The sequence below is a fragment of the Pagrus pagrus genome, assembly GCF_965226575.1.
Source record: "Pagrus pagrus genome assembly, chromosome: 13".
NCBI classification, from domain to species: domain Eukaryota; kingdom Metazoa; phylum Chordata; class Actinopteri; order Spariformes; family Sparidae; genus Pagrus; species Pagrus pagrus.
The window spans coordinates 328034-388981 of NC_140197.1; the positions used below are offsets into that span (position 1 = coordinate 328034).

The 60948-nt window shown below is 42.4% G+C and overlaps 1 protein-coding gene across 2 annotated transcripts; it reads right to left on the minus strand.

Moving 5' to 3' along the window:
- Positions 1-37295: 37295 nt before the first annotated feature.
- On the minus strand, positions 37296-60328 carry LOC311267973 (B-cadherin-like). Of its 2 annotated transcripts, XM_084371247.1 has the most exons (19): positions 60143-60328; positions 59438-59552; positions 58208-58296; positions 57537-57752; positions 56646-56783; positions 53268-53423; positions 51356-51500; positions 50443-50615; positions 49454-49582; positions 48994-49179; positions 48096-48340; positions 46781-46923; positions 46541-46632; positions 46294-46426; positions 45356-45571; positions 44510-44640; positions 37842-37985; positions 37532-37629; positions 37296-37441 (listed from the first exon to the last, which is right to left on the minus strand). In XM_084371247.1, exons 1-19 carry the CDS (start codon positions 60191-60193, stop codon positions 37393-37395), a joined length of 2649 nt encoding a protein of 882 aa, XP_084227373.1. In that variant the 5' UTR covers positions 60194-60328; the 3' UTR covers positions 37296-37392. The 2 variants fall into 2 exon arrangements, with proteins under 2 accessions (XP_084227373.1, XP_084227374.1); XM_084371248.1 differs by having other exon boundaries at positions 37296-37629.
- Positions 60329-60948: the final 620 nt, after the last annotated feature.

Here is a 60948-nt window from a genome sequence, read left to right on the forward strand (position 1 = left end):
GAGGTGACAAGTAAGATGCGTCACACAAGGGAACAATTTCAAAATAAAACAGGAAACTGAACAGACACCACTGAACCATGACAGAACCTCAAGGGACAGATTCCAGATGTCCCTAAACAAACACAAAAAAAGAGAGTCCAAAAGAAGCCGGGAGGGTGGAGGGGGGTCCGGAGGAGGGCCAAAGTCAGGTTGGGGGGAGACCAGGAGGTCAGGGTAAGGGGCAGTGGCCGATCAGGAGGCCTGCGGCGAAGGCAGAAACCTTCTGGAGGCCGGCGGCGATGGCAAAAGCCCTCAGGGGGCTGTAGGTGAAGGCTGGAACCTTCTGGAGGCCATCGGCGAAGGCGAAGGCTGGAACCTTCTGGAGGCCATCGGCGAAGGCGAAGGCTGGAACCCTTGGGAGGCCGTCAGCGACGGCGAAGGCTGGAACCCTCCGGAGGCAGTCGGCGACGGCGAAGGCTGGAACCCTGTGGAGGCCATCGGCAACGGCGAAGGCGAAGGCTGGAACCCTCTGGAGGCCGTCGGCGACAGCGAAGGCGTGGACTGGAACCCACCAGAAGCCGGCGATGAGGGCTGGAACCCTCTGGAAGGCATGGGCTGGGACCCACCGGAGGCTGGCAGCGAAAGCATGGGCTGGAGCCCACTGGAGACCGGCGATGAGGGCTGGAACCCTCTGGAAAGCATGGGCTGGGACCCACTGAAAGCCAGCGGCGAAGGCTGAGACCCTCTGGAGGCCATCGGCGATGGCGAAGGCTGGAACCCTCTGGAGGCCGTCGGCGATGCCTAAGGCGAAGGCTGGAGCCCTCTGGAGGCCGTCGGCGACGGCGAAGGCGAAGGCTGGAACCCTCAGGAGGCCGTCGGCGACGGCGAAGGCAGTGACCCTCTGGAAACCGGCGGCGGAGATGAAGGCTGTGACCCTCTGGAAGCCGAACCGCCGTCCGGGAAACACTCCTGGATGTCGGCCGGACCACCGACGGAGGATCACTGGCTGCTGCCGGCCTGGGAGCTGATGGAGGATCACAGGCTGCTGTCGGCCTGGGAGGCGACGGAGGAGCAGGAGTCGGAGTGTTCCGTTGAAAGGACTACAAAAATGGCCGAACCGGAAATGGGGAACTCACGTTCGTTTGACTACAAAAATGGGCGAAAGGTGACTTGGAGAAGTCGCGTGTGGATACGAATTAAAAAAGGACAAAAGGTTTTGCTGAATCATATGTCTAGAATTCCAAAAATGGTGGACGTGAATACGTCACCAAAGCTAGTCAAATGAACGAACGCGCGAGATTTGAACAACGGCAATGGTTACACCACCGTTGGCCTCGTGTGCACTTTGATTGCACACGAGATGAATTTGTAGGGAAAGTGACCTACTGTTCCACAAAAGGTGGACGTGCTACCACGAGGCGTCCGTCTCTGAAATCGTAAAAGGGAGATATCACGAGACTAGGGTTGTCAAAAGTATCGAAATTCAAAAAAGTATCGATACTAAAATGTTGTATCCGGATACGATACTCATTTTCAAAAGTATCGATACCGGCCCCCCCCCGCCCCCCGACGCCGAGCCGCCGACGCTGCGTCCTTCTCCCTCTCTGCCTTCACACTAGAGCATGACATTTTTCGGGAATTCCCGCGGGTCACGTGATTCCCGTGGGATTCCCGCGGGATGGGAGTCAAAGTTTTATTAATCCCGTGATTGGGACGGGATGGGAATAAAAATCAACGGGAGCGGGCAGGAGCGGGAACGCCATTAATAGATGATGATTTTCAGCCGTGTTAAACAACCAAAAGGACAGACACGTCCATTTTTGTAGTCATCTTTTAGTGAGCCCAAACTATTTTGACTTGCGTTAGCAAGTCAAAAGAACTACACATCCAACAGTGCTTTGACTTCCGGCCGGGCCGCCCACTACCGGAAGTTAAATTCGCGGGACTCGGGGGCGGGAGACACACAACAACGACAATGGAGGGAGGTAGAAGAAGCGATGAAGCCGGGAAGCGAGAGCTGCAAAACAAAGTCCGACAAAATGATCCGTCGGTGAGACTAATTGCACTTATTGGAAAGTCGCAAATATTGAATAGTTTCATGCGAGTTCAATGTGATGGTGCCAACACCGTCTATGCTGCTTGTAAATCCTGCGCAGTACTGGTGAAATACTTATGTGAGTCGGGGACGAGTGGTCTCAAGAGACACGCATGTCAAGTAGTAAAGCCCACTGAGAACCAGGCAAAAATGACTTCATTTGTTAAACGTAAATTGCCTGTCGGTGTCAAGACCCGTATCACAAACAAAATTGCGCGGATGTGCAGTCAAGACTTGAGACCTTTTGCCACAGTAGAGGGACAAGGATTTATGACTGTTGCTCAGGAGCTGCTGGATATTGGATCCAAATATGGAGGCACGATTCTGGCAGAGGACTTACTACCGTCCGCTCGCACCGTCTCTCGGCACGTGGAAGAGGAGTACGAGAAATTAAAGGCACTCGTTGTGGAAGAGCTCAAACAGGTACGTTATGTTGCACAATTTTGTAATGTAAATATGCACGTTGCTCTCATGTAGTATGAATAAACATATAGTTAATCTTTAATCTATATTCTATAGGCCTACTATATATTACTAATACCATCTTATTTATTTTAAGTTGCTTTATCTGAACTTGGTCATCTGTTTTTAAATGAGGTATTTTTGGGGTCTCATAATTAATGTAGCCTACTTAATTCATTTAGTGCAGAGACCATGCCATAACCACCGACCTGTGGACAGAAGAGAAGACCAACACACACTACATCACCATTACAGTCCATTACATACACAATTGGGAGATTGTGAACAGGATCCTGGCCACAAGGGAGATGGTGGGGGTAAAATCTGGGGACCACATCAGGACAACTGTGGAAGAAATCCTTCAGGTATCTCTCTCATCTTGGTATTATCCCGTGTTCATGTATGTGTTAAGCAAAGCATACTGTATGTGTAACACTGTATGTATTGTCCTAATTGCTATTTATTTTTTATTAAGTGAAATTAGTGCTCTGACTTAAAGTGAGATTAAATTACTGTTAATCATTATGATGTTTTAATATTATCTTTATGTCTGGGCTACTATTTGCTAAGCCTTTGTGTTTGTCTGCCCCCCACCCCCCCTCCCCTACCTCTTTTCTTTGACCTAACATAGGAATTTGGTATTCGGAGCATGAACAATGTATTTGTCACGGACAATGGCTCAAATGTAGTGGCAGCATTCAAAGATTACGTCCGACTGTCCTGTGCCGGCCATAACTTAAACTTGGTCCTCAAATATGTATTTGACCACTTGGAAGAGGACAACCCAACGCACAGCCGAGTCATCAAGCTGTTAAAGGACTGCAAGACCCTTGTGTCACACTTTAAAAAAGCAGGGTAAGATAAGATGACACAACATCCTGTCATGTCTGGCCTGCTTCTTATGGCTGTTTAAAATAAATTTAAAGTATAAGTGAAATCACCAATAAAAAAATGAGCCGCTGCAATTTACAGCTTAATTTCTTGTGCACTGTCTCTTTTTAATGTATTTCAGATTACAAAAGGAGCTGGACCACACACTGAAGCAAGCAGTAGAGACAAGGTGGAATTCCAGACTTCTAATGCTTCAATCTATAAACAATGCTCTGAAGTCTGGTAAGCTACACAAGATCCTTCTTCACCGAAGAGAGCTCCGCTTCCTCAACAACATAGATTCTGAACTTCTGGAGGACCTCATTCTACTCCTGAATCCTTTTGATGAGGCTACCAGGCACCTCTCCACAGACAAGACACCTACCCTTCACCTCGTCCTTCCATCCAAGGCAACCCTCCTGAGGGGGCTGTTGATCCAGGATGAGGACAGTGCAATTGTAAAAGAGGTAATATATAAATTTGTGCAGTGCTGATTTTTACTGTAGTTGGAGGTCATTCAAGTAGCAGGTATTAACAGGAGCTTGGTCCCATCCAATAACAGGGCTTAACCCATTATAACCAGGATAGCATCTTAAAAATCATAATAAACCACACGATACCTGTCTTCCTGAGAATGTCTATGCCCTGCAATAATGATGTTGCATATATCATTATGACACCATTGCATTTATCATTATGTGATTTCAATTCACTCCCCCCCCCCCCTAGCTGAAAGGAAAGTTAGCCCAGGCAGTGGAGCTGAAATTCAAAATCCACCTGTATCATAAGGTAGCCACAGCTCTCTCTCCTTGCCTGAGGAGTTTTCTGAGGAAAACTCTCAACCCTCAGGAGTATGAGGAGGTAATCAGCACCCTGGCAGCACTCATGACGACAGGGCCAGAAGAGAGAGTCAGAGTCCGTGAGGAGGAGGAAGAGGGTGAATAGCACTAGCACCAGCAAAGCAGCACTCACTGAACATTCTTAACAGTATTACAAAATGTTTTTCTTTCACTCTCTCTCTCACACACTCACACATGGCATTGTTCTATAACAATCTGTCTTTTTTCCTTCAGGTACACCACCAGAGGCAGGACCAACAGGGTCCACAGAGGTTCACATTCACAACTTCTTTGCAAGTTGTGTTGAAGAGGAGAGGGAGGACAGTGGTGGTGAAGAAGAGATGGCATCGAGCAGACAGTTGGTGCTACAGTACATGCTACAGAACAATCCTAAGATGACCCGCAGTCAGTCTCTACTCAGTGTCTGGCAGGAGATGTCAGGTGGGCTAGTGCCAGTTGCCAAGAAGCTGCTGACAATCCCAGCAACTAGTACTCCCTCCGAACGTTCTTTCAGTGTTGCTGGGAGACTGATTGAAGAGAGGCGTACCTCCCTTGATCCAGACAATGTGAATGCACTTTTGTTCCTACATAGCAACATTTAATAAGTTTATGCCTCCTTTTGAGGAGTTATCCCAGTTAGCCCTAAGTTTCATTGTTTTCTTGCAAATGGGCAAATATTCACACATGCTGAAGAGGGTTGTGTTTTTGTTTATTTGTAAATCTTAAATAGGTTGAAAATCTGCCAGTTCTGCTGTTGTCATCCTATATTCCCTCAACAAGAAAGATTACTTTAAACCTATATGCACTTTTTATTTGTTTACACCAAATCGTAAGGTATTGTGAGTGTGTGTGTGTGAAATTTGAAATTTAAAGGTAATGCCTTTTTATATGCACTAAGCCTAAGTTTCTGGAGAGACTGATATGTCAGTAATTTTTTTATTTATTATTTGTATAATCTTAAGAACTTTGAAGTAAAGGGTAAACATACTGTACTGAAATGTTGCTTTAAAGAAAACCAAATAAAAATGCAAAATGTTTGCAACATGTTTGGGTTCATCATTCAACTAAGATGGACATAAATGGACAAAAACATTACTCTAACAAAAACACAAAATCCATTGACTTTCCTAATGACTAACTTATTAATTCTAAAAAAAACGGAGTGGGATGGGAGTGGGATGGGAGCGGGAGTAATTTTGAGTGGGAGCGGGATGGGAGCGGGAGTCATTCTACAGGAGTGGGACGGGATGGGATTTTTTTTTTTACTCCGGCCCGGGATTGGGATGGGATGGGATTTTTTCTCTGGGAGTGGGATGGGATGGGAGTGAAAATCCACTCCCGTGTCATGCTCTACTTCACACACAGCAGCAGGCACCCTCCCCCTCACCGTGACGTGCATAATAACAACAGAGCATGGCCAGTGCTGCTGCAGGAGGGCCAAATCAACCAGTTTTGGTTGAAAATGAAAGAGGTAAAAGTGTTTGGAGGTATTTTGCCTTCGAGTCTAACGAGCACGGAAAGCCGAAGGACGTAGATAAGCCTGTGTGCAAACACTGCTACAAGGCGGTGGCGACCAAGTCAAGTAATACTTCCAACTTCGCGAAACATCTTAAGGACCGACACCCTGGCCTTTACAGTGAATTTCGACAAGTTAGTGTCTTTCGTTTAAAACTTATTACCGATGTTATCGTGGCCGGTGGCCCGCATTAATGTTGGCCGTGTTATTATTAGCCATTAGCCGCAGCTAGCGATCAAAGGCTGACGTCACGTTAATGATTATAAACAACGTAAAAAAATAAAAATGAATCGGGCATGCCCATATTACGTTAATAGACACGTATACTACGTTTACATAGATGTTGGTGACTGAAAAGTGTTATTTTCTCTGTTAAAGTCCCAGAATGAAGCAGAGAAAAGTCGACCTGCAACCAAACAGCAACACACACAGTCGACTCTACCATCTGTTTGACCAACAACGAAAATATGATGCCAAGTCCCCAGAATATTTAACGTGTGGTTCTGTTAATTGTTACATGTTGTAACAGAGGTTATTTTTGGCATTTTTCTCGTTAATAAAAGTATTTCTTTTACATTTTGGGGTCTTTTTTTTATCCTTGTGGTATCGAAAATGGTATCGAGTATCGAATATTTTCCTGAGTATCGGTATCGAGTTGAAAATTTTAGTATCGTGACAACCCTACACGAGACACACATATCTTATGTTATGTTATGTTATAGCGAGGTCATCAACCATAAGTCTCCAACAGGTCGCCCATAAGATTACGTGTGTGCATGCGTAACCCCTAATGTGTGTGTACATGTGGGTTAGTTAAAGAGAAAGAGAGAAAGGGCAAGACAAAGACAAAGGGCTAATACCCTTAGCGGCGGCTAAGCTAACACTCCACGGTGTGGAGGGTTCAAATCAGCTCGTAATGAGCGAAAACGGAAAGCAAACAACATGTTTTACCACGTAAAATGAACAGCAATAAAAAGAGGGACACGGCGGTCCACAAACTCACAAAGAACAATGTAGCTCACAAGCATACAATACACTAGGGTGACCATATTTTGATTACCAAAAACCAGGACACTCGGCCCAGCAACGAGATATGATACTCAAAATCCACTCAAAGATGCCTTAAAATGAACATACTGTACATTTAGTATGCCTCCTCTGTATGGATAGAAAATGTGTATATTACAAACAAAATACTATCTATAACCAAAGACACACATTCAGACATGCTTCTCAGAGGTTACTTAACATGTTTTATTATATTATTTATTATTTATATTTATTGTTTCAAAAACAACAAATGAAATGATGATAGAAATAATGTCTCTTCTGTATTAGAAAAATAAATAATAATAAATAACTGAAAAATACCTCTGCATCAATCCAACTACTACACTCACCTCTCACACTTTTTTTTTATGTTTTTCGTTGTCCATGTGGGCTTTGAGGTCCCTGGCACCCCCATTGGACACCGAAACATATGTACCGGGTTTGCACACGGTGCACGAAGCCTCACACTTGCCCCGACCGGGACGGTTAGTGGGGAATTTCTTTTGTAGCTCATCGTTAAATGTGCATTTACACTTCGGCATGATGATGCAGGCAGGAGTGCTATGGCTGTCTGCTCGCTCGTTGTGAGCGTCAATTTAATGGCCCAATGAAAAACAGGACATTTCACCACTTTATAAAACACTCCCGGGACGGCCAGGACAGGACGTGAAAACAGGACATGTCATGGGAAAACAGGACGTTTGGTCACCCTACAATACACGCTAACTTCTAGTATCTGCCAAGACACTAAATAAGCCTCACTTGTAGTCATGTCTTCCTTAATCCAGCTTGTTTCCTCGGCGTGGATTAAAGGCGGTTGCAGCATCCTGCGTTGGCTGTTAAGACAGCGTGGTCGACATGGGCAATAAGAAAACGGGCAAAAGCGGGCGTTTTCTGAGGAAAAATAAAAATATCCTCCTTCTGCAGGCAGGTAAAGAGAGGCTGGTTGCCCAGCATCTTTTCTGGATCCGGAGCGTGGTTGGTGAACACAGCGCAGTTTTGGCTCGTCCAGCGAGATGAAATACTGCGGCCTAGGCGGGAAATATCCAGACATCTGTATGCTCCATTAGAGTAATAGTTGCATAGGTGAAAGCTGATGCTTCCAGCAACACGTAACTCTGGGACTGCGTTGAAACTGATGCGTTCAGGTGCGCTCGCAGACAATGGGAGATGGCAGTTTCAAACCTGGGGGGGCTGTGACAAGCAGGCGCCAACTACTGGACATAAGGGTCGGTGCACTTTCCTTTGTTTATAAGGCTTTCCAGTATAGCACTACTTGAACATAATTTTTTCCTCTCGGTTTCTCTTTGACTTTCTAATTAAAGTCAGTCCCAAAATTGGGTCATTCCTTCAAAGGGTGCTTTCCGAGACTGCATTGGGCTCATGCATCTAAATTGCACCTTCCCAAAATAGGCCCCAAAAAGCGGGCCTAAGCGGTTTCAGATTACCTTTGAGGCCCCCTTTTCCCTATTTTGTGTTGGGACCGTCCACATGGTTCTGACGTCGGATCGGCCCGTGTGCAGCTCAATACTTAAATGCGGCTTCCTTGAACTGGCCAAAGGTTAGACAGCTTTGTAATGCTGTGTTGTTTTTAGATGTGTTTTTTTCTGCTGAACTCTGTTCCATTTATTGTTTGAATCTTTAAAAACATCCAAATCCCAGTTAAACGTTGGTGGACTATCTTTTATAATCATAATTAACGTAAATACAGACATGATGATACATGGACATGTGAAACATTCTCAGTTCGGAATAAAACAGGGTATGAACCCTGATGAAAATCTACAGGCTATATTTTCCTTCTTAATAACTCTGTGGCTGTAGACATGAAAGCAGCTGTCAGGTGTGCTGTAACAAGGTGAAATGCACCTCACTTTTTTTGGACCGACTGGTGTGAGACTAGATTGTTACTGCTCTGTATTCATACAGTCAATATTACAGTCGAACTTGCAAAACAACACGACAGCATTGTCATCAGCATTATCTTGTATGCTGTGGCATGTTCAGGCGGTGGCTTGTGGTTGGACAGGCTTGTAAGGAGAGCTGGCTCTGTGGTTGGCACAGACCTGATCAAACTGTAGACAGATTGCTGGTGAATGGTTTGAGAATTTTAGTGCTCTCTTACCTTTGACACATCTATCACACATTGCAGGGAAAAAACACACAACACAAGTAAGCAGCTGCAGTTCTGTGGGGCAGAAGCAGAATGGAATGGAATGGCCAGGCAGGTTGAAGCTGACAACTCAGCTTCAACACACCACAATGGTGTGTGGATGATTGTCTACAACAGCATATCCTTATGCCACTGGATAGCCTATAGATTTTCACAGTAATAATTGTATTTCCTTACACTGAAAAAAGTCAAGGTCAAGGTCACGTTTATTTATAGAGCACCTTATAACAACCTAGGTTGACCAAGGTGCTTTACATAAAATAGATAACAATAAAATACAATAGTACATATAAAAAAAAAACACTTTCGGCAATGACACATGTATTCAGCAAACCAAACAATTTATCTCACGCAGGTCCAAAAGCCTGGGAGAAAAAATGGGTTTTTAGAGAGGACTTAAAAATCTCCAAAGTCTCTGACGACCGGATATGCCGTGGTAAACTGTTCCACAGCTTAGGGGCAACCACGGCGAATGCACGATCGCCTCTAGTTTTTAGCCTGCTTTTAGGCACATCCAGATTTATGTCATTTGCAGACCTCAGAGCTCTGATTGGTCTGTGAACATGTATGAGTTCCGCTAAATACACAGGGGCCATACCATTCAAAATTTTAAAAACAAAAATCAGGATCTTAAAATCAATTCTGAACTGGACCGGAAGCCAGTGCAGAGAGGACATAAGGGTGAGTGAAACTACTGTGTCATTCCTTTAAAGTGTATTTTTAAATTTGTGAAGAACAGTAAATTGTTTTAGGCTGTCACCTCAGCCTCTCTGTGTTATGTTTGTGGAGCCGGTAAATGACTGTGGACTGCCATCTAGTGGCCAGTCTTGGTGAGGGTAGCAAGGTATAAAAGGGAGGAGACTATGAGCCCTGTAAGCTCACCTGTGCATATCCTCACCTGTGCGCATCCTCACCTGTGCGCATCTCCATCACCTTTCTCCTTTGTCTCTGCTGGGTTGGCGCGGCGTCTGTGCTGCTGAGTCTCTCTTTGTTTGGATTATGCGTGGTTTTCCGAGTAAGTTTGCTTTTAACCACGCAATATTATCATGTACCATCTTTATGTTGATTAGGTGCTGCGGTCTGTTTTAAGTTTGTTTATTGTTATTAGGAGGATGGTTCTCCAGACGGCACCTTCAACACAACAAACAAATAGCTCCCTTGGTATAGTGGAACGAGGTATGTGGACTCGAATCTGGGCTATTACTTTTATCTTTGGGGTGTCTGGATTTATTTATCCTGAGGGATACCGCCAATACTGCTTTGATATGGTGAATGGAGTTAATAATGATTGTAAATGTTTTTCAATAAATGTATCTAATTAATCTAATCTTTCTTTTTCTTTCTGTATTTCTCTTTCATAGTTTTCACTGTGCTACAGCCGATGAATCTGATGAAACCCGTCGAATCTCTCCGCCTCATTTATTGACGCCAAGGGTCCGCTACAGTGAAAACTCGACCATCACGTTCGAGCCATTATCCTTTGTCACCTGACGTCAGCAGCCGACGCAGCCTACAACCTGGGCACATGGACAAGATCAGTAAAGGAACAGTGCTCAACCTTTAAAGGTACAGCGAAAAATGCAGTGAGAGACACTGGACTGAAACAATAAAGAAACGGGAGAAAGAAAGACAATGGAGCAACACACTGCATGTCGCCTTTGAGTTAAATGTCAAGAAATAAATCCACAATTAGCTATAGTATCAAGGGTTTAAGAGTTAAATGTCCGGTAAAGGTTACAGTAGCCCACGTATTTTCCATCCCTGAATGATACATTTATAATGTTTCTTTAAAGGTTGAAACTGTGATCCACACAAAAAGATGTGGTCACATTTTTGGTTTAAATTAATGTAATACTTTTAATTTATTTTTTGTAATAAATAACACCAGTTAGGTAGTATTGATTTAACCTCCAAGGTTTTGTATGTTAAAAAGATGCATACATGTATGCCGCTACAGACGGTAGGGGGCAGCAGAGGATCGCGCAGAGCAGCAAAGCGCTTGCCGTAGCGGGTCTGCCTTGATGACGTAGCTGTCGTAATCTTGTCATTCTGGCGAGACCGACCAGATGAACGGCAGCAGGATTCCTCTGTTTTATTATTTCTCCTGTTTTACAGGAATCTTATCTGTTTATGGGTTCTCAGCCTGAGACCTGTAACAAAACAGTAAAGTGCAATATAACCCTTTATGATTGTGGTAATTGTGTGTTCATTTTGGTCACAGTTTGGTACATTTTTGTTAAGAATTTTGTGAATGTGTGAATCAATGTGTGTTACTTTGTGAACTGAAAGGACCACAGCCTAGAATTCTGAACACAATCTTTTAATAAAACAAGCATTCAAAATGTCACTTAAATCACAAGGGATAGATAACATCAAGGGTCAACCATCCAGGTCCAGCTCCCGTGAAAGAACTTTAACAGACAAGGGTCGAGAGTTGCGGGAAGAGAAGACTAAACAACATGAGAAAAACTTCAGTAAGGGATACAACTCTTGGAAACAAATGGCAAGGGACTCCAGAATGAAACTGAAGGCGTTTTGTGCACTGGATGACCTTGATAATATCCAACAAACCATAAAAACCAAACATGACACAGTGTGCGAACTCTATGAGCCTATTAGACGCAACTGCATTTCCACCCCAGAAATGACTAAGAAAATGGATGCCTGCATCTCCCTCACAGCTGAGATCTGCGGCCTCGCTTGTAAAAGAAAGGAAACTATCGAAGAGGTGTTTAACGATGAATTGGAGAAAGAGAGGGTGAGGGAGACACTAAACAAAAATAATCATGGCTCCATTTTTGGATACACCAACACGGAGACAGTAATCTCAGAGGCATCCTCAGTCCATTCCTCTCCTCAATCCAAACGAGCTGAGGCCAAAGCAGAGCCTTCACTAAAACTGGGAAAAGGCAAAGGCAAGGCAGAAAACAGAGACATCCTCAATCCACTCCACTCTCTCCACAGTCTCTAGCAAAAGAGCCGAGGCCGAAGCAGAGCTTGCAGTAAAACTGGAAAAAGCAAAGGCAATGCACAAGATTCAAGCTCAACAAACAAAATTGTGCAAAATGGAAAATGAATGGAAACAGAGTGAAGCAAAAATGTTGGCAGAAATGAAACAGAAGGAGGCTGAAATGCACTTAAAACGAGAAAAAGAGAAGTTGAGGTTAAGACAGCTAGAAGCTGAAAACGAGGTGGAAGTGGCGGCAGCCCGGGTGAGAGCCTATAAACATCTTGAAGGCAGTGTGAAGAATCATGGAGAGGAGAGTGAGCCTGCTGAGATCCTCTCTGTGCACCAACGGGTGGAGTCCAGCTACTCACTAAACCCACGGGCCGTGCCATCCCAACCTCAGACACCTCCTGAAATAACAAACCAAGACACAGCCAATCTAGCCCAAGCCATTGCAAGCTCCTTAAGTGTAAGCAGGCTGTCTCCCCCTGAACCGATAACATTCTCCGGTGACGCTTTAAAATGTATTGACTGGAAGATCTCCTTCATGGCCCTTATTGACCAGAAGCCCCTCCCAGTTTGTGAAAAGATGCTTTATCTTAAACACTATCTTGCAGGAGAAGCACGCAAAGCTGTGGAGGGATTCTTTTACAGGAATTCTGAAGATGCCTATCACAGCGCTTTGGCATTGTTGGAGGAAAGATATGGAAATACTTTCATCGTTCAAAAGGCCTTTCGTGACAAACTTATGAAATGGCCCAAAATCAGTGGAAGTGACCCCCCAGCCCTCAGAGAATTCGCAGACTTCTTAAAAGGCTGTGCTGAGGCTATGCCCCATGTTAAAGGGTTAGCCATCCTAAATGACTGTGAGGAAAACCATAAATTACTGAAGAAATTACCAGACTGGATCGTGCGCCGATGGAGTAGGATTGTTGTTGATGAGTTGGATGCATCTGGTGACTACCCAAGCTTTTCACGTTTTACAGATTTCATGCAAAAGGAAGCCCGGATAGCATGCAATCCCATCGCCTCCCCATTTCTGATGAACTCCAAAGCCATGGATGACAGATTACCTAAAAGAGCAAATACTCTGAATACTAGCACCCAGTCTAACAACTCTTCTGCTGGGATGCATAGAACAGCCTATTTCAAATCAAAACCATCTTGCCCAGGCTGCGAGGATGAAACACATGGCATAGCTAAGTGCCCTACCTTTGCAGAAAGACCCAGTGAAGACAAAAGGGCATTCATTCGAGAAAACCAACTTTGCTTTGGCTGCCTGTGGAAGGGACATGTCATAAAGGATTGCAAAAGGCGACACACATGTAGTACATGTGGCCGACATCATCCAACCTGCCTGCATGAAGAGAAGAGGAATGTATCCATGGCAACCTTGGAGCAAAATCTTACCCCCACAGAAGATGGCAGAAGTCAGGAAGTCCACAATGTATTGTCCCACGCCGTCACTCAAAGTTCTTCCTCCACCTCTAACATCGTACCTGTATTTTTGTCATCAGTGAAAGAGCCACACAGAGAGCTGCTCACTTATGCTTTACTTGATACACAGAGTGATTCGACTCTTATTTTGGAAGATTTGCTTGAGGAACTTAATGTGAACGCGTCACCTGTTCAATTGAAGCTAAGCACAATGACAGCTGTCAACACCATCATAGCAAACAAGATTGCACACGGTTTGCAAATTAGAGGAATCCACTCTGAAACTCACGTTCAGCTATTTAAGGCTTACTCTAGGGATTTTATCCCAGTGGACAGATCTCATATCCCAACTGACAAGACAGCGCGGCAGTGGCCACACCTGAGACACCTGGCTGACCAACTTTCACCACTGCAAGACTGCGAAGTGGGACTGTTGATCGGATATGATTGTCCATTAGCATTAGCACCTCTGGAGGTCATCAGGGGTGATGGAAATGAGCCCTTCGCACAGAGAACCAAGCTTGGGTGGAGTATAACAGGATCAACTAATCCTCATCTCGACAGACCGGGAAGCCAGAGCTTTGTACACAGAGTTGCAGTGAAGGAAATGCCAATGCCATCAGCCGCTGACGTTCTTAAAATTCTTGAGTCAGACTATGATCTTCTTGATAGTGTGTCATACATTAAACAGGAATAATACAAACCGTTATTTAATAATTAAAAAATAGAACTGAGTAATATGATGTTTTCCAGCTTGAGCAACTGCAGAATGTGTAAAACATGATCAGACAGTGCATCCTAATATAACATGACTAAATGTGTGATTAATGCAGATTTAATTAGCGTTCTTTATCCTATTTTATGAATGACTTTGTAAATGTTCTTTTCTGTCTTGTTTTCTTTATGAATTCTTTTTTGGTTTGTTAAAAGTCTCTGGTGGAGTGTTGCTGTGATCAGAGAGCACTGTGAACCCTTCAGTCAGCAGGGGGCGCTGCTGTATCAGGATAATCTGTCTTCATCTTCTTTTTATCTTGCCAGCAGAGAATAGACTCTGTACCATTGAAGAAACCATTTTTTAGGACACAGAATTATGATATAAAAGGATCACATCAGACTCCAGAACACCAATCTAGTGAATTATCATTCAGCCTTTGCCATTCTCTCTCTCTGTTTTATGTCATTGTAGCTACAAGGATACTCTGTACATAAATAAACACGTCAGGGACAATATTTAAGCAATTTTGCTTGTGTGAAATCAGTATGACAGGTAATGGGATAAAATTTGAAAGTCTTGCATTCACATGAATGAAGGAAAAGTAGAGGAATTAAAAATAAAATGAGTATCAAAAGTACATGTACTCATAATACTGATTTTCACACTGACCCAGTTCTAGCAGCTTGGAGCTGAGTGTGACTGCTTTATAGATACTTGAGGAGTAAAAGTCATACAATACTTCTGTTTTATGAATCTACATTATGTTTTGATCCGAAAATCCAAATTTACAAAGCAAGGCATTTTTTGAATTTCCAGCCAAGATCCACCTCAGCCAAAACTTAGGGGTTTAGTTACTCTTTCATGAAATGTGTGTGCGTGTGTGTATAAGATGTGGAGACTCCTGATACTTCTGCTCTTGTTCGTATCTTGAGATGTGCAGTGATGACAGTGAAAATATATTAGTTATATCAGTCATGATATTTTTATTTTTGTCACCAACTATAAACAACATCTTCTTGTTCATGTCGCTCTGATTTATAAAGCGATGAGCGACACTCGACTTGACATTGACCAATCAGCTCTAACTTAACTCTCCTCCAGTTTGGCTGCTGACTGGAGCAGCAGCTCATCAGCACAGAAGCTGTTTATGTGAGAAGACACCAGTGCAGTGTGTGTGCAGAGGAAGACATGAAGGTTTACTTCTGAGTGGGAGAGAGGAAACTGGAAGTTAATCATTAAAACTGGACTTCATTAAGTATAGCAAGACTTTAGGCACTAAGCAATATCAAGAAAACAATTATTCTCTTAATCTTCAACCGATTTCCAATCGGTTTGATGTGTTAAAAACTTCACACATGTAGCTATGATACAGGAGGCTTGGATACATTAAAAATGCCGGTTAAAGCGTTCCAGACATTGGCCGCGTTTCCCAGATTCGTTAAGAAGCTCTTAAGTGCTAAGATCTTCTTAGGAGCGCTCTTAAGAACGCTGTGAAAGAAGGATGTGTTTCCCAGAGTCGCTCTTAGCTTAAGAAGATCTTTCGCTAAGAAGGAAATGTAAGATCGAGCTGACCCACTCTTAACAGCCTTCTTAGCGACCAAATGCTCAGTGATCAAGCCGCGTCAGGGAAATTTACATCCTCCACTTTTCGAAATAATAAAACAATGCTCAATGTTGAAATGCGCTAAAAGCTGCGGACCACTGGCGCAAGAAACATGATTAATAGAAGAAGAAAAAAAACAACTTTTTATTGAATTACACGTTTAAGTTTTCCACACACATCTGCATATATGAGTTTATAGTACTACACATAAAAAACAACAACCCTGTGGCATTTCACAGATATCAAGGGAACAGATGTATTAAACTCAGCTGAACCTCATCCAGAGAGGCTTCACCTGCTACTCTGTATAAAGGCGTTGCCAAAGTCCGCGTGTGTGAGAAACCATGGCTGCAATACAGCACATTCTCGCTGCGAACCAACAGCATCGCCGTGCACGAAGCCAGACGGTTTACATAAATGCATACGTGCGTCAGCACTTCTCCCCACTGGACGTGCTGTCAGACCGGGCTGTCCAGGCAAAGTACCGGCTGCCCCGTGCGGAGATCCAACGGCTGATCACTCTGTGTCTCCACACATCCAGAGAGCAACCGGCTGCAATTTTGCCCTCAGCCCGGAGGTGCAGCTCCCGGCTGCGCTGCGTTTTTACGCAGTGGGGAGCTTCCTGGAGGTGGTGGGGGACGGCACCGGCCTCAGCAAGGCATCGGTGTCACGGAGTGTGGCAGCTGTGACACATTATGGGCGCACAGGGCGCTGTGTGTGACTTATGCACTGATAAAGAGGTGGGTGATCGATTTGCCTGGCATCGACTGATTCAGTTTCAGCAGCACCGCGGTGGACAGCTCCCACTAAGAGCTTCTCAAGAAGCTTCTTTGGCTTGATCTTAAGGTTCTCCTAAGAAGGCAGTTAAGAACGCATCTGGGAAACACCCGTATCTTAGCGCTCCTTCTTAGCCGAACCCTTCTTAAGAGCCTTCTTAAGTCCTTAAGAACGATCGAATCTGGGAAACATGGCCATTGACATTAGACATTGTTGTGTGATGTCAGACAACTGATTCTCCAAGAAGTCTCTGAAATTCCCGAGTGGGAGCACCCACATTTGGTCGGTGCACTTTTTAAAGTAGGAGGTCGGAAAAGCCAGAGTTCCGAGTTGTCGTGAACGCAGCATTAGCGTGCACCGGAACTCAGGAGTTATTGCGGTGAACAGTCGAACTGCCTTGTAGGAGTAGAGGTTTCTGGCGGGACGGACAGTACTTTTAACAGGATAGCCCAACATTATATCCATCCACCGAGCTGCACGTTTCATATTAGGAGCACAGCATGCGTAGGTTAAAGTTAACAAAGAAGTGGAAGGTGAAGTGCAACCGGTGTCACCATAAAATGAAACTGAAGAAAAAGAAAGCCTCAGTGGACCGATTTGAATGGTAGGTAACTTTAGCTTACATTGTGGGATAACTTTTTTGGTCAGTATTATTATTCAGTAAGGATTATATCAGTATTATTATTATTACTACATATTGCATTTGAGTAGAACATGCAAACAAGCAGAACGTGGAAACTTCTGTTAACATAAATTATTTGGGTAGTAAACCGGCATTTTTAATGTATCCAAGCCTCCTGTATCAAAGCTACATGTGTGAAGTTTTTAACACATCAAACCGATTGGAAATCGGTTGAAGATTAAGAGAATAATTGTTTTCTTGATATTGCTTAGTGCCTCCTACCCATACCTGTACATGCACTGACGGCTCTGCTGGGCCTGTTAAAAAATGTCGCTCTTTAGGGCTGCCCCCACCAGTTTGTCATATAGTATTGACAGTCTTGTACCAAGGCTAGTGGTGCCTGAACCCAGCACAGAATGTGTTAGCTATGCTAATTTATACCTCTGTCATTATTGTATTTTCCAGGTGGTGTCGGCGACGCAACTGCAAGCGCAAGAAGTCTATTCGACACAAGTCGATTTTCACAAGATTGAAGGTGTCTCTGTTTAACTGGATGAAATTTGTGTACAGGTTTGACTAATGATACATTTATTTTGTTTGGTGTTTGGATGTGTGTAGCCCACTAAGCTTGTGTTGTCACAATACTGAGATTTCTAACTTTGACAATATTTGTCTATATTTCGAATGTTGTTGACAATACTACACTAAGTAAATCAGTGGCAGGTTACCTTTGAGTAAGCCTAAATTAATTTATGGCTTTTACTGTACATTAGTTATTGGGTTTTGACTGAAATTATTTCATACTGTTTCAAGGTTTTGTCAAGGAAGGTTTTCTCAAGTTTTATTCTGTTTTAAATAAAATGTGTAAAATTCTTTAAATGTGATTGCTTCAACTACATTTCAACTAATAGTGGTTAAGTAATGCTTATGAGGCAGTTAAGCATTTATAATGTGTTACCTAAGGGATACATGTGTAACACTTTACAATAAGGGTCCAAAAAGCCTTCAGTAATGGTTAATTATGGTTTAGTAATGCTTATGAGGCAGTTAAGCATTTATAATGTGTTACCTAAGGGATACATGTGTAACACTTTACAATAAGGGTCCAAAAAGCCTTCAGTAATGGTTAATTATGGTTTTGTAATGCTTATGAGGCAGTTAAGCATTTATATGCACTATTACTACAGTGTTCATATTGTAAATATTATGTATATACGAGTCAATTCTATTTCTCATCTTCTTATTATATTGTTTATTTTTTCACTTTTTATTATTGTTTATTGTAATTACTGTCTTTTGGCTGCTGTGACAGAAATGTCCCCATTTGCGGGACAAATAAAGGAATTCTGATTCTGATTCTGATTCTGATTCTGATTAATGTGTTACCTAAGGGATACATGTGTTACACTTTACAATAAGGGTCCAAAAAGCATTCACTAATGGTTAACTATGGTTAAGTAATGCTTATGAGGCAGTTAAGCATTTATAATGTGTTACCTAAGGGATACATGAGTTACACTTTACAATAAGGGTCCAGAAAGCATTCACTAATGGTTAACTATGGTTAAGTAATGCTTATGAGGTACTCCTATATATTTATTAAGGTTTATGTCAGGTTAGTAATGTTAAGTAATGCCTTACTTAAGGTTAGGTAAGGGCTACCTGATGACATACACAGCACAGCATTAGTAAATGATTACTTAAGACTCTAAATAATTGTTTATTAATGCCCATCCAGGTAACATGTACACCATTAGTAAATGATTACTGCATACATTATTAACGTTTAACTAATATATTAACTAATGTATTAATTCATACTAAGTAATGCATACATAAGGATAACTAATTACATTATGTAACTTTTATTAATGCTTAATAATGTATTAATTAACTCTGAGCACTAGACATTAATTAACTGCTTATTAATGCATTTATTAATCTGTTAATTCATGTTAAGTAATACATTATAATGGTTATTAAACTATTATTAAAGTGTTTAATTAATGCTTAATAATGCATTAACTAACGTTAAGTAACGGACCCTTATTGTAAAGTGTTACCAAGAAGTTCATGAAACTGATCTTTTTCCCGTTTCTCTGTGATGAAATTTGACTGAAATCAAGTTTTAATGATTAATGTGTCCTGTGTTCGGTGGAACCACAGCTCCTCCTGATGATGAAGTCCTGGTACGATTGGGACAGACTTTCGGGAGATCTTTTGTTTAATAAGTTTCCCTGATTACCAGTAAATGTCTCTGATATGTTTTTGTTTTAACAAGTATTAGGCTAGAACTAAAAGAATTATATGAGTGGGTAGTTCTACTGTATAATCAAGTGTGTTTAGATGTTTTGATCCAGTTTTAATTCCTTTTTGAATGTTAAAGTGGTCTTAATAATGACATGATATTTTTGTGTTAGAAAAGGTCCACATACTAGGCCATGGTGATATTTTGGGAAAGGTGAAGCACGGTTTTGAAACGTTTAAAACTATAGTTTCGTTTTAGTGAGTTCCTGTGGATTTTCACACCTACCACTATCTACTTGGAGAAAAAAAAAGAAAGCTGGCAGTCCTGCCCCCAGGCACGCTCGCCTTTTGGAGACAACAAAACAGAGAGACATCACTTCTCTCCGCAGTTTTTGAGTTTTTAGTTTTGTGTTGTTATTCTTAGTCTCACTCTTACTCTTACTCCTGAAACTTACTTTTGAAACTCTCATCTTCAATTTTTCCGCTCTTTACTTTTACTTTGAAACAAGCTTCAAGACAGTGATCTCAGCAGAAGTGCTCACGCGTTGATTTTTCTCATTTTATATTTTTCGCCGTATCGATTAGCTTCTTTTTCTTTTTCTTTTCTTCTGTTTTTTTTCTTTCTTTTCTACAACCTGGACCTTATTTCTAGCAAAATATATGATCATTTACTCACCCAGATAACTCTGGTGTCATTTGGAGTCGTTCGGACGAAATTAGATCCAGTGTAGCGCCGATATATCCATATAATGCGAGTGACGGGCCGCGACACACAGCCTCTATATAACGCATTATCTGCCACGAAACTAGTTCATTTCACTAATATTTTGTCATGATACGCTAGTGCTATTCCCCTCTGAGTCCGGGCTCGTCCGTTATCAACATCCGGGGTCAAACTAGCAGTAGCAGCTACAGGTAAACAAGCCGGGCTGTCGCGGGTGCGCGCGCATCTCAGAGACGACATCCTCCAGGTCAGAGGTAGTAGGGCAACCTACAGACCCCGGATGTTGACAATAGACGAGCCCGGACTCAGAGGGGAATAGCGCTAGCGTATCATAACAAAATATTGGTGAAATGAACTAGTTTCGTGGCAGATAATGCTCATAAAGGCTGCGCTTCGGTGCCCCGTCACTCGCATTATATGGATATATCGGCGCTCCACTGGATCTAATTTCGTCCGAACGGCGCCAAATGACACCAAAGTTATCTGGGTGAGTAAATGATCATATATTTTGCTAGAAATAAGGTCCAGGTTGTAAAAAACGGTAGTTATCCTTTAAGTATCGTAACCTGATTCAGAAGAAGCGAACTTAATTTAGATTATCTTGCATTGAGTAACAACGGAAGATCCGCCTGATCATGTATCATCCTCAGTTATTTTATTCAAGAAGTTAGATTTAGTTTACAAAGTCAGAGCCTGAGAACCACTCGAAGCAACGAAGAAGAACATCTTTATTAAAATCATCATCACGACACTACAGCAACTTGCTTTGTCCGAAACCGTGCAAGCGGTTTCCAACGAAAGATGGACTCTTTGACAAGCCAGACCGGCTCTGACCCCCCACGCTCTCAAGCGGTATCGTCCCGCTGGGCATTGAGCCAGGATCGTCACAGGCCCGGTACTGGACCAGCCACACTCTTCCTAAGACATCGGACCGAGGTCTCCAACCGGCTGATCCAGACGAGCTGACCTTCGGCCACTGGACCGGGACTGCCAGAGTCGCAAATCATCGGAGGAAACCTGCCACCGCTGACTCCGCAACTCTGCTAAGAAAGTAGGCTCTCCATCACCCATAACAGCTGGATTCACACATGATAAATGAGTTGGTGTCTTATGGTTCTGATCTTTTAGTTTAAGAGAAATTCGGTTAGGATTTTGTTAGTATTAAAATTACTCTCATAATATTTAAATGCTTCAACCTAACTCGTGATCTCACCATCAGCCCATATTCCACTAATAACCCATTACTTAGTTATTCCACATTTCCTGTTACCTGTTGTTATTCATTTAAATTGCCATTTCATTTATTTAATCTGAATTATTTAGTCAATAAACATATCTAACCGTATGTCGTTGTCTGTGCAGGTTTGTTTTGAATGTGGAGAACCTCAACTCAACTCAACTCAACTTTATTTATAAAGCACTTTAAACAGCAACAGCTGGGACAAAGTGCTGTACATAAATGAGAAATAGAACGTAAAACATAAAAACATAAAACAATATAAAAACAAGAAAAACAAGAAAACAGTAACCAAGTTAAAACGATAAAACACTAAAACAGAGCAGAATCTCATGCTGGGTTGAAAGCCAAAGAATAAAAATGGGTTTTAAGATGAGTTTTAAAAATGGACAGTGAGGGGGCTTGTCGTACGTGCAGTGGGAGGTCATTCCAAAGTTTGGGACCGGCGGTAGAGAAAGCTCTATCCCCTCTGAGCTTCCGCTTAGACCTCGGTACCTCCAGGAGCAGCTGGTCAGCTGACCTGAGGCACCGGGCAGGAGCGTAGGGATGGAGCAGCTCAGAGAGGTAAGGTGGGGCAAGACCATTTAAAGATTTAAAAACAAATAAAAGAATCTTAAAATGAACTCTAAAATGCACAGGCAGCCAGTGGAGGGAAGCCAGAATGGGAGTAATGTGCTCCCTCTTACGTACTCCGGTTAAGAGGCGAGCAGCAGCGTTCTGGACTAACTGGAGACGTGAGAGGGAGGACTGGCTGACTCCAAAGAAAAGTGCATTGCAGTAATCCAGCCGAGATGTAATGAAGGCGTGGATTACTGATTCAAAGTGCTTTTGTGCAATAAAGGGCTTCACCTTTGCCAGCCGCCTAAGGTGAAAGAAGCTGGACTTAACAACTGCACCAATTTGCAGATCTAATTTAAAATCACTGTCCATCTTAAAACCCAAGTTTGAGACTGTTGGCTTCATATAGTGTGCCAAAGGGCCCAGATCAACAGGGGGGGGGGTTCACAAGAGCCACTTGGGCCAAACACCATCACTTCTGTTTTCTTTTCATTAAAATTTAAAAAGTTCAGTGACATCCAGGCTTTAATGTCTTCGAGACATAACAGAAGTGGTTTCAGGGAGAAGGCGTCTTTCTTTTTCAGCGGCACATAAATCTGACTGTCGTCCGCGTAACAATGAAAGGAGATACCATGCTTTCTCAGGATGGAACCCAGGGGAAGCAGATATACTGAGAAAAGCAGGGGCCCTAAAATTGAACCCTGTGGAACCCCGTATGACAGCGGAGCAGAGCGGGATTTAGAACCACCGAGGCTTACACACATAGTTCTTCCTGCAAGATAGGATCTGAACCAATCTAGGGCACTACCACAAATGCCCACTAGGTGCTGCAACCGAGACACTAAAATATTGTGGTCCACAGTGTCAAATGCCGCAGTTAGGTCTAGCAGGACAAGGATCACATAGTCTCCAGAGTCATTCGCCAGGAGGATGTCATTGAAAACTCTTAATAAAGCTGACTCCGTACTATGCCGTGTTTTAAAACCAGACTGGAAAACCTCCAGGACATCATGCTCATCCAGGAAGGACTTCAACTGAGCATGAACAACTTTTTCCAGGATTTTTGAAATAAAAGGAAGCTTGGAGACAGGTCTATAATTGGCTAAAATATTACGATCAAGGCCAGGTTTCTTAAGCAAGGGTTGCACCACAGCATGTTTAAAACTTTGGGGAACAGCACCAGAAGACAGACTGCTGTTGATAATAGCCAGAACCGATGGAAACTGTGTAGAATTCACTACTTAATTTATGAGATTGAATAAATTGATCTGAAATTTATTAGAATTGATACAAGTTAACCTTGTTTAGTTGGATTTGATTAATTACCTCCGGATTATTCAAATAGACAAAACATCGGAGGTGGTGCCCCATTAACGAGTGTTTTATTAATCGCCAGTGATTAATAAATTACAATTATTCAGAGGTGGACAGAGTACACAACTTCACTACTTGAGTAAAAGTACAGATACTCCTTGTCAAATATTACTCCAATACAAGTAAAAGTAGCTTAGTCAAAATATTACTTAAGTAAAAGTACTAAAGTATTTGCTTAAAAAATTACTTAGGCCTAAGTAAAAGTATTAAAAAAATATCTCAGGAAATACAGGAAAGGAAAGTAGCTTAATGTCATTATACAATACACTGATGTGATTCTGCTACAGACGTGTTTATAGCTCAAAAATAAACAAATAAAGGCAAGAAGCCTCAGAACACAGACTCGGCTGCATTCATCAACACATGAAATATATGGCAGACAGCTGCGGTCAGTTCAGTATATTTTTGCATCTGACATCCATGCTGTCTCTACATAAAAAAAGATGTAGATGTAGGCACTACAAGAACTGATATTGACATTTACGGATAAACAACTTATCGGCTAGTTTACTTTACTTATATCATACATCACAGCCAAAAATGAGCCGGATAACCCACATCAAAGACAGCACCTCACTATCGTGCACACACCCACTCTCTCTCTCTCTATCTCACACACACACACACACACACACACACACACACACACACACACACACACACACACACACACACACACACACACACTTTAACAAACATTAAGCTAGCATGGGTCAAACATGTGTTTGAAATAAGGCCACGGGTGCTCGGTGGAGTTTCTCCATGTGTTTCTCCAGTTTCTTCCTCCATTTCTTCGTATGGCATGACGTAGTACATGTATGGCAATACGACTAAGAAACCATACGTGAATCAGCAGAAACAGTTTTGTTTCTCAGAATTTTGCAAAAAAAAAAAAACAATCATCAGCTGACGTAAGCTCAAAAGTAGCGAGTAACGAGAGCATCAACAGAAATGTAGTGGAGTAAAAAGTACAATATTTGTCCTTCAAATGTAGTGGAGTGAAAGTAAAAGTATCCCCCAAAAATAATACTCAAGTAAAGTACAGATACTCAAAAACTGTACTTAAGTACAGTACTCAAGTAAATTTACTTCGTTACTGTCCACCACTGGCCCCCACCTAACCACCCAGCAGGATGTACGGAAGAAGAAGCAGGAAATATTGGATAGGAGATCAGGGGGGATCATATAAAAAGTAAAGCTATTGAAAAATGGATTATAAAAAAACTGGAATTTAGAGAAATGACTAAAACAATCAGATGGAAGCCAGGTAAAGAAGGAAAGAAGAAGCAGGAAATACTGGATATGGGATCAGGGGATAGAGAAGAATAAGAAGGAGTGTATTGATTTTTTTGTTTATAATTTTATATGTAATTGTTTTCATTGTATAAAATGTTTGTTTTTTGTTAATTATTTTCATTTTTCAGTTTAATACAGTTCATTTTGTGTTTTGTTTAATAAATTCATTTAAAATACATCAGCCTCTGTGTATTATTTACACTAATTTTCTACAGCACCTGTATGCTGGCCAATAGCTATATAACAAGTTTAGAGTGAGACTAGTTAGACATTGCCTTATTTGGGAATGTACCAGCACCTGCACAGACATCCCCAAATAAATTAATTGTCATTTACCTCTTACCTTTTAACATGATGCATTACATTATCTCAGCTGGCGATCAAAAGTATATTCTGACAGATTTTATTGGGAATTTGTCGGCCGTGTTAGGGGTAGGTTCTGGTAAGAACTAAATATTTTTAATCCAAATTATGGTTTTTTTGGGTTTTTTTCCCCCCCGGTAAAAATCTATTTATTCAAGTTACACAAACAATACACATACACGAACTGTATATGTCAAAAGTAAAATACTTGAATGCAAAGAAATCATGTACCGGTATTTCAAGTATAAAACGAAAACATACACTTTTAAACAAGAGTAAACAAGCAAGCAATGCGAATCAGAGCGCATAAAGGAAGGAAAAAATTCAAGTGTCAGAAACAAAATTTCCATTCATTCAAATGATGGCGACCAAAATGACTCATCACCACTTTCCTTCGTACGAAAAGTGTTCTCACTAGCGACAAGTCAACACAACCAATTATACAGTCAACTGATCACAAGGAGCAGGTGTCAGTTTCAGATTCAGCTGTGTTCTAAGTCATTTCCCGCCCTCTTAAATGTCAGATATTTCTGTTTCCACAGACTAATTTCTCCAGGCCCATCTTCATGAGATGCCCCTTCAGATGATGCTACACAATATGGAAAAATACCATATTTTGACAACCATATAAACGTACAGGCAAAAAACAAAACAAAAAAAAAGCAATGTTTCAGATCTTCTTCTAGTATTATTATAGCATTACCTCCATATGTTGATTGTCTGTCTCTAGCAGTGGATCTCTGAATAGTTTTAATCCTCCAGGCCAAGTACCCAGTGCCACTCTCGCCATCATAATAATGCTCCTGGGGGAGTGAAAGGATAACAAAAACAGACACTCCATAAATGAGATTTTTTTTAAAGTTAAGGTGCTTCCAGGTAATTTTGGACACAACAAAAAAGAGTGACATTTTGAATATGAATCCACCACTCCTCCCTCTCTGCTCCCTCATCCTTCCTGTAGCCCCACCCTCTAACACATTTTTGAAAAAGACTGGGATGAAGAAAACACCATCTCAGCCATAGTTCCACAACTGCAACTTGAAAAGACTCATGTATGCAGAGCAATTATATCACATTTTTTTAACCAAAAAGTATCTTTAAAAGTATGCTCTGGTAGAAATGAAAATGTTTAAATGTAGCATTTAACATTATCACAGCCATTATAGTGTGTGACTTACATAACCGGTCCTGGAGAATGGATCACTGAGGTAGGGGAATAAGCTCACAATTCCTCTTTCACCTGTCTGGGTGGTGATGTACTGCAAGATTTAAAAAAGTAAAGATTTCTTATATGCACTGGATTTAACAAAGATTTGAATTTAATCTAAAAGCTACATTGAGTCATTTAAAAACTATTTACAAATCACCCATTCTTCTCCGTCATGTCAGCTGCCAGTATGTTCACCATTTTTCCTTCTCATATTCATTTATTATGTGTTCCCCACCAGGTTTCTTGGTAAGAATGGATTCCACCAACTTCAAACAACGAGCAAAACAATTCAGCAAGTTGAGAATACGTCCCAATAATAAGTAGGGATTAAAAAAAATATATCTTAAAAACAAATGGCTATTAAAATAACACTATTCTTTATTTTGGCCTTGGTGGCCTAAAAATAATTCCTGTTGCTCTGGTGTATGTGTGTAAATTCTTACGTGCTTGGCTTGTGTGTCCAGCCTCTGCCGTTTACCAGAAGGACTCTCTGAAAGGGTGTCTGTATCTTGAGAATCAGACGAATCAGTTCAGACTGCTCAGGAGATGGTACCATGGAGACAGATTCTGACCAAGATAGAAGCAGATGGAAGGAAAAATATTAACCACAAGAAACTAGCATGTCCATTAATACTGTTATATAAATTACAAATGTAACTGAGACAAACCAGTGTCATATTTGATGGTTAACACTCCAGCTGAGGGATCCTTAACTACATCCTCAAATACATCGTCATCCAACTCAACAACCTTCACACCTTCTGTCACAGCTGCCACACCAAACTTTGCAAATGCTACAGGAAAAGACAAATGTCCAAGGGGATAATATCTAATATCCATGAGGCCGGGTGGAGCAGCTGCGGGTGCATATCTTTGTGGTAGTTGCAAATATTCAAACAAAAGCTTCTGGTTGCAGATGCAGATCAGATTGTGTGAAGGCAGCAGGTCTTGTGGAAGAGACAACAAAAAAACACATGTTAGAGTGAGTTCAAATGAATGAGAGAATGAGAATGATGTCTGCACAATTACTGTCTGGTAAAACTAACACAAGTACTAAGTCTGTGTGGTAGGCTCTCAGAGACCAGAGTCCTGACATCAGGCATAATACACAGAACAATGGCATGTTAATATTGTCAAACAATATCATGACCTGCTCTGACTGGACGCTGGTTACATATTGCTCAGCCATGAGGAACAGATGATTGGAGATTCAGATCAGAGAGGTTGTAGGCAGCAGGACATGTGGGACAGAGGGGGGAAAAAAACACATGTTAAACATCTGCAGCAGATGCAGAGTGAGGCAGGTAGAGAGAGCACCTGAGTCCTGATATCATACTGTCAGACAATATCAATACTTGCCTTGACTGGGAGATGGTTCCAGACTCCTCAGCAATGATACTGTTGGAAATGCAGATCAGAGTGAGTGCAGGCAGATGCAGGGCAGGCTACTTTTCAGAGAGGCAGGGAGAAGATTCACAGTTCACTGGCTTTGGAGGTGAAGATCGAGGCATCAGAGCTGGCCAAGACAATTCAGTTACATTTCACCGGGTCTGGGACATGCAACAGAATGTCTGCAGGCCGATGCCCAGCAGGCTATGGTAGCCAGTCGAGCTCTCCACCCTCTCCACCAAAAGATTTTCTTTTCAGTCCATAGTCAAACAGAACTTCCTCACCCTTACATCCCTTTCCTCTCCATCCATTTCCACACTGACGTACTTTGGCTTGATGTTGGCATTACTTTTAGAATGATTGATCAACCTGCCGATAGTCTGGATCTTAGGGTGGCATTCACATCTGTCTGAGTGGGCGTCAATGCACATTGACTGTTCTTTTTTATTTTTGAAAAAGAAGACATACCCAGTCTCCCTGGCAGTGGTGTTCTTGTGTACTTTCTGGCCCTCACTGAATGTGACAACAGGTCCATGGTAGTCACAGAGCACCTCGTCAGCCTGAAATCTGCGGGTCGTAATGATCCCTCTGCCCTCCCCTCCAATTCTTTGATGTGAAGTCCTCTCCAAGTCTGTGTTTTAACCAGTGTCTGTATCAGTTTGCTGTCCATGATACGGTCCTCAGATCCAGATGGTGCCCACTTCTGAAGAATTTCATCGCAGTTGGCAGCCGTAATCTTCCATCCCTGCTTTCTCGTCCAAGCTTGGAGCCGCTCTTTTGTTGGCTTTCGCTGACTGAAGAGTGCTGTCAAAATAAATAACAAAAGTTTTGTTAGTCATGAATACAATAATTGAAAACTTTGAACCATGCAATCATTTTTACTTGAAAATAATGTTAAATATGGTCAGAAAATACTCACAGTAAACATGTTGTGCACGCATTTCAAACTGCTTCTTCGCCCAGCGAGTGTAAAGCTTCCGCTGAAATTCTTGAGACACATGCTTACGTTGTTTCACTTCTGGCCTTTTCCCACTCAGTGAAAGAGGGTGAGCTTGCAGGAGGGTTTCAAATGCCTTAATGAATTGTATCTTGTCATTGACAGAGGGGAGCCTTGGCAGACTTATCGTTGGCTGTTAGATGGATGAATGAGGGACAGCGTCATGGGCACCATGGCTGGAACACTCCTCAAAAGACTCACGGCTGGTACCTTCCCCAGAAAGCTCAGCACTGCATGAAATAATAAATTAATGAGATTATAAGAAAAACATAAGACTTTCAGTGTGTCTAAATATAGATTATGGTGTGCTTGATTATGTTTGCATTAATTGTGTTGGCAAATATAAAACATGCTCACCTTGACACACTAACCAGGCTGGTCAGCAGCTCACAGCCCTTCACAATGTGATCAGGCCTGTTAGTGTGGGAATGCTCTGTTGCGTTGGAATGGGTCAGGAACGCGCCATCTTGCTGGTCACTGACCGGACCTTGTATCTAAAATGCAAGTTTGAACAGTATATTAGAGATTTATCAAGACATCTCACCTGAGACAGCGATGAACAGAACATGAGCAGACATACACTGGAAAACCAGTGTGACTGTGTCGAGTGAAGCATCGGCCTGTTTTTAGCCTGGAGGCTAACTGGTTTGGACAAGAAACTGAGGTCTCTCCACCGCAACGGATCCACAAAGTTGGACCCGTGTCGGTAAGTTTTGCTGCTTGCTAACGCACCTTTCATCTACCTAAGTCATACACCTGGTCATCGCAGTGGGCTCCAACTTTGGAGCCCTTGCGTGTAAGTAACATCAACTGCCCCAGACCTCCTGCCACCACCGGCTAGGTGGCTACTATTGCCTCCTACAGATAGAGCTGTGTACTGTCAGTTGTTTGTTTCTCTCTCCCAAGCATGCTTCCACTCACCCTGGCGGAGCCTGAGCTGTCAGGCCTGAGGTCCGAGCTGCGCTCCATTGAGGGTCTCCTGGATGACGTCCTACAGCGGCAATCCCTGCTTCTCGCCCGGATGGATGCACTGCAGCAGGACGCTTCCAGCTCGACCAACGCGGCTGTTCCAGGCACATCGGCCGTTCATTCTCCCTCCTGGGCGACCGTTGCTAGGAAGACGAGACGGGTATCTCTCCCCTTATTTACTCCGGACTCAGAAGATGATGACGATGATCCCATCCCGCTGTCCAACTTCTTTGGTCCATTGGAGAAGCTAGCCGAGCAGATAGCCACATGCTCACAGACCGCTTTGCCGCAGCCAGCGCTGCCCAGCTCCCCCAAGAGAAAACGCCGCACTCCCCCAACTAGCCCACAAATGTCCAAAGGAAAACGTCCCCGATGTTTGTCCCCTCCTTCGTTATCCAACGCAGAATCCTGGCCTTCTCTCCCTTTCCCACAGTCCTCTTTTCCACGACTGGACGCAGGGCCTGTCGCGTCGAGAGGAAATGATGACGTCATCGGCGCAGGTGTCTCCACTACTCCTGATATCACCCATCTATCCCTGTCGCCTAAACTAGCGGTCTATGATAACGGCTGCAAAAATCAACCTCCTGAAATTCTTAGAATCGGTGACTCCATCATTAGAAATGTGCATCTCCCAGGTTCCATCACTTACTGCCTTTCTGGTGGTAAAACTACTGATTTTGTAGAGCTGATACCGTCTATTATCGATCTCCATCCCACTGCTCAAACAGTTCTCCTACACATAGGCACCAATGATGTTATGTCCAGACAATCCACTAAACTTCATTATGATCTGGAATCATTGGTCAACACTGTAGAAAGCCTTGGGAAGATTTCTGTTTTGTCTGGCCCAATACCCACCATGTTAAAAAGCTCAGAACGCTTCAGCTGTCTCTTTAGCTTACATCCCTGGATGCACAACTTTGCAACTGCCACTGGGTTAGGCTTTATAAGTAATTTCGATTATTTCTGGACAGAGCGTGACCTATTTAAATCAGACGGGCTACACCTGAATAGGATGGGAACAGAAAGGCTGAGTCGCAACTTCATAAATTTCATCGCCTTCAGTTTAAATTGACGGTCTCTCCAGCAAGACCCTGCCCAGTCCTTGATCCGCTCACCTCACAGCCCTGGCCTTGACAGTGCGGGTCTTGTTGCTATTGCTGTTACTACTGTTGCTACTGTGGCTGCTATTTCTGTTGACAGCTCCCCCTGCTGGACCTTCCTGTCAGCTACCCACTCAGTTGCTGCTGGTTCCCCAACCAAAACTCTTACAACTATTCCCCCAATTACAATTATCTCACACCCTCCTGTGTTAACTAAAGAACCCTTAAATATTTCAACACTGATTAAACCGAGAATCTACAAACCAAAAAACTGGAGGTGGTGTGGGAGTGGTGGAGTGCATGTTGAAAACCTGCGTCGGCTGGATTGCACTCAACGATTGGCTGATGAAGTGGCCAAAATCAAGATGGCTCTCCTAAACGCCCGGACACTATCCAACAAAACTTTTATCCTTCGTGACCTCTTCAATTCTCATGTCTTAGATTTAATGTTTATAACTGAGACCTGGTTGCGTGATGGGGAATTTGCACCCCTGCTGGAACTGTGTCCCCCTGACTGTAGCTTTTTTTAGCTCTCCTAGGCTGACTGGTAGAGGTGGGGGAATTGCCTCATTTTTTAATAATAGTTTTAAATGCAAATTAATTGATTACTGTGATCGTTTCACTAGTTTTGAATTGCAGCTTTTCACGATAAACATACCATCTGTTGTTCTAATTGCTGTGATTTATCGTCCACCGAAGTACAACGATCAGTTCATCCCGGAGTTCGCTGACTTTTTATCTAGATTTATTTTACATTCCGAGAAGATACTGATCGTTGGTGACTTCAATATTCACATTTGTTGTAACGACAAGCCTATGGTTAAAGACTTCTTAAATGTTATTGAGTCTTTTGATCTCACACAGTTTGTTTCTGGACCAACACATCAGCATGGACACACATTAGATCTGGTTCTAGGCTATGGGTTGTCTGTGTCAATAAATGAATTCTCTGTCTTGCCAATTTTAGATCACTCAGTGTTACTTTTTGATATCACGATCCCTAATCTATTTCCCTCAAAAAAAACATCCCCAAATACGAGGTTGTCTCATTATATAGGACCTGGGGCACTGAATGATCTTAACCTTAGACTGCCATCGACAATTAACTCAGTCTTCACCCATACAGTCTTACTGAAGATTTTAACAGTGCACTTGAGGGATTGTTGGATTTGGTGGCTCCAGCAAAGTCGCGGAAGTGCTCTCAAAAAAATCCCATGCCCTGGCTAAATGAGGACTTGTTAAGCCTCAGAAAAAGCTGCAGAAAACATGAACGCCAGTGGCGTGATTCTAGATTGGAGGGTCATCGTCAAACATGGCAAGACAGCCTGACCACTTACCAATCCAGAATGTCTGCCGCCAAGGTCTCTCCGTTTTTGAACCTACTTCCCTGGCCGCTCTAACTAAGATCACTATGGCTGCAAGAAGCACGACCTGCCGTCTTGATCCTCTCCCGGCATGGGTTGTAAAGGAGCTTTGGCCAACGCTAGGTTTATATATTTTAGATATCCTCAATCTCTCGCTAGCCACTGGAGTGTTTCCGTCATGTTTTAAGACCGCTGTGGTGAAACCCTTATTAAAGAAACCAAATCTGGATGCAAACTCCTTAGCTAACTACAGACCAGTCTCAAATCTAGCTTTTTTATCCAAAGTTATTGAGAAAGTAGTCTCACAACAACTTTTACAGTTCCTGTCTTCAAATGATCTTTTTGAGCCACTGCAGTCTGCCTTTCGTGCTAATCACTCTACAGAAACAGCACTCACAAAAGTGGTAAATGATTTATTATTGGCTCTAGATTCGGAGACAACATCTGTCTTGCTGTTGTTAGATCTTAGTGCTGCGTTTGATACGGTGGATCACGATATACTTCTGGACAGGCTCGAAAACTATTTTGGTATCTCAGGCCAGGTGCTTAAATGGTTAAGATCTTACCTGTCAGATCGATCTCAACGTGTTCTATACAACAACAGGTTTTCTGAGTCTTGCCCTGTTAGGTACGGGGTTCCACAAGGCTCGGTCCTAGGTCCACTGCTGTTTTCATTATACTTGGCACCACTAGGCCTGATTTTGCGTTTTTTTGGAATTGTTTTTCACTGTTATGTCGATGACTTGCAAATATATATGCCAGTTGTTGCAGAAAATGGGTCTGGCTCCGATAAACTTACAGCCTGTTTAGCCACTGTGAGGACCTGGCTATCAACAAACTTTCTGCTGCTGAATGCAGCTAAAACCGAAATGATAGCTATTGGACCGGCAAAGTTATGCCACCGGTTTAATCACTTTACTGTATCTCTGGATGAATGTGTCATTCTGTTGTAAGGGAAATTCTCCTTGTTGAAGTAGAGAGTTGCTAATTCTCTGAAGAACTTCAGAATCAGTATCATGAATCAGATCTCTTTAATACATGCAGCATGGAGAGAAGACCTGAAGTGTTCTCTCCCGTCTTCCAAATGTTTCTGACTTAAATACAAAATAGAGTGGGGGGTTACAACATTTCTTCCCAGAACAATGACCCCTTGATGTTTGGTGGATGGTCTCTTTCCCAGGACAGTGACCCTTTTGCTACTTCATTAGAATGTAAATGTCGTCTACCATCTATCTTCCTGTAACACCTCAGGCAGAGGCAATTGTCTTTCTTCTGACTCTATGACACTTACAGCAAAAGGGGTTTCTCCCCTTTTGTTCTCACATTTTGATATGGTGTTTACAGTATATTTCTTACTGAATGGATAACTATTTAATTTCTCACACTGTGCAAGGATAAGGTAAAAAACCTTGGAGTGCTCTTTGATCAGACCCTTTCCTTTGAGTCATATGTAAAGGAGGTGACAAAAGTAGCATTTTTCCACCTCAGAAAAATCACTAAAATCAGATCTGTCCTCTCACTGAAAGATGCAGAGACTCTTATTCACGCCTTTGTGACTTCAAGGTTAGACTACTGTAATGTGCTTTTGTCGGGGCTGCCCAAAAAGAGCCTTCGTGGTCTGCAGTTGGTCCAAAATGCAGCGGCCCGTATGCTGACCGGACTGTCAAGATATCAACATATCAGCCCTGTGTTGGCCTCTCTTCATTGGCTCCCTGTTCAGGTTAGAGCCGACTTCAAGGTGCTGTTGTTGACCTACAAAATTTTAAATGGTCTTGCGCCAATCTATTTGTCAGACTTGGTCAATACCTATGTACCTACACGGCCTCTGCGCTCCCAGGCGAGCGGTTGCTTGAGTTTCCCAAAGGTAAATAAAAAAACAGCCAGTGAGCGGGCTTTTTCCTTCCGCGCACCTACTCTGTGGAACAGTCTTCCTCTGGACATCAGGCAGTCTTGTTCAGTTTTAGGTCTTTAAAGCCAAGCTTAAGACCCACTTGTACACTGTAACATATGAGTCCTAGGTGTTTTGCCATTTCTTTAATTCTTGTTTACACTGTGTGTTTTATTGCTGTGTATGTTTTTATATGTTTTTGAATGTTTTCACATTTTTTTTATATGTTTTTAAATGTTTTGTAACTGTACAGCACTTTGATGGAAAGTGCTCTATAAATAAAATTATTATTATTATTATATAAGAGGGGAAATTATTCACTCACTTTGTCTGCAGCCGCAACAACTCATTTGATGGATTGTAGATTGCGCTCCCTGAGGAGGAGACAAAAAACCTCTCTGGTGCATCAAACTCATCCTCCACATCCCTCTTTCGCTTCTTGGTGGATCCAAGGAGCTGTGGCCGCACATGTTTGTAGTATGCATCAAACCACTGTTGGCAGAGGAGATAAATTACGATTAATTTCTACTGTTGAACACGTTCTGACAGGTTCTCACAAGAAATGAGATCTCACTGTGATGAACTTACACGCGCCTCCTCCTCTGACAGGGCGAAGACGGCCAGTTGCTGTGCTGACGTCTTGTGCTCATTTACCCCAATTACGTAATGTCGCCCTTCTTTTACCCTGCCGATCCACTCACCGACCTGTAAAAAATGAGGATATCACATTGATTAGTAAATTTTATGGCTAAAATGTCAGGGGAAATTTATCGATGCCGACCAAAAGAGCACAGTATGACAAGAGCCTCGAGATAGTACACTACAAAGATGGACTCAGCAGACTCCAGGGTGTCAGAACTACTGTCAGACAGTTTACCCATAACACCCAGAAAGTCCGTCTTGGCAGCCTCCAGAACAGCCCAGCAGTCACGTGTTGTTAATTGATGTTCTTCAATCAACATGTTATGCCTATGAGAAAACACATCAAATGTATTAAGGAATCATATTACAGCAGGCAGAGAGAGGACTACCACTTCTGTAGAGTAATCCATTTACATGGGTACAAACACTTCAACTTACCTCCTTTGGGTGATCTCTTTGTCTGCTAGCTTGCAGGTGGCTTTCTGCAGAGAACCAATGTATTCAATGAATTCCACGCAGTCTGTATGGAGTTTCTCATCCTTCCACAGGTTGGAAATGTGGTAATTCAGGAATCTGTCAGAGGAAGTATTTTCAATTTTGCCTCAGAGAGGGCACGTAGGTACTCTCGGAGCTTCTCTCTTTCATAGACAAACTGCAGGGATGCTGTCTCTGGGTTGACATAGTAGAGGTACCGTGCAACATTTTCAACCTGAAAATAAAATATACAATGTTAAATTACCTTCTAATCATGACTGTTGCTTCTTGCTTAATCTTTTATGAACTTGTATATAACGTTTCTAATAAACACAGAGTGTTTAATGATGGTCCTCACCTCCTGTTTGAAACTTTCATTGCCAAGCTCTTTCTCCAGGTGATTGGCAAAGTCCTTCAGCAGTGGATTTCCCAAAGCATGCTTTTTATAAAGGCCCTTCTGGAGCATGCGCTGTCTGACCTTGTTGGAATAATTTGCACTGCTGACAGATGCCGCGTCAGACAGCTCACACTCTCCAGAAGGCTCTCCCTGGTCTCCAGCCTCAGTCTCAACAGCAAGCTCAGGTGACTGTCTGGTGGATGGTCCGGCCTCAGCATTGGCAATGGGCAGAGGGGGGGGGAACTCCAGTCACAATCACTTACCTTTTCCTGATTTTCCTGTACTTGTCCTCATAAGACATCTGGTGTTGGAAGAGTCCTCTTTCAGCATCCTCTTTCATCCACCTGATGTCTGCCTTGGGGAGCCCATTAGGACCAGACTCCCACATTTTGTGCCACCCCTCATATGTCACCTGGTTGAATAACAAAGACAAGAGCTTCATTTAGCAACCAGTAAGTGCTCTGACTGTAAGGCTGTTTCTCCATTAACCTGCATGTATTACCTCACGTGGAGTAGCAGCTACTGCTGCCTCAGTCACATCAGACGTCGTCCCTTTTTGACCCACAGGAGCTGACGAAGGAGCCTTCAAAGAGATCAGTGTATTAGTATAAAACCTAAATGTCGACATGATCAATGTAATCTATGAACTATGGGCTTACAGGTGACGGTGGAATGGCTTCTGTCTGTGACGGCTGTGGAGGCTGTAGTTGGGAGGCAGCATTTGTAGGGGTCAGTTCAGTGTCCCCTGAAAGAAAATCAGGACAAAAGCTTATGCAGCCATGAGGACAAAAATCTATGTCAAAGCAGCTGAAGGACCGAGCTGTAGAACCATCCTCAGTGTTATTCTGTAGCTGGTTTTATTAGACACAGATTCTGCATTAATGAGGTTCATGCAGTAACATTAATCCAAGGAGATAAACTGATGTACCTTGACTTTCAAAAGTGGCGAGTGCCTCTGCCAGCAGAGCATCATCTGCCTGGTCGTCGTCACCTCTGGACCCTGAGGAGCTGGATAAGTCCAGGCAGTCCTTCGTCTCAGACATTATCACCAAGAAATAAAATAATGCTCGTGCCTTGTTTGCTACTGTCGACAGGCGAACAAACCCTCCTGTGCCAGTAGCCTCTGAACATCTGTCTACCAGGGCCTGTAATGAATTTGCATCTTTCTTCACTGCCAAAATTCTCTAACACCATGACACAGTTTGATCCAATCAATGACAAAAACCTGCAAGAAATAATACAACATTTGAAATCTTCCTCCTGCTGATTTGATATTTTACCAGCAGGGTTCTTCAAAAAAGTGTCAGACTGCGTGACTCCAGATCTGCTACAGATTTTCAGGCGTCTTCCCCCAAGCCATGAAGACTGCAGTCATTAAACCACTCCTGAAGAAGAGAAACCTCACACATCAGTAATGAATAACTATAGGCCCATATCAAACCTCCCAATTTTAAGTAAAATAATTGAAAAAACTGTTTTTCAGCAGCTGAACAATTACTTAATAATAAATGGCTGTTTTGATGTTTTCCAATCAGGATTTCGACCACATCACAGCACTGAGATGGCTCTTGTCAATGTCCTCAATGACATTCATTTAAACACAGACAGTGGAAACATTTCACCAGGGGACTATAATCCCAGACAAACGCTGAGTAGATGTATGCTGAAGTAGTAGCAGAATGAAATTTGAAAAATTCCCCATAAGGATGAATGGGAAAAAATGTGCAGAAAAAGCTGAATATCTCCAAAAGTATGAAAGATAGAAATGCCAAAAATACACGCCATCATGTCCTTAAAGAGCTGAACATGTTGATAGTTGAATGGTTTCTGTAGCTCAAAATTTGTAGGAGGAGAAGCGAGCCGAAAAACGTACGGAAGCAGTAATAACAACTTTATTAAATTTGGAAATGGAGTGAATGCCTCCTGCATTCACAACCAATTAGTGTAGTGTGGTTAAAAGAACACACGAACAACTGGAAACAGATAAAACTGAAATATATTATGGCCCCAAACATAAACATAAAAGTTCACTCGACTTCAACTCGCCTTGACGTCATGACACAAAAAACTACAAATCAAACCAGAAATATTGGTGGATTTGTGAACTGGTGACTTTGACTATTCCTTGAATCAAAATAGATTTTAAAATCAAATTACTTGTCTATAAAGCTTTAAATGGTGTATGTTACAAAACATCCAGAACCAGGTCCCCACTCATTGAGGCAGTTGTAGTCCTCCGCATCATAGTCAAACATCAGCCACTCATAGGGGGGCGCTGTCAGGTCATTGTCAGCCCTGTCTTCTGTTATATGCTGCAGAATCAAGACAGGAAAGATGCAGATAGAGAGGATGATGCATCAACGTGTACGTTCATAGCAGAAGGAAGCACTTCATAAGTTTCAAGTTGTCGTCTTGTCACTTTAGAGTTGCAGCTGTAAACAATACTGCAGTCATTCACATACATACTGCAATGCACATACTTTTTATGTTTTAATTTGTATCAGATATTGAATCTTTGACTCACATCATCAATGAAGTTGCCAGTTTCCTCCGGATTGGCAGGGCGAGGATGGTACTGAGGAGCCGGCATGAAGTTTGGCACCACATCGTGGCTGAACACCTCAAGGCGGTTATCCAGACCACAATGGAGAACACTCGGATCATAGTCCTGAGGGAGAACATGTTGGGGTTGAGCAAAAGCTTCTGCATTTTCATTTGAGCAAAATACATCTGTTAGTGCATTTGGTACAGTGTTTCTCAAACTTTTTCAAACCAAGGGCCACTTAACCAATAAAAAATAAATAAAAAAACTTCACAGACCACCTAACTTCCAAATTTTCCCCAAATCAAGTGGCCTAGTTCAACAGTATATTACACATTACAGCCTGATTAGATGAATGTCCTACAAAATAGCATAGCCTACTCACTCATCATTGTCTCTGTTGTAAGGATCGACCAATACATCGGTCGGCCGATATATCGGGCCGCTATTTGAGTTTTTTACGCGTATTGGCATCGGCCGATTCGCGAGTGGGTTCGCCGATGTTTTTTTCCGCGGCATGATTTACAGACAGGCATCCACGGGCAGCTCTGTGTTGCCGGAAGACCCTGCAGCACTTGCAGACGCGTTACCCCTCCCCCACTGGAAGAGTGGTGAAAGCAGCATTGTCCAGGAGGCTGCTTCAGAACGACGGTAAGTTTTAAACTTTCAATTAGCCTCTAACTGTTAAACTTAGTTGAAATATTAGCAATGAAGTAATATCAGTAGTTATGTCAAAGATGTCAATTCAGTTCCAATTCAGTTGGTGTTTGTAGGGGTTTAAATCAGCGAACGCCGGGCTGAGATGCGTGTCGTGTGTGTGTGTGTGTGTGTGTGTGTGTGTGTGTGTGTGTGTGTGTGTGCGCTCCCTCCCTCACTTTATTTTGTGCAGAAAAAATGAATTATACCTGTCTTATGAGCAAGCAATGCATCATCAAGGCTGTGTTGTAGATATTGATGAAAGGGTGATGATATGGGTGATATGAATGTAAGGTGATGCCAAAAATATTGATACTGATTGAACCGACACCTTATCGTGGTGGAGGGGTTTGAGCACTTGAATGATCCTAGGAGCTATGTTGTCCGGGGCTTAATGCCCCTGGTAGGGTCTCCCAAGGCAAACAGGTCCTAGGTGACAGGTCAGACTAAGAGCGGTTCATAAAGCCCTTATGATTGAAAATACATCGAGGAAGTTCACGTCGCCCGGAATGGCGTCACCGGGGCCCCACCCTGGAGCCAGGCCCGGGGTTGGGGCTCGCAGGCGAGCGCCTGGTGGCCGGGTCTTTGCCCACGGGACCCGGCCGGGCACAGCCCGAAAGAGCGACATGGGCCCGCCCTCCCGTAGGCCCACCACCCGCAGGAGGGATCAGAAGGGGCCGGTGCGGTGTGTTTTGGGTGGCTGTCCTGGGCGGGTGCCCCGGCGACCCAATCCCCGGACGGTGACTCTAGCCATGGGGACATGGAATGTCACCTCGCTGGGGGGGAAAGAGCCTGAGCTGGTGCGGGAGGTTGAGGCCGTATGTCTTGGACACTCAGGTGAAGAGAGGGGCTGAGCTGTCAACTGATCACCACCTGGTGGTGAGTTGGATCCGCTGGCGGGGGAGGAAGCTTGATAGACTTGGCAGACCTAAACGTACTGTGAGGGTCTGCTGGGAACATCTGGCGGAATCCTCTGTCAGGGAGGTCTTCAACTCCCACCTCCGGGAGAGCTTTGACCAGATCCCGAAGGAGGCTGGGGACATTGAGTCCCAATGGACTTTGTTCTCCACTTCCATTGTTGACGCGGCTGTCCAAAGCTGTGGCCGTAAGATCTCCGGTGCCTGTCGTGGCGGCAATCCCCGAACTCGGTGGTGGACACCGAGTGTAAGGGATGCTGTCAAGCTGAAGAAGGAGTCCTATCGAGCCTGGTTGGCTCGGGGGACTCCTGAGGCAGCTGACGGGTATCGGCAGTTCAAACGTGCTGCAGCGCGGGCGGTCGCGGAAGCAAAGGTTCGGGCCTGGGAAAGGTTCGGGGAGGCCATGGAGGAGGACTACCGGTCGGCCTCGAGGAAATTCTGGCAAACCATCCGGCGCCTCAGGAAGGGGAAGCAGCCCTCCACCAACACTGTTTACGGTGGAGGTGGGGAGCTGTTGACCTCGACTGGGGATATCGTCGGGCGGTGGAAGGAATACTTCGAGGATCTCCTCAATCCCACTGACATGCCTTCCATAGAGGAAGCAGAGGCTGGGGACTCGGAGGTGGATCCATGCATCACCCCAGCTGAAGTCACTGAGGTAGTTCGGAAGCTGCCCAGTGGCAAAGCACCGGGGGTGGATGAGATCCACCCTGCGTACCTCAAGTCTCTGGATGTTGTGGGGCTGTCTTGGCTGACACGTCTCTGCAACATCGCGTGGCAGTTGGGGACGGTGCCTCTGGACCGGCAGACCGGGGTGGTGGTCCCTCTATTCAAAAAGGGGGACCGGAGGGTGTGTTCCAACTATCGGGGGATCACACTCCTCAGCCTCCCTGGTAAAGTCTATTCTAGGGTACTGGAGAGGAGAATTCGGCCGAGAGTCGAACCTCGGATTCAGGAGGAACAATGCGGTTTTCGTCCTGGCCGCGGAACGCTGGACCAGCTCTATACCCTCCGCAGGGTGCTCGAGGGTTCATGGGAGTTTGCCCAACCAGTCCACATGTGTTTTGTGGACTTGGAGAAGGCATTTGACCGTGTCCCCCGTGGCATTCTGTGGGAGGTGCTCCGGGAGTACGGGGTCGGCGGCCCTCTGCTAAGGGCTGTGCGGTCCCTGTACGACCGGAGCAGGAGTCTGGTTCGCATTGCCGGCAGTAAGTCAGACCTGTTTCCAGTGCATGTTGGACTCCGGCAGGGCTGCCCTTTGTCACCGGTTCTGTTCATTATATTTATGGACAGAATTTCTAGGCGCAGTCATGGGCCGGAGGGGATCTGGTTCGGGAGCCTCAGGATTTCATCCCTGCTTTTTGTGGACGATGTTGTCTTGTTGGCTCCTTCGGGCCAGGACCTCCAGCATGTTCTGAGGCGGTTTGCAGCCGAGTGTGAAGCGGCTGGGATGAGAATCAGCACCTCCAAGTCTGGGCCATGGTTCTCGACCGGAAAAAGGTGGCTTGCTCCCTCCGGGTTGGGGGAGAGATCCTGCCTCAAGTGGAGGAGTTCAAGTATCTTGGGGTCTTGTTCACGAGTGAGGGAAGGATGGAGCGTGAGGTTGATAGGCGGATCGGTGCGGCGGCCGCAATAATGCGGTCGTTGTATCGGTCCGTCGTGGTGAAGAGAGAGCTGAGCCGTAAGGCGAGGCTCTCGATTTACCAATCAATCTATGTTCCTACCCTCACCTATGGTCACGAACTTTGGGTCGTGACCGAAAGAATAAGATCCCGGATACAAGCGGCCGAAATGAGTTTCCTTCGCAGGGTGGCGGGGCGCTCCCTTAGAGACAGGGTGAGGAGCTCCGCCACACGGGAGGAGCTCGGAGTAGAGCCGCTGCTCCTCCACATCGAGAGGAGTCAGCTGAGGTGGCTTGGGCATCTGTATCGGATGCCCCCTGGACGCCTCCCTCGGGAGGTGTTCCAGGCATGCCCCACCGGGGGGAGGAGACCCCGAGGAAGACCCAGGACACGCTGGAGTGACTATGTCACCCGGCTGGCCTGGGAACGCCTTGGGATCCTCCCGGAAGAGCTGGAGGAAGTGTCCGGGGAGAGGGGAAGTCTGGGTGTCCCTGCTCAGGCAGCTGCCCCCGCGACCCGGCCCCGGATAAGCGGAAGAAAATGGATGGATGGATGGATGATTCTAATCTGTGTTTTTATTTATTCTTCATACAGATGGCTGAACGCAAGAAACCACCAAACAGGGTTAGGCTAACCCTAACCCACCAAACACTTTTTCATTTGAAAGTATGTGTGGTTAAGTTGAACAAAGTTGTTGAATTTTACTGTGTACAGTAGGTGTTGTTTTATTTGTTTTATTTTATTTCATAGACATTACTTGAATAATTAAAAGCACCAAACACTTTCTTTCATTTGAAAGTATGTGTGGTGTAAAGTTGAACAAAGCTGTTGAATCCTACTGTGTACAGTAGTTGTTGTTTTATTTATGCTACAGCTTAAGCTTAAATTTTACTGTTCCATAAATGTTTGTTTAAACTTGAGAACTGTTATCATTGTGTCATTTTTTTAATGTAAATTGAGGGAGCAAAAGCAGTATCCCCAAAAATCGGCCCAAGAAAATCCACAGTCCATAATCGGTCATCGGCTAAGGGTGATGGAAAAAAATCGGTGTCAGCATCGGCCCTAAAAAACCCATATCGGTCGATCCCTACTCTGTTGCCATCTTAATGTGAAAAATTGTGCTGGTTTTTCTGAGACATCAGTGAAGCAATGTCTGGCTCTAAATTGGAGAATTTCAGTTTCACAAAAGCTGCTGCGCTGATTGTTACTTGTGTCACGCAGGCAAATGTCGCAAAAACGGTCTGGCTACATTGCTGAAGTATAAAAACACAGCAAAACAGCCAATTAAAAAAAAATTGTTGAATTTACATCCAAGTTAATTTAACATAAAAAAAATAGCATCTGTTTTACTCACTATGAGGCTTTGGAAACGCTCAAAGTCACAGATGTTTTAATTAAATCGGAAATGTGCCATTTTACCAAATTTACTCACAGACCACTCTTTGAGAAAGGCTGATTTAGTAAATGAGCTGAAATCACTCAATAAGAATAATATATTTCAGTATTACTAAGAATTGTGTTTTAATTTCACTTAAAGGAGCACTTTGTAGTTTTGGGGAATAATTTTTAATCAGAAGTGTGTACGTTCATAGCAGAAGGAAGCACTTCATAAGTTTCAAGTTGTCATCGCTGCTCCTTACACAGTGGGTGTAAGAGTCTGCTGCTGAAAGAGCTGCTCAATGCTTCCACAGTCTGATGCAGGGGGTGAGAGATGTTGTCCATGACTGACATCAGCTTGGCTAACATCCTCCTCTCACCCACCACCTCTATGGAGTCCAGTGGACAGTCCAGGACAGAGCTGGCCCTCCTGACCAGTTTGTTCAGTCTCTTCCTGTCCCTGTCTGTGTTGCTACCTCCCCAGCAGACCACAGTGTCATAAAATGTTCAAAGTAATGTCCTCTGCACCCCAAAGGACCTCAGTCTCCTCAGCAGATGGAGGTGACTTTGACCCTTCTTGTACAGGGCATCCGTGTTGTCAGTCCAGTCCAGTTTATTGTTTAGGCGAACACCCATGGCTCGGAATGGTGGTGGAAAGTGGGTTACTTAGACTTCCTCGACAGACTCCCGCAGAGAGACTCCCTAAGTCTTTGTTCAACAGTCTTCATTCGACTGTCCTGACGCTGCAGCTGACGCTGTAGTGACAAGCCTTTATAGGCTAGATTTACCTCAAGTGGACTTAGCTCTGCCCAACAATCAAGGCTATTCACACACCTGAATACACAGAAACTCACTTGATCGCTGCTTAGCTTCAATGGTCTCACAACAACTGACACAAATTATCTACACAAGATTAAATATTACAGCTAACTTTCTTCACAGAATGCCTAAACACTGAGTCTACAAGTTCTCTTTGCTCACCAGTAGTGTAGTGTAATATAACCATATATAAGTAGTTAGTGGATAGTGACAACTGGTAATATAAAACTGAGATGTTAAAGAAACTAATCAAAATGGGAAGGAATCGTAAATGAATGGTTAAGACATATACTACTCAGCACTAGTTGATTAAACATGCACCTATTGATTGAATTGATGATTAAACTACTGTATTGTGTTGACTTGGAATAAAATGTAACCACACATGTAAGAATGAAATTATGTAACACACTGTAATATTTTTAAAGTGCAGAACTGAGAAGGAGGAAAAGCTAATGGTGTATTCTGAAGAAAGGGCCTGGGTTTTTTTAAAAACCAAGATGAGCTAATGGTATCAGGCACGTCCGCAGCATGGCCAGGTGCAGTAGAAAAGTTTGAGACTTTCCATGGAAAAAACCCAGTGTCAGCAGAAACGTGCAAGAGTAGGGATTGGTTGAGGCCAAAAGGCCCAGCCCCCTCTTTAGTGAATAAAAGGAGTATGTTTTGTATTGAGAGGTTGGGTCTTATCAGATGAACTTTTGTCTATATGATCTCATGCTTAATTGTCGACAATTAAACATTAATGCACTCAGCTTTTGAGGACTCCTGGAGATTATGTCCTTTTATTGGTATCTTTTTGAAACTCTGAAAAACCTTTTTGAACAAACAAAGAAGAAGAAGTCGACACGACAGTAGCAGTTCAGTTTCATTCAGCTGGACAAAATGTATCTGTGTTATCTTCAAACCAGTCAGCAGAAGTATGCTAGCTAACGTTAGCCGCTAGGGTTATTTACCATTGCATTGTTGAATTCTTGATATCAATCACATTTGAAATGTATTGAGGCGGCCTCGATTGAGTCTGGAGCAGTTCAGGAGGTTTAAGACTGGATCAGTGCACCTCTCACATTACCAGATAATCTGGGCTACGTCCAGGACCAACCGAGCTCTCCGCCCGGATTTTCCTCCAATTGTCATACGCCTGTAGGCTGAGTCCAGCCCTAGTATCAAGACATTACCACACATAATAGTGGGTCAGTTTTTACCCTTAGGACATAAGTACCTGATCTTCCTCTCCACCTCCCTCTTCGTCATAGTTATAGATGGTGTCTCTGATATCATCAGTCTGCAGTAGAGTCTTCTTCTTCTCTCCTCTTCTCCGTCTCGCGAACAACAGCAGCAGCAACACCACCACTGAACATACAGGGAACAAACAAAGCTTATGACAACACAGCCACACGATTCAGTCACCAGAAGTCAACCAGTTTCTACCAAGCAGTAAAACAAAAGCTAAGGTCAAGTGGTGAGAACTGAGCCCATTAGCAGAAGAGTTGACCATAGTTACTTTTATTGTTAACAATGAAGCAAACCAACACTGAATGTACAGCATCTTCTAACAGGTATAGTGTTGGCTTCAAAGCCCGCCATGTCATATTCCTCTGTGCCATAGGGCTCAACAATTAACCAGCCTTATTCTTCAAACCTGTCAGTGTAGGTATATACTATCTTCCTATATTAACTCATCACAACAACGTAGGTGTATGAAGCCCAAATTAACATTACATAATCCTAATACTGAAATGTACGGCTCATGTTATTTGGCAAAAACTGTACAGCAGTTTTGAGATCACTGGAGCATTCAGAGCTTTTGTCACTGCCCACAGCTGGGCAGCGTCATACAGACCCAGATTGATGGCATTCTAACGGCATCGTAATCATCCAGTTGCAGGTTAGGATTTTTATTTGGTCTTGCTGAACTATGAGTGAAATATCTTACAGGGTTGCGACCATAGTTGGGAGCCAAAGAGAGAATTCATTTGCATCACAAGTTATAGTTCACATCTCCAGTCTGAGGAATTATTATAAGCATTCTTCCATATTTAAGCTCGATCAATCGATCAAGACTTACTGAGTGGCAAAAGGATTGCTCCCAGTATTCCCAGGATTACAGGCAGTTTGGCGCCTGCCGCACAAACATCATTGGTCATTGGTTCCCCTTTGCAGTCACACACTTCGGCCTGGACGGTGCTGTCCTGCGCTAGGCCCTGGGAGTCTGAAACCCTCAGGACCACAGTGTACACTCCTCTCTCCAGCTCAGTGGCTAAATTCAGAATGACGCTCGTTTCTGCAACAAAGAGGAAAATAGAGGAACATTTATTTCTAACCCCTCTGTTGTTTGAGTTTTGAGTCCATAAATAAACATATTTACATCAAAGTGGAGGACACATTTTCTGAGTGTCTCTAGTTCCCAAAAATGGTTTAAAAATGCATCATCGTCGAAATAAAATGACCTTCTGTTCCATGAGGGGCATGGCTTCCTCCCATGCTGTGCATTGCCTCTCCAATTCACTCCAGTCATTCAAATCTCAGCAATTAATTTCTATTCTTACTTCTAAACTGAAGCATCTCTGGAAACCGTAAGTTTTGGAGCTTACTTGGGGAAGCACTGCCTATGTACCTCTATGTTCAATTCAAATTTCAAAACCTTGAACTTTTGGTTTATCAGAGCAGAACACCAGCAACAGACCATGAGGAAAACTTTCATGACACAAAGAATTGAAAATCATTTTACTCTCTTCACCCACTTACATAGCGTTGTTTCTCCTGGGGCCTGGGGATCTAGGGATCAAAACCACCAACCTTTCCATTAGGGATGTCCCTCTCTACCTCCTGAGTCAATCCACCCCTTAAAAGAATGGGTTCTTTTTTCCATTAAGGACCTCTGAGTTTCATCTGGGACTTGCTATGTGATTGCATGGCATTAGTTTGAGGCTTGCTATATGCAAAAATAACTTCACCAAGTAGCACAAAAGGTTTAATTTCCAGTTGTGTTAAAATTTTACACACTAGACTCGTTCATCCTAGCCATCCAGTTGGTCTTCGACATGCCCTGTAAGGAGACGCTGTATGGAGCAGCAAAGCCTTCTCCGTCTTTATCCGTTACTGGCAGCAGCTGAGGAGCCGGCTCCTTGTTACACAGCTGAGAATGCAACAGATTCAAGCATTTGATTGATTTGTCAATCTTATATTTTATCTGGATTAAAATTAGTCAAAAACATGACAACTGTAAAAAAGTTTGGGAAAGGAGACACACCTTGATTGAACGTTTCTCAACGGTGGGTGCATTGTCATTGACATCTTCAAGCTGGATCACCAGAGTACCAGTTCCTGTGGCTGGGACTTCATCTGTTCATGTGACAGACATGCACACATAAACACACATCAGGAGAGCAAAAAACAGTTAGTTCAAGGGAAATCCCTATTTAGATAACTTATTTTGGCCCTAAAACAGTACTGAAAACAAGATGAGTTTTTACTTTTGCCTTCAACCTACCATTGTCAAAGGCACCAATTAGTGCTGTGTATTTGTTGTCCTTGACAAAGAAGGACTCTCTGTCCATCAGACTTTTCACCTCGATCAGGCCCGTGTCATTTCCCACATTAAGCCAGCCAGCAGGGTCTCTAATGATTCTATACCTGGATATAAACAAGACAATCAAAGCGAGATGAGTTCAACTAACAAGCTTCTCAATCGTACAATCACAGACCAGATCATTTGAATGACATGCAGCTGTTATTTATTATATATACTGACTGTGTTCTTAGCTTTTGCTAAGCGCTCCAGGATCTATTTGGAAGCTGCACATAAAACTAACTAAACTAAAATTAGAGCATCACAGCTGTATGTCTCCCTGCATTAGTCAAGTTGCTGTTCCTGAGATGTGGCATTGAATAATAGCCAGAACCTTTTTTGCAGAATATTATGGACCTCTGACCTTTTGGATACCAAGAGCCATAGTTGCATTATTTTGTCCCATTAGACATTTGTATGTCAAATGTATTGTACTTATTGTAGGAATTCTTGAGTGATGGCCAAAAATGTGTTTTGTGAGCTCACAGTGACCTTGACCTCTGACCACCAAATTCTAACCAGTTTATCCTTGAGTCATGAGCCGTTTTCAGACAGCGATGTTTGTGTGTTTAAATCCAGGATAAAAGCCAATTCGCACAGGACTAGCATTAATCCCACGCATATCTGCCATGTCTGTAATTTGTAAATTCCACAGAATATTGCCTACAATATTAACATAGAACATAGAGGTCCTGTGATATTAGTCCCGTGCAAATAGTCATGTCTTTGAAAATAATTTGTATTTCTTTTAAACCACTGTTTTCCGCCGTCAGACAACTAGACAATTATTACATTTGATCTCTGCTTATAACAACAGTCAACAACTATGCTGTGAGAAAAAGTTCTAACCCCCCAAAGTTCTGTAGTCAAACCAAGGGGAGACCATGGATGTGTGAAGTCATTGTGGTGAAAGCTACCAAAGACCAGTGTAATTTGTCCAGCTGGTTTGGATGAAAACTAGGTTGTAGCTCGAATAAATGAGGTTTGTTTGTGTTTTGACAACGTTTTGCTTTAGAGTTACTGATCCTGGAAGTTCAGACCTGTGAATATCATTCCAAATTTAACAAAGTTGACACAAAGTCCAGGAGACAATGTCTGTAAATACAAGCAAAATACAGACTTCACTTATTCCATGCCAATTTAAAAAATTGAGGGAGGGTCACCTAATGCTTATTTAATGATTTTCTTTTTCCTGTTTCGTTAAAAAGTAAAACGGCACAACAGATTCAGGGCTTACATGACTTTCTGTTTACGTGCAGTGTCTGGGTCATAAGCAGTGTACTGCACTACGTCACTGTCGACAGGAAGGTCCTCCCGTTTTGACACAAGCTTCTCAATTGGATTAAAGACTGGAGCTTCATTGACGTCCTGCACGTTCACCACCACTGTGACGGTGGCAGTGGCCAAGGGAATAGCAAAAGGAACCTCATTCTCCACTGCAACCAACAGAGTGTACTTGTGTTCCCTCTCAAAGTCAAGACCCTGGATGGATGGAGGGATAAGCACAGCAACACAATTTATCAGACTAAACTAAAACCCAGATTCCTTCCAAACTTTCTTTTTTACTTTAATTATTTGCATAACAGTGATTGTTCTTTGAAAAACTGTAATGGGATATTAAAACAAATATTTATCAACATATATGTCACAACTTTAACATTATGGCCTGTAGGGTTGGGGCGATATGACATTATAGAACAGTACAATTTTGTCCACCTGTAGAGATTTGGTCATTCTGTTTGCACCACAGGAGCTATACCTCAGGTTCCTTTCATATAAACACTGTCAGAATCCATAGCAAGCATTGGGCGCCTACGTCCAAATACATTTAGTGCTGATAACATAAAAACAGTCATCATTACAAGTCCTCCTCCTGTACACTCTACCCTGACGCCACCCCTTACTAAATTAAATAGAGTATTCCCAGTGGGTGAGAACATGTGACCAGATAATCTCCTGTGTTTGAGTCTTTTGTTTCTGTCTTGTGTGAGGCAGTTGTTGTTGTTATGGTATGGACATTTAAAACATTTCTTAATTACTATTACCTGGATATGAAACTACATATACTGTGAAAGATTTTGGCCATATCGCACACCCCCAGTGGCTAATTTAAGAATTCTTGGTTTACTTCCTACCTTGGCTGTAGAAATGATTCCTTCCTGTTTGTTAATTCCTGTTTTCACAGTGAAAAGTCCTCCAGGATCACCTTCGACAATCTTGAACTTTGCATTCCAGGCTGAAGTATGTGGGTCATCGCCATCTTCTACAGACATCATGACGACCTGAGCGTCCACTTTATTTTCTGCAACTGTTTCCTCATACTGGAACAATGCAAGGGATGTTTTGAAAGTGTGGGAGTAAAACATACAGGGAAACAAGGATTACATATATATATATATATATATATATATATATATATATATATATATATATATATAAACATACACACACACACACACACACACATATATACACATGCATGGTGAGAACTCTGGACCTTGACAGATCTGCTGTGCCTCATTGCGGTTGCTAAACCACAGGGGGCTGTGCAGTAAATTCTGGCAGTAAATATGTAAAAACGTATGTTATACTTACGGAACGCTGGGTGAAGGATGGAGCCTTGTTGTTGCTATCGGTGACTGTAAGGATTACTATCGCTTTTCCAGTCAACCCTTTTCCGTCCATGTCTGCTGCTTCAACCTCCAAAGTGTATTTAGGGTATTTCTGTTGGAAGAGACACACAATGAGTTCAGCACACCAACTGAAAGGCTTAAATATTTTGCCTTAATTTACAGATTCAGTTGGAGCAGAATCCCTGAAGACATTTCTCACTTAATAGCCAATTTCCAAATTCCTGTATGTGTTCATATGCTTGAAGCTAGAAACTCCAAAACATCGATGCTTCACACACATTTTCAACACAGCATCACAGTTGATCAATACAATCACCACAGTTTCAAGGTAGAAACCCAAGATTATTGTCACCAATTCAGTACAGTAACCAAATAATATATAATAAATACGGTCACAATCTATGCTTCTTCTCTGGATTAATGCCGTTGAATAACAGCCAAAAAAGTTACGATACACACAATTTTATCGCGCTGAAAACATGCCGCGATACCATTGTGAGACTGTGATGATATGTACCAACATATCACGTGATTGTTTTGCCTGTAAAGTTCATGGATCTAACAAGGGAAAAGGAATGCAGTGTACTCTCTCTCTCTCAGTCATTGTATTGTTCCATTTAAACAGCAGTGGGCGTAATCATACTGCTCAAGAAGACAGAGTCCTGTTCTCATAATGCCCTACGCTACCTCTGATTGGTTGGCTTTGTTGGTTGCGTTCTCTATGCTCAAAATTCCTCCATGACAGTTTCCATGATTGGTAGATCAACTGTGTTAGCTTAATCAGTAGTTTCAGGTTTAAAAGTGGACCAAAGACCACCTGTTCAGTCAGTCTGTATGCCTTTGTATCAAACTGGAAAACAGGAGTCTGTCTAAAACGCAGATCAATTCAACAGTTGAAATAAACATTGAAAGTCTTCCAAGACAGGCAAAATATGTTTTCAAAGCCCTTACCTCTCTGTCTAGCCCACTAATATTGACCCTGATGGCTCCAGTGCGTGGGTTGATGTCAAACAGTTTGTCACTGGGCAACTGTGGGTCCTGACTTAGAATACGGTAACATAGATACGAGTTAGGATTATTTGGCTCATCAGCATCTGTCGCCAGGACCTTTATCACCTCAACACCTGGTTAAAAGAAGTAAGAAGTGGAAATTAAGTACAGAACCTTCTTTTTTAAAGCATTTTTTTGGCCTATATATGGCTTTATTGATAGAACAGCTCAAGATATGACAGGAAACAGAATGAGAGAGGGGGGGGGGGGGGAGTGACACGCAGCAAAGAGCCCCAGGCCGAGACTAGAACCCGGGGCCGCTTCAGCAAGGACAAAGCCTCTGTAAATGGGACGCCCGCTCTACCAACTGAGCTAAACGGCACCCCAGTACAGAACCTTCTTGAAGTATTTTACAAGATAGAGCCATATAAAAACAAGAGTCTGCTTTCAGACAACGCCACAATCTCACCACTGTCCTCTGAAACTCATCAATTCCACTGGCTTGCACCATGCCATGACGGCTTGTCCCTACGTTGAGCAAAGCAGCACACCACTCTGCACACTGCTGTGACTGCACTGAACCTAGTGGTGAGCAAAGCTTAAATTGCACTGCGTTGGAAAAGGACCGTAACAGTGCATGTGATGATTGACATACAACACACACACCACAGTCTGTTAAGTCATTTTCTCCTTAGTCTGGTCTCAAAGCACTGTATGAATTGTTAGACCCCACAGTGGATTAAAATTACCCCAAAACATAAAACAGTGCACAGTCGATGACCACTTACAGGTAACATTAGAAAGTGTCATTCAGGACTGGCACATCCACTTAGTAGTGGACAGTTTTTTTCAGGCTTGGAGCCAATGACAGTACCTTCTGGTGAGACCTCAGCAACTTCTCCCAGGTATGTTGAATCAGAGAAAATAGGAGAGTTGTCATTCTGGTCAATTACATGGACTATAACTTCCATAGGAGTCTCAGCGTTTACTGATCCATCTGCCACAGCATGCACTTGAAACTGCATACAAACACATTTATATTATGATAATGCATGCAAGAATGATCCATGTAGATACTTTCATTCCATATCACTACAGCAGAGAGCTATGCCATACTGAGATTACAGCCTGCATTAATCCAAGCCTTAAAGGATCCTGGTGAAATCTCTTGTCAGTTTTCAATTCAGTGGGCATTCGGTTTCCTGAGAATGCATTTTGGACAAAACTATCTGCAGAACTGAGCATGGGTCAAACAGAAAGACACATACTGATTAGGGATTTCCTGAGCCGATAGGGGGATCGGGGCCCATATGGGCATTGTTTCACTGATCGGAATCTGCAATTTTGAACGTGGACGCAAGCCTGATTATTTTTACGTCAGCTGTCGTAAACGGAGCGCAATTTGTGGCAGAACGCAGACGCGCGTAACGTTACTCTGGCAACCCTGTGGATAAAATGTTGAAATACTTTCAATTAGAAAGCGAAAGCAGTCCAACGGCGACATGTGACATCTGCAATACGACAGTTCCGCGAACTGGTAACAAAAGAGCTGCATTTAATACTACACATTTGATACGGCACATAAAAAAAACAAACACTCAAAGGAAAACAACAAGTTCACTCAAGCAATACAGGCAAAGGCACCGAAGCAACAAACACTCGCGGATACTTTCAAAAGGAAAGAGAAATAGCCTCGAGACAGCGACATGGCCAAAAATAGGATATGCAGAATGAGAAAGAGCCATATGAAAGTATTTAGTTTGTTTTAACAAAATAAGAAAACCTATTAAGGAACAGCTTGGATGCAGGTATTTTTTTCTTAATGCAGCTGTATTATCTAGGAAAACATTACTTAGGGCTAAGTATCGGATCGGGACTCGGTATCGGCAGATACTAAATATTAAATGACTCGGATCGGGATCGGGGTAAAAAAAAACCTGATCGGGACATCCCTAATACTGATTCAATAATTCTTTATTTACCAAAGCATTTAAGTTTGTGTCACCATGTCATGTAGTTTTGATGTATGTTTTGTTGCGTTTTATATTATGGAGGCTGAACTCGCATTCTGTTCAGATTTGCAGGCATTTAGTAGCGGCAGAATTTTCAATAAACTGAGAAGTTCACATCAAGTCTTTTAATATACAGTACGTAGTTAAGACTTTGAAGGAATCTAATTAAAAAGGTTTGAATATATTTTTTTTCTTTAAGCTATCACTTGTAGGGATGTAACGGGACACAAAAGTCACAGTTCATCACATACTTCAGTACAGGGGTCACTATTCAGCACAGGTTCAATTTACTGGTGGTAGTTACTGATGTTCCATCTAAGATAGTTTTAAGACATTCAAAATAAGATGTTAGCAATGCAACAAAACCTGACAAATGGGGGCAAAAAGAGAAAAAGAAAAAACCTCAGGTGAGGAGATGAAACATACAAAATCCTAACGTCATGAGTCTGCGTGTTTGTTTGTACATTTGTTATGTCTTGGGTTTTTTTTTGCCTTCCCCATTGTTTGCACTTAATGTCTGTTTCCCCACATAGTGTTTTTACTGTTGTCTTTAACCCTAACCCTCACTTGTTTTGTGCTGCAACAATACAATCACCACAGTCTAGTCACCAATTCATATCTGACCAATTGTGAAGAATAATCACATTCTCCCCTGGCCACAAACTGGTGGCATAAAATGGTGGTCATTATGAATTCTGAAGGGAAAGGGGGTAAAAAGTGTGATAAGTGGACAAAGAGAATATGTATAAAACTAACAGCAGAAAGGATACTCACCACATACTTGGCTTTTTCCTCTCTGTCCAGTGGTTGAGTAAGATACAGATTACCATTGTCTTTGTCCATGGTGAAAAGACCAACAGGAACCTGATCGGCTCCTGGGCCAGTGATGCTGTAGTAGATCTTTATCACTTTATCTTCATTAGAACGGATCTGGACAAAACACACCAGATTATACAACAATTTCTGACCAGAACAATCATTTCAATACTGTAAATTCAGTAAGAAAATAGTGCAGAGGTCAATTATTTAAATTTCTGAGGTACAGAATACGAGGTACATACCTGCAACATTAATGATGATGTGAGAAAAGAGGGACATTTTCAGGGGTATCGGAAAATGGAAAATGGCCCCCATCCCAATATAATATTACGCCGCAGATTAATACCAGGACGGGAAAGTAAAATTATTTTTAATTAGTCCTTAATTAATAGCAATAATTAAGTGCAATCATCACTAGGAAATCAGGAGATCCACAAGAGAAATTCCTAATCTAATAATATTACAGGGAGACTCATATTCTACTGCTATTCTACATCCTGTAATCTCTCAAGATAACAGTGTTGTTTCATAATGAATGAATGAATGAGTGAATGAATTACTTGTATTATTGTGTCATGCATACATGTGTGCCCAGCCCGCATGGGCTTATAAGACACCAAGAAAACAAACCGGATCCAGAGCACATCATCAGCACATCAAAGAAATAAGAAAACAAACGGGTTCAAAACCATTATCTAAGAAAACAAAAAGAAAGGGAAGACAATGCCAAGGTTCAAGAGAAATCATCAGCAATTAATTAAACAAATGTATCTGTCTTCTTTTCCAGGCTTGAGAAATAAAGCTAGCAGTTTTAAACACACTGAAATTACATAACCACTCCAGCTTCTGTTCATCAGAGCACCAAAATATTTCAGGGTTTTGTCCACAGATGTCATGAAATAATACCTCTCTCAAATCGTCATACTTTGTACAATATAAAAGGAAATGAGACTCACTTTCTACTTCATCTAGCTCACACATTTCACATATTCTATTCTCCTCTGGAATATTTTTAAATCGACCGACCTCAACGGCCAGAGGAAGAATACCAGATCTCAACTGTGCAACTAAAGATCTTTGACTTCTCTGTAAACGTGATGTAACATATAATTCAGGACCAAAGTTAGATTTAATCTGCATGTATGTCCTTAATTTTGGTTTTAATAGAACATTGTCAAACCATTTCTCTTCAAATTTCAATAGAAGCTTATTTTTAATGGAGTTAACATTACAACAAAAGTTATTCCTGTAAATATACACCATAGCCACCTCCTCAAAAATGGAGTACATTTCTTTTGACCAGGGACAATTATGTAATTTACTCCATATAAATACTTTTTTATTTATTCTATCCCCTGCCATTTTGTTTAGTCGATTCCACAGTCGAATCATTTCACATTTTCGCTGTACACATCCTGGACTCCAGCCCATATCTCCCTCTATCGCTGGAATTGGCACAAATCTGTGAACACCCAAAAAACATCTTATAGCTCTATTCTGTATATTATCTATAGCTTTGGACTCTTTAGATCCCCACACTCCTGCAGCATAATTCAGTATGGGAGAGACGCATGCATCATACAATTGAGTATATGTAAAGTAACCCAAATCATTACAAACTTTCATTTTATTAATAACTGATCCCAAAGCTCTCCCAGCTGAATCAGCAAGGCACCCAAAACCAGTTTCAAACGTCACAAATTCATCAAGAAAGAAACCTAAATATTTATATGAGCTAACATATTCTAAGGCGACTGAATCAAAATAGTTTTTGTTTACTTCTTTCCATGCCTTTGTTTCTAAAATGCATTATCTGTGTTTTGCTCTGATTTATCACCAATCTCCATTTATGACACCAAGAACTAACCAAATTTAGTATATTTTGTAGATCAATACCTAAATAAGTGTCATCCAGACATATACCCAAATTATTTTTCTTAATCTGTAGAGCTAAATCATTCACAAACAATGCAAAAAGTGTTGGGGAAAGAATATCACCTTGTTTCAAACCAATCAGTATACATATCATTGATCTCTACACAAGCAACTGGGCTACCACACAGACTCTGAACAGCTTTGTAAAATCTACCATCCACCCCTACTTCCATCAGTTTAAAGGCAAGTAAATCTCTATTAATCCAATCGAATGCCTTTTGGAAATCAACAAAGCATGAAAAAGTGGGTTTACCTGTGGCGATTCTGGCTCTAATAATAGTTGACACTGAATGAATATGGTCAACGCAGGCACGGTGCTTTCTAAACCCATTCTGCTCATCAACAAGACAGTTTCATTTCCAAATATTGGGTAAGCCTATAATTCAGTATATTAGAGTATACCTTATAAACTGTACTAAGGAGAACTAAATCAGGACAGGATGTTAAATTCCCCATGTTTGAAAACCTGTGAAAACACATTTAATTCAAGTTTGTACCTTGCATAGTCAAGAAGATATGTACTTTGTGGGTGGGTGGGGATGGGGTGAGGGTGATATTGGGGATGACCAGGGTTCCATTACAGCACATTTGACCTCAAAACAAAATACAAAGTAAAATAAGCCTGATAATAAAAAATATTATTAATAATAAAATAATAGCCGAGTAGTTATTCACTAAACAACTATGTTTGCAATATCTAAGCAGTTTCTTCACATTACATCTGAAATCTGAATATGCCATCGGATTGCTCATGTAGGAAAACCTACAAAAGCACATTTAATTCATGTTTTTACCTTGTTTAGTCAATAGATTTCAGCCTGGAGGTGGCGGCCATGTTGGATTTCTCAAATTTTGAGGCATTTTTGAGCTTCATATACAGCAGATTTGGATTCAGCACCCCTTAATACCCCTAGAAATGTTGTATATTATAAATATTCACAAAATGCCTCCACCACTCTAAATAAGCACATTTTCAGAAATTCTGCCTAGACTATAAACTGCATTGGCGTGCATCATGTCAGCGATGGCATGCCTCAAAACAACTAGCGCCGTCATTATTGGAAAGAAAAAAACAATTGGATTTCCCATAACAAGATAATTCAATTATTGCCATAAGAAATCTCCTTTGTTAATCCAAGAAAACAAGGAAGTTAACTTCTTATATCAAGTTAACGGGGTTAGTAACAATGCTTTCCTTAGGGGCGAGTGGGGAGAGAGACGAGACAATTAGTAGCTCCATTTGAACATACTGTAGAAGTTTTGAAAAAAAAAAAATCAGATAAAGCTTAAACATAGATAAGAAATCAGCTTAATGACAGCAGTGGAAACGAACACTGACCAACGCATATTCAAAATTCAGTTCACACCAAATCCAAAAGGGGGTTTAATTCCTCTTACTTGAGATATTTTGAGGGGGAAGGGTCCTCTGTCATTCTCAGGATGAAAGATGACTGGAATAGCCCATTCCCTCTGCCTCCGCCTCAGCCCTTCACCAGACTTGGGAAAATGCAGTATGGGCACGGCATTGGTTGCACTCTGGGAAAACACAAACACTTATTAAAAGGTGCACTATGCTAGGAAGAAATGTTAATGAGAAGAGCTCTCTTTTTTTTCTGTTTTCACGAAATGAACCTTAAAAGGACAACACAGCATATACTGTTTTACTCTGTTTATATGTGGTGGACCCTGCCACCTTTCAAATAGTGTTCTGGGACCTTATTTTCCTCTGAGAACAGCTTGTTTGTTCACTTATGGAAAACATACATATTTCTGAGTATGTATCAGTACCTCATTAATATTGTAGAAATTCAATTCTTAGTTTGAATTTCTTCTCCAAAACGACATAGAGCCCCTTTAAGTACAGAACACCTCTAGGAATAAACCAATTGCAAAGAAATTCACCAATATTATTGCAGGTATTAGCTTAAAAAGCTTTATTTGCTCATCACAGCCGTGCGACTGTCCAACTTTGCATCATCCTATCTCCCAATCAGTGTCAGCTGGGATAGACACCACCCTAAGTAACCCTGCTCTCAAACAGGTATAGATCATTGATGGACAGATAATGGGTAATGGTTGGATAATGGATGTTTGTCCTTAATCTTTTTAATATGCTGGTTTTAATCAGTGGTGTTGTTTCTTTTTCCATTTGTTCTTTAGGTGTTGTTTCTTTTAACAATGTGATTATGTGACATGTTCATAAAGACATGCCATAGAGGGGCTTTATTAAGACTACAAATGGGGTTAGAAGTTTCTCTAAAGCCCTTTCAGCAGTGTCTCTAATCTTACCACAGCGTTATTAGCAAGGTCCTCTTCAGTAAGGTGGTGCTGATGTTTGTGGTGTTTGTTTTGTCCATGGTGAAGCTCAACATTTTTGTGGTGGTTCCCATGCTTATTCGCATGGTGCAGTACCCTGACAGTAAGAGTCCTTTTGGAACCTTGTGAGTCCCAGGAGTGGATGGTGAAGTCCTGCTGTCCCTCATGAAGAAAAACCGGTCTCCTTACCTGGAGGAAATAAATACACTTATCAGAAAAGGCGAACATGCTAGTAACAGTTCTAGATTTAAGAAAGCTCTCTATGTCACAATCTAACTTGGGCAAACTGAACTGCTGGGGCAGTTTGGGGTAGATTGAAAACGGTGGACAACAATAGTGTTATCGCTGTTCAGCTTGATCTCGGAAAAAGTTGTGATGGGTTCAGCAACAGTTCAGAAATCTTCTGAACTGTTGCCAAGAATTCACATTTAAATCGCCTTGGTTTCCCAATAAGAAAAGCACCATGACATGCAAGTATTACATCCTTCATAGTACTATAAGAAAATTACCCACTCCTTTTACTTTGTATTACCCAAGCAGCCTACCAAATCCCCTAATCATTTTTAAATCAAACAGGCTTTAAAGGATGTGTGACGATTTGGGAGAAATGAGAATCAGTTTATCGAGTGTTAAATGTTACTGACCATCAATGTGCCGTCTGTCTGTATGCTGAAACAGCTGTCATCACTGCTCAGAAGAAATCTTGTGTGGTCTGTGCAGTCAGTAAAGCCCACTAGGATAGGACAGAAAAATATTGATCCGTTAGAAATGCAGGACATGCAGAGACAAGAAAAGAGTTTGAAAGTCTTCAGTACATAACCGCACATCCTGCACAAACGTGTCATTACTTCTTCCAGGCAAACAGCAACAGATTACATGTGCATCTACATCATGTACATATTCATAGATAGAACATCAGGAAGTTACAAATCCTAAAATGCGGATGCCTAACAAACATCTTCACTCCATCAGCACAGTTTCAAGGTTAGTATGACCTGATCCAATGGTTGTAGTCCCTAATGGACCTCTTTAGCATGTTTTGTCACTCGGCTTTTTGTGTGTTGTTTATCAGGGTTCCTGACTGTGACAATTTACATGGGTTTTGCCGCCATTTTTGTACACAGTGTGACTAAAATGTATAACTAGGAGGACTAGTGTGACTTGCAAATATATCCCCCGTGACTTTGTTTTTGAAAATCATTGTTTATCATGTTGATGTTAATGTTCAAAAATGAAGTACTTTATTTTAAGATGCACAATTTTTAAAAAGCTAATTTATTTATTTTCACTATTTTATTTTTAAATGCAGCCCTTAAAGTATCTACAGTATTATATATTAGTATAAATAATTTTAAGTGACAATAAATATTGTCAAAATGTTTTTGAATTGTTCTGTCTCTATTTGATTTGACAGTCAGCTGTTGATTACATGCAGACGTTGATACAACTACTAGGTTACTTCAATATATATCACACTAAATCATAGTTAGTGTTAGACATTATCACGTTCCGGACCTTCGCTTGAGGAAATGTTCTCTAACTGGACCTATTTGAATTTTAGTTGAATGCCCCTGCCCTACAGCATTACACGAGGGGTGGAGTGAGTGCAAGCTAGACCTGACATTGTCTTGGCTGAGTGAGAACAACGTGAACTGCTTATCTGTACGAGGCCATCTGAGGCAGAGGAGTATGTTACATTTATGGCTACAACCGAGGTCTAGAGGCTTCCATAACTGAAATGTGTTTTATACATTTTACAATCTAACAATTATCCATATATAACGATACTGAACAGTGGAAATGAAAACCACACAGTTTATTTCAGCTGGCTGGGTGTGCATTGATAAGTCAACAGCTTCCAAGAATGTGCTTACCTTTGCCCAGTGTCATGTTTTCCCTCAGGTGCTTTTCGTCCACTTTGAACATTACCATATTTGACTTGAATCCAGGTACACATGTTGGCTCCTCAGCAGTCGCTGAAGTTGGGGTCTAGCAGAGGAAAAATAGCTTTTAAATTAATCGTAATCCAGATATATGGCAAATGTCGGGTTTCATTTTTTCCGTCAGTGAATAAACCAGCTGTTCTCAGAGGAAAATAAGGTCCCAGAACACGGCTTGGAGCTAGAAAGGTGGCAGGGTCCGCCACATATAAACACAGTAAAACAGTATAAATTGTGTTGTTCTTTAAGCTCAAGTTTGTTTGTTTGTGTCATGAAAACAAAGACTTTGTTTATCTAGTTTGTTCAGGCAGAAGAACATCAGCCAATGAAGAGCTTTCTCTGCTTATTAACATTTATTCTCCAGAACTACAGGAGTGCTTCTTTAAATTTGATCCCCAACAGGGAGGCAGTCACTTTAAAAAGACCACTGGAACTCTGGGCTGCATAAAAACACATTCCCTTCACAAATTGTCAGAAGTAGCGAAGATTTCTAAAAACAACTCGATTGTTTCAATCCGTTGCGAGTAAGTAGTTAACAACACTAACTATCATTTTAAGTTACACAGAGAAAAGAGAAGCACAGAAATTGGTGGAAGTCGATTGGGCACAAGAGTTAACAACACCAGCAGGAAATCTCACCTGAGAAACGACGATTAAAACTGCCAAAAGCTTGAACCCAGCCGTCCCCATCTGTGTGTACGTCTTCAATATTCCTGCTCTGACAGCGGAAAGACTGTGACAACAAACTATCTACACACTGTTCCTCTGTGAGCTTTTGTGGTGGCTTCCTCGTCTTGTCTCTTGAAGGCAGCTTCAGTAACTGAGTGACCTCAGAACCCCAAAGGACCATGGGAGAGGGGAAAAACGCTTGTCGAGCAGATCCGATCACGCATCCAGACACCTGTCGTGCCAAAAAGTGATCGTCTGCCAGAATCTGATTTCCGGCCGCGGGAGCGCGCACAGCAGCCCGCTGAGCGGTAGCGTTTAAACGTCTGGTTTTCTCTGGATGAAACGGTCATAATATGCAGATACACACAAATGTACGTCCGCAATTATAGCAAAGGTGTGTGTCTTAGAAAGTTCAACGTTTGTTGTTACGTAATTATCGCAACTGTGGCCAAAAGAAGTGGAGTTTGTAGTGAAATCAGGCCCGACAGTTACGTGACAGACATGTCTCTGTGCAGTATGTCTGATGCCTGTGTTTAGCCCTGTCTGATGAATTAGACTGCAATGAATGTGATTTATAGCTGTGGGTTTTCAATAAAGACATGATCACTTTTGCAATTATCCTCGTGACTCTGCATTATCTTTTATCTGATCTGGGCTCTGCATTTGCTTCCCATGTTGGGATGTGTCTTGTACATCTAATATTCTTGTTTATGCCTACTCTTTGGAGACAAGACTATAAAAGACATGATTGGGGAGGGTTACACAAGCCTATGAAA

Excerpts from the sequence above, each read along its gene's own strand:
- LOC311267973 (XM_084371247.1), bottom strand. The coding sequence starts at position 60,193 with ATGGGGACGGCTGGGTTCAAGCTTTTGGCAGTTTTAATCGTCGTTTCT. Across the intron at positions 53,424-56,645 it reads TCCCCCTCAAAATATCTCAA|ATCCGTTCTAATGAAGATAA; the intron begins GTAAGAGGAATT and ends TGTTTTGTCCAG. Across the intron at positions 44,641-45,355 it reads AGCAATCCTTTTGCCACTCA|TGGTGGTGTTGCTGCTGCTG; the intron begins GTAAGTCTTGAT and ends CTGTATGTTCAG.